General features: G+C 42.0%; 1 protein-coding gene across 2 annotated transcripts; it reads right to left on the bottom strand.

The window, feature by feature from the left end:
* Nucleotides 1-27,632: 27,632 nt before the first annotated feature.
* On the bottom strand, nucleotides 27,633-61,477 carry LG01H19orf44 (linkage group 01 C19orf44 homolog). Of its 2 annotated transcripts, none has more exons than XM_073592708.1 (10): nucleotides 61,317-61,477; nucleotides 58,508-58,622; nucleotides 57,539-57,843; nucleotides 57,137-57,425; nucleotides 52,311-52,662; nucleotides 51,436-51,506; nucleotides 48,816-49,320; nucleotides 41,631-41,720; nucleotides 38,857-39,023; nucleotides 27,633-28,231 (listed from the first exon to the last, which is right to left on the bottom strand). In XM_073592708.1, coding segments are annotated over exons 1-10 (2,001 nt in total). In that variant the 5' UTR covers nucleotides 61,319-61,477; the 3' UTR covers nucleotides 27,633-28,126. The 2 variants fall into 2 exon arrangements, with proteins under 2 accessions (XP_073448809.1, XP_073448814.1); XM_073592713.1 differs by having other exon boundaries at nucleotides 61,357-61,463.
* Between the last annotated feature and the right edge of the window lie 10,612 nt (nucleotides 61,478-72,089).

Below are 72,089 nucleotides of genomic sequence, written 5' to 3'. Positions count from 1 at the left end.
CCCGACAGTAGCAGTGCAACAACTGTTTTTAGTTATTGCCTTAAACCAATGTGATTTTGTCTGTATCCAAGACAAACACCCTTTCAGGAAATAATATTTTTCTTCTGTTAATAATTGAACATGTTAGTTGAGTTTCTAATCCCCATGGATTCAACTTTCATAGGAACAGTAAGGCAGACGTATTGCTTTATACAGAAATGTGAGCCAGCCAAGGGTTATTTGTGCCCCATTCTTCCTGGTTACCCACATATATTTCCATTACAGAAAGGGCCTTAACCACTCCCTTGCAGGGCACTTTCACCCCCTTCCTGCCTAGGCCATTTTTCAGCTGTTGCACTTTGAATGACAATTGAGTGGTCATGCAAAACTGTACCCAAATGACATTTTTTTTTTTTTTTTTTTTTTTTTTTTTTTTTTAGACAGACAGCTTTCTTGTGGTTGTTTTTAATAACCACTGTTTTTTTATTTCTTGATAAATGAAAAAAGGCCGTAAATTTTGGGGAAAAAAAGATGTTTTTCTTAGTTTCTGTTATGGAATTTTGTAAATAAGTAATTTTTCTCCTTCACTGATGAGGAGACACTGATGAGGTAGCGCTGACAGGCACTGTTGGGGCTGCACTGATAATCAGGAAAATCAGTGTAGATGTCCTCTTTGTGGATTGCCGCTTACCGGCTCTCCTTTTCTCACACGCTGAGGATCCCTCCTGGAAATACAGTCAGGTCCATAAATATTGGGACATCGACACAATTCTAATCTTTTTGGCTCTATACACCACCACAATGGATTTGAAATGAAACGAACAAGATGTGTTTTAACTGCAGACTTTCAGCTTTAATGTGAGGGTATTTACATCCAAATCAGGTGAACGGTGTAGGAATTACACCAGTTTGTATATGTGCCTCCCACTTTTTAAGGGACCAAAAGTAATGGGACAATTGGCTGCTCAGCTGTTCCATGACCAGGTGTGTGTTATTCCCTCATTATCCCATTTACTAGGAGCAAAATAAAGGTCTAGAGTTAATTTCAAGTGTGCTATTTGCATTTGGAGTCTGTTGCTGTCAACTCTCAATATGAGATCCAAAGAGCTGTCACTATCAGTGAAGCAAGCCATCATTAGGATGAAAAAACAAAACAAACCCATCAGAGAGATAGCAAAAACATTAGGTGTGGCCAAATCAACTGTTTGGAACATCCTAAAAAGATGCACCGGTGAGCTCAGCAACACCAAAAGACCCGGAAGACCACAGTAAAACAACTGTGGCGGATGACCGAAGAATTCTTTCCCTGGTGAAGAAAACACCCTTCACAACAGTTGGCTAGATCAAGAACACTCTCCAGGAGGTAGGTGTATGTGTGTCAAAGTCAACAATCAAGAGAAGACTTCACCAGAGTGAATACAGAGGGTTCACCACAAGATGTAAACCATTGGTGAGCCTCAAAAACAGGAAGGCCAGATTAGAGTTTGCCAAACATCTAAAAAAGCCTTCACAGTTCTGGAACAACATCCTATGGACAGATGAGACCAAGATCAACTTGTACCAGAGTGATGGGAAGAGAAGAGTATGGATAAGGAAAGGAACTGCTCATGATCCAAAGCATACCACCTCATCAGTGAAGCATGGTGGTGGTAGTGTCATGGCGTGGGCATGTATGGCTGCCAATGGAACTGGTTTTCTTTTATTTATTGATGATGCGATTGCTGACAAAAGCAGCAAGTTGAATTCTGAAGTGTTTCGGACAATATTATCTGCTCATATTCAGCAAAATGCTTCAGAACTCATTGGATGGCACTTCACAGTGCAGATGGGCAATGACCTGAAGCATACTGAGCAACCAAAGAGTTTTTTAAGGGAAAGAAGTGGAATGTTATGCAATGGCCAAGCCAATCACCTGACCTGAATCCGATTGAGCGTGCATTTCACTTGCTGAAGACAAAACTGAAGGGAAAATGCCCCAAGAACAAGCAGGAACTGAAGACAGTTGCAGTAGAGGCCTGGCAGAACATCACCAGGGATGAAACCCAGCGTCTGGTGATGTCTATGCGTTCCAGACTTCAGGCTGTAATTGACTGCAACCAAGTATTAAAAAGTAAAAGTTTGACGGATGATTGTTAATCTGTCCCATTACTTTTGGTCCCTTAAAAAGTGGGCGTCACATATACAAACTGTTGTAATTCCTACACCGTTCACCTGATTTGGATGTAAATACCCTCAAATTAAAGCTGAAAGTCTGCAGTTAAAGCACATCTTGTTTGTTTCATTTCAAATCCATTGTGGTGGTGTATAGAGCCAAAAAGATTAGAATTGTGTCGATGTCCCAATATTTATGGACCTGGCTGTATGCGACCGCGCTGTAGCCATCATATGGCTATAGCGTAGTCGGGAAGAGGTTACAGGAAACCAGTCAGGAGAGGAAGGTATAGGCTGCCATTGCAGTTCTGAAGATACTAGTTGCTTGGCTAATCCTCTATTTTCAGTATTTTCTGAGTCACTGGGGTTCATTTACCAAGGACAATTAGGCCATTGAATGGAAATCCTCAGAGCTTCAATTCAATCACTAAGTTCTGGAGAAAATTCCTATGCCAAGTACAACTTCCCTTGCAAAGTCAACAGCATATTTACCATTAGTAGATTATCCCCTTTGAGCCAGAAAGATCAGGAATTCAGATCAAGAGCTTCACTTTTTGCATGGCTGCTCTGTGTCAGTGATTCATAAATCTTTAAATACAGGGGACCAGCATCATACTCGGGGAACTGTCATTAAAAAAAAAAAAAAAAAAAAGGAAGCAAGCAATGACAGCTTGTACTTTCAGAATGACTCAGCAGGCAGAGAAGAGCATCACCAAGCCTCAGGATTTACCACGTAGGATAATTATTTCTATTTAGTTTCCCTGTTCTGTCCACCTCTGGACATTTGTGGCTAAATTCAACAACATACCTCTTTCCCCATTGGAAGAATCTAGAGGCTCTTTGTAGTTCAAGAAACAACCACCTCTCTCCTTCCTTTTGTTCATTGGTCTGTACAGTGGAAAAGTAGTTGTAGATTAAAAATAGATGGCAGCTGCCTCTATTAGTACAACCGGTGATAATTTTTTGTATCATACAAGAGATGGAAACTGTACAAAAGGGCCTCATTATTCAGACATGCCTATAACAGCATGATCCTCTAAAAATGGCTAGTCTACTTATTTTTTTTCTAGGACAGGTTTTCTCTGACCAGTCTGCATTTAGAACATTAGCCCAACTAATAATAAAATTGTTAAAAAAAATCGAATTTAGTTGGGGAACCTGATTTTGTATGGGCTCCAAAAACAGGATAAGTTCGCCTTTTAAAAATAAATTTTCATCTTTTTGCAGGTAAAAAAAAATGTGCATTTATTATTTTATCGTACAGCCAGACAGATACACGCTGACAGGGAGAGACAATGAACTACCAGAGTGCTTAACAGCTGCAAAGGGTGACGATACTTGTAGTTTCCCATTCACAGAATTCTGTGATTGAATGACGTGGCCAGGTTGGGGAGCCCCTCATGGACGCATTTAAAAAAAAGCGTGACAGCAAGTGGGGGGGAGAAGATCCCCCTGCTTGGTGTTATTAGAGGCAGAGGAGCGGGTGGTGGCTGCAGGAGGAGCATGTTACATGTTCCACTCTAAAAACATAAAGGAGGTGGAAATGTGGGGGCAGTTGCTGAGACTGGCCAATGCACATAAACACCCAGAAGGATTAAATGGACTTTCTCAGTACTGATACAATGCCAAGATTGATCTGATAAAATATTAATTTTTATTCTATAACAAAATACAGAAAGTGTTTTAAAATAGATATATGACAAAATATACACCACCCATAACTAACTGACAACAGGTTCCCCCGTAAAGTTTCTGTTAGGGTGGGGTATAGAAAATTCCTCAAAAATTCCTCTACCGGTTTTGTGGTATAAACCACTTCTTCAGGAGGATAGGAGGTCTAAAAGAGAACAATGCATTAAAAAAAAGAGGAAACATATATTATTGAAGGTAATAAGATCCAAGGTGAAGGAACCAAAGTGGTGTCCATGTGTGTAAGGGAAGGACAGGAGAGGGAAAATGGGAGAAGGGGGGGGGGAAGGGGAGGAGAAGGTAGAGGGGAAGGGGAAGAGAGAAAAAGAGAGAAGGGGAAGAGATGGAAAAGAAATTGGGAAAGGGGGACAGAGCAAGAAGAAAAAAAGAGAGGGGAAAAGAAAGGGAAGGAATGTGGGAAAGGAAGGAAGGAGGGAGATATAGGAGGGGGGGGGAGAGGAGGGAGGGGGGGATAGGAGGGGAAAGGGACCCATGGGAACAAGATAGAATGGAAAGAGGACAAGGGGGGGGTGACATAGGAGGGGGGGGGTGAAGGGGGAGGGAAGAAGGGAGAGAGGAAGGGAAGGGGGAGGACAGAAGTAGGAGGGGGAGAGAAGAACCAGGGAAGGTGGGGAGGAATGTGTGAAAGTAGGAGCACTGCACCACACCAAGTGCTTAATATTCAGTAAAAGGCTTACCATACTAAAGATATGCTGATAGGACAAATTGCTAGGGCTGAATTTGTTAGGGACAGAAAGGCCTTGAATCAGTAGAATACATATGCCGTTATGAGTGCCTTGCAAAATCACAAAAGCCACTGTAGTGTTGTAGACACAGATGACTGATCAGTACATGTGTCCCTTGAGGAAAGAAGTTAGTTGTAAAGAAAGACAACAAATGTGGCCCCCCTCCTATATCTCCTTCCTTCCTTCCTTTCCCACATCCCTTCCCTTTCTTTTCCCCTCTCTTTTTTTCTTCTTGCTCTGTCCCCCTTTCCCAATTTATTTTACATCCCTTCCCCTTCTCTCTTTCTCTCTTCCCCTTCCCCCTCTCCCCTCCCCCTGTCCCTCTACCTTCTCCTCACCCCCCCCTCCCTTCTCCCCGCCCCCCCCCCTTCTCCCATTTTCCCTCTTCTGTTCTTCCCTTACACACATGGACACCACTTTGGTTCCTTCACCTTGGATCTTATTATCTTCAATATTCATATACTTATGATCAATATTGATTTTGATCATTATTACCCCTACTAGAGATGGTCATCTACAATCCCCCTTGTCAGCCGTGGGGGGGAAACTTTGGGATCCTGTTGCTAGCTCTTTTTCAGTCCATCCGGGTGAGCAGACTTTTGTATGAACATGGATTGTAACATTTATTATGCCTTGCAATTATCATATACCCTGTATGCATTTTTTATGCGTGGTTTCTTCTTTTTTTAATGCATTGTTCTCTTTTAGACCTCCTATCCTCCTGAAGAAGCGGTTCATACCGCGAAACAGGTAGAGGAATTTTTGAAGAATTTTCTATACCCCACCCTAACAGAAACTTTACGGGGGAACCTGTTGTCAGTTAGTTATGTGTGGTGTATATTTTTTTTTTTTGTGTCATATATCTATTTTAAAACACTTTCTGTATTTTGTTATAGAATAAAAATTTATATTTTATCAGATCAATCTTGTCATTGTATCAGTACCGAGAAAGTCCATTTATTCCTTCTGGGTGTTTATGTGCATTGTCCAGTCTCGGCAACTGCCCCCACCTTTCCACCTCCTTTATGTTTATATGTCAAGCTGGATGATGATACTCTTATACGGTATACTACTGAATAATATGTGAGGCTATACGCAACACTTCATTAATTCCACTCTAAAACCGGGTGGAACATGTAATAAGTTCCCAAAAGTGAACTTATTCTTTAACAGGCATCTGCCAAATGTGGCCCTATATTTTATATAAATGGAAACAATTTGCTTTTTTGTAGCTTTGAATTTAAATGGCGTCTCTCCCCAAGTAGTTAATTTTAATCTGCACTTATTTCTGTACCAATCAAGAAGTGTTCTCGTGTGTATCTTCTGTTAGTGACATCCCAATAGCAATAACACAAGTTTGTAGGTAACCAGTTTACTCTATGTAGGAAATTGGCACAGACTGCAGAGAGTGTGGGTTGAATTTGTTATACACATCCATACATAGAAAAAGCAAAACATTATGCCACTCAGCCTATAAAGGTAACCATGGTGACCCAATAAGCACATCCCATAGAACACTTTTCCCATTCTTTAAAGATCACAATGTAGCTTCCACCTGGAGCACGGTTTAATATTCAACACATGGTCCTAAGATGGAACAGTCACAGACTAAGGGTCGTAGATATATATTTTCCTAGGGTGTCTAGAGGGTAACAATAGGGCGGCCTGTTCTGCATGAGCCTACACCGAAGCATATACCACAGTCCTTGTACCCAAATACCTCATGCACATGAATGTATGAGGCTAAGCATGACATAAATACGGTCATATGCAGCACTTGGACCTCCTGAGTGCAGAAATATAACTGCCCATAGACATGAATTGCTGTGCACGGGTATATGTCGGTACCCGTGTAAACCCCTATATAGCATATGAAAGGATTAACAAAAGAAGACTTTCTTTATCATACATCACGGGACACAGGCTATTATTCATTACTTACTGGGTTATATGCCATCTCTAGGTGAATGGACACTGGTAGACCAAGTCTTAGGCTGGATTCACACCTATGCAGTTTTAGTGCTTTTTGCATTTTGCAGATTTGCACTACAGTCCATTTAACATGGTTTCCTATGGAACACGTTCTGTAGTGCAAATATGCAAAATGCAAAAAGCACCAAAAATGCATAGGTGTGAATCCAGCCTTAGACAGGAAGTCTGCCCCTATATAACCCCTCCCATAAATGAAGTACTTTTTACCAGTGTCTGCAAGCCGGATGGGCACGTGTGTTGAGCTCTCTAAAGCTCCAGGTCTTGTGTCCCAAAATGATTCTTCTAATGAATCAAGGGATTGAATGATCGGATCCATTTGAAGAAAAGCTTTTATGCTTAAATAAATGGTACCCAAGCCTCGCAAAGTAGACGCAAGGATCCTGCGAGGTTTTGCCTGTAACGCAACCTTCGGGCGCTGGACCCTGCGTAGTGGAATCCTGGACACCACACAGCTAAAGCATTCCTGCAGGGTGCTGTACAGGTCCAAGGCAGTGGACCCTAAAACAAGAAAGGGTACCAAGTCCTTGAAGGTCCCCAAGTGACAGGAACCTGCCGTTATGGGTGAAGATTGGGCTCTTAGTTTCTAAGGCTGCCTGTGCCTGGACGGTTAAGTGAAACCCCCTTATTTACTTATTGTGGATTGCCACAGTAACAATTAGTCAAACTAGCTAGAGGCTGGACACCTGTGTGCTGTGACCACAGGGGAGAGTTTGAGCTAGCTGTGGGTGTTTGCAAAGAGTACCTTTTTTGTTGTTGTTTTGGCTGTTTTTTCTTATGGATGGTCTGCGCACATGTGTTCACCAAAGTGCACGAGTGTTCGCGGCTGTTTTCACCACAGGAGCCGCGCATGCACTGTAGCCTAATCTTGGCACACATCATATGCGAATACAGCCGCTCCCGTTCGCCAGGGACTGGAACACGCATGCATGGAACGTTCCAGCGCACAGCCAGCTTATTTAAGCTGAGTATGGCAGGTGTGCTTCCAGGGGACAGCAGTGGGACACAGAGCAGGCTCTGAAACAGTAATTTTCAGCAGTTCATTTCTCCTTACCCGGGTCACGTGAGTCACCAGGTGTTGGTTGGTGGGCTAAGGTTCTTAACAGGATTGTTGCATAGGGGCTTGGTGAGCCCTATTAAAGGGTCTCTCTTCTGGGGTATGTAAATACTAAACCCAATGTACTCCCTTTTTGTGGCTTGCAATGTCTTCAAAAAAGAGGAGCGGGACTAACACTACAGGGAACGGCACATCTGTGTTGTCAGTAGCTCCTGAGGAGCCTAGTCTAAACTCTAGTGTTGTATCCGCTGGAAGACCAGAGGCTTCCGGGCAATCTGAGCCACTGCACCTGTCTGGTATGATGCCTACTGTCAACACTGCGGCTTCAGCCTTTATCGCCAAAGATTGTCTGTCCTCGGCTCTAGCCGGGTTAGAGGACAGGATTGCTGGCATGATTGCCTCTGTCTCGCAGAGTGGCAAGAAGCGTGACCATTCCCCCTCCCCTGATCCTCCTAACTTGGAGCAGCAATGGGTTAATGATGGGGAAGAACTAAATGCAAATGATTTTGTGGAGTGCCTGGCAGGATGAGTCTGCTTCTGAGCAATCTGAGCCAGAAGATGTCTAGTTGGTATCAGCCTCTCAGTTGCAGAGGCTTTCGATCCAGACTCTTACCGAGATGGTTCGTTCTGCCTTAAGTTACCTCCTGCAGAAGTTTATGAGCGCTCCTGGTCCTCTTTGGGGTCCCTGAGGCCTCCTCAGGCCGCACAGGCTTTCCCCTTACACCCACTGTTGGAACTAGCGGTGTATGCCGAATGAGAACATCCTGACAGAATTTTCGTTCCTCCTAAGTGGTTTTTCTTTTTTATAACCCATTAAAAAAAAAGTTTAAGAACTGGGGCATGCCAGCCATAGATGCGGCAGTCTCTTCCTTAACCACTTCAGCCCCGGAAGAATTTACCCCCTTCCTGACCAGTGCGTTTTTTGCGATTCGGCACTGCGTCGCTTTAACTGACAATTGCGTGGTCGTGCGACATGGCACCCAAGCAAAATTGACGTCCTTTTTTTCCCACAAATAGATCTTTCTTTTGGTGGTATTTGATCACCTCTGCGTTTTTTTATTTTTTGCGCTATAAACAAAAAAATAGCGACAATTTTGAAAAAAAACGCAATTTTTAAAACTTTTTGCTATAATAAATATCCCCCAAAAAACATTTTTTTTCCCTCAGTTTAAGCTGATACGTATTCTTCTACATATTTTTGGTAAAAAAAAAACAAAAAAAACGCAATAAGCGTTTATTGATTGGTTTGCGCAAAAGTTATAGTGTTTACAAAATAGGGGATAGTTTTATTAATTTTTACTAGTAATGGCGGCGATCAGCAATTTTTATCGTGACTGCGACATTATGGCGGACACATCGGACATTTTTGACACATTTTTGGGACCATTGTCATTTATACAGCAATCAGTGCTATACAAATGTACTGATTCCTGTGTAAATGACACTGGCAGTGAAGGGGTTAACCACTAGGGGGCTAGGGAGGGGTTAAGTATGTCGTAGGGATGTGTTACTAACTGTGGGGGGGGGGCGTGGCATCTCCCCGTTCGTCTTCTCCGTGAGGCGATCGCGGGTATCCCCACGGCGATCGAGTATGCGGAACCCGCGAACCGACTCACTGGGCTCCCGGCGGCGCGCACGCAATGGCACGACAGCAAATCCAAAGGGACGTACAGGTACGCCCATTTGCCCAGCCGTGCCATTCTGCCGACGTACATCGACGTGAGCCGGTCGGGAACCGGTTAAACAAGAACCTAACTTGTCTGGTGGACCCTGTTGACAAAAAAACTGGAGTCACTATTAAAGGCTTCCTTTTCCTTTGGCCAGTTCAGACAGCTGTCGCAGCAATTGGAGTCTGCCAGTCCTTAAAGGATCAGGTCAGACGGCCTGATAGGCCTAACCAAGAGGAGGATCCTGCTGAAAGCAGAGCAGATATACCTCGTGTTTTGCTGTAGATGCCTTAAAGGATCTGATACAGCAAGTCTCTCATATGGCTCTCCTGTCTGTACACATGCGCAGACTTCTATGGCTTAAGAACTGGTCAGCCAATCTTCTTTGTAATAAGTTATTGCAGGGTTCCCTTTCCATGGGGAACGTTTGGTAATGACTTGGACAAATATATCCCAAAAATTTCCGAGGGAAGAGCTCTCTACTTCCTGTGAAGACGAGAAACAGGCTTCCCTTGTTTAAAACCTCAGGATCCGATTCCTCAGGTGTCTCAGCACCAAGGCATTTCCGCCGCCAACAAGGAGCTAGAGCCAGGGGCAAGCCGAAGGGCCAGAAGAAACCCTAGGTCCAAAGCTCTTCTAAACCTGGCACCAAGCCCTCCTTTTGAGGGGACGCCCCCACCCTATCAGGTGGGGGGGGGGGGGAAGACTGCTGCACTTTGCAGACATTTGGAGAACAGTGGTTCAGGACGACTGGGTCACCTCAACAGTATCCCACGGATACAAGCTGGAATTACCGGGGGGTGGGGAGGGGTTCCCCCTCAGAGGTTTTTAAGTTCCAGCATCCCCTCGGATCCTCCAAAAAGAAACTTATTGTTTCGGGCACTTGATCATTTAGTGCATCAGGAAGTGATTATATAGGTTCCTGTATCCGAAAGGGGCACAGGGCTTTATTCAAACCTGTTAACGGTTCAAAAACCAAACGGGGACACAAGGCCCATTTTGGATCTAAGAACCAGCATCTATTAATCCAGTCCTTTCGGATGGAGTCAGTCCGCTCGGTAGTAGCCTCGCTCCAGATGGGAGACGTCTTAGCCTCATATCAAGGACATGTATTTACACGTACCTATCTTTAATCTCATTAGAGGTTCCTGCGATTCGCAGTAGAGGAACGTCATTTCCAATTTGTGGCCCTTCCCTTCGGGTTTGCAACAGCACCCCTTACTGGGTCTTTTAAGGGCCCAGGGAATCTTGGTGCTCGGATACCTGGACGACCTCCTGCTCAGAGATCACTCACTACAGGCCCTAGAACAGAGCATAGCCTGCACAGTGCAGTATTTAGAAAGCCTGGGTCTTAAATGCCAAAAAGTCAACCTTGAGACCAGCTCAGTCTGAAGTATTTAGGTCTGAGCCTAGATACGGTTCAGGCAAGGGTATTTTTGCCACCCGTAAGGATCTGTGCCCTGAAGGATCAGGTGCGTCAGATAAGGGGCACCAGGCAACCCTCCATTCGGCTCTGTATGAGTCTTTTGGGAAGGACAGTGTTCTCCTTCCAGGTAGTTCCCTACACCCAGTTCCATTCCAGGTATATTACAACAAGACATCTTGCCGGCTTGGAACAGGAGAGGGCAAGCCCTGGATTACCCCATGTCCTTATCTCCTTGGGCGTGCTGGTGGTTGCAGGATCAGAACCTGCGAAGGGGAAGATCCTTCCTTCCGGTGTCTTGGAGAGTACTGGCCACAGACGCCAGGCTCTCGGGTTGGGGAGCGACCCTAGAGGGGCTTACAGCTCTGGGGAGGTGGTCAAGAGCAGAGTCTGCCCATCAACATCCTGAGTTGCGGGCAGTATGTCTGGCCCTACGGTTCTGGACAGTGGAGCTTAAAGACTGCCCTATCAGGGTTCAGTCCGACAATGCCACTGCAGTGACCTTTATAAACCACCACAGCGGTACCAGGAGTCGTTCAGCTCAGCAAGAGGTGAACCACATACTAGCCTGGGCAGAGGGTGCGGGTTCTATTGGCGGTCCATATCCCGGGGATAGAGAACTGGAAGGCAGTTTATCTCAGCCACCACCAGATCTGCCCGGGGGAATGGTCCCTATGCCCAAGGGTGTTCCAGGAAATTTGCCAGTGTTGGGGATGGCCAGATGTCGATCTATTGGCATCCAGGTTCAACAACAAGCTACATTAGTTTGTGTCCCGAACAAGGGATCCCCTGGCAATCAGAGCAGATGCTCTGGTAGTTCCATGGAGCCAGTATTCCCTGGTTTATGCTTTCCTCCAATCCCTCTCCTTCCACATTTGTTGCACAGGATGCAGAGAGAGGGGGTTCCAGTCATTCTGGTGGCACCAGCCTGGCCCAGAAGGCCCTGGTTCCGGGAGATTGTGAGATTGGCAATAGACGGGCCATGGACGTTTCCGCACCACCCCCATCTACTGTCTCAAGGTCCTATATTCCACCCCAATTTACAGTCTCTAAATTTGACGGCATGGCTATTGAAGCCAGAGTGTTGAAGGACCATTGCATCTCTGGACCAGTGGTGTCTACCCTAGTGAATGCTTGAAAAACTGTCACTAGGAAAATCTATTGCTTGGTGTGAAGCCAGAAAATGGCATCCTCACAAATACATTATTGGGAGACTTCTCTCTCTTTTACAGTCGGCTGTGGAAATCAGATTGGCTTTCAGTACAATCAGAGGTCAGATTTTGGCCCTGTCATTATTCTTCCAAAGGCCTTTAGCCTCCCATTCACTTGTCCGAATTATTATGCAGGGGGGAACTCGTTTGCTTCCCCCCATTAGATCACTTATGTGTCCTTGGGACTTAAATTTGGTGCTGACTGTGTTACAGAAACCATTATTTGAGCCTATCAAGGAAATACCATTAGTCTTGCTGTCACGCAAGCTAGCCTTCCTGATGGACATCACCTTGGCTAGAAGGGTGTCGGAATTGGCAGCCCTTTCATGTAGGGAACCATACCTAATTCTTCACCATGACAAGGTGGTGTTGCGTCCTTTTCCATCCTTCTTGCCAAAGGTGGTGTCGGCCTTTCATTTAAATCAGGACATTGTTTTGCTGCCTTTTTTCTCTTAGCCTCGTTCAACAGAAGAGAGATGACTGCATTCCTTGGACAATAAGACGAAAATAGACACTGGACAGCCGCACTGGTAAATTTGCCTCGTTTATTCAGAAAATTCACATCAAGATCAAAATAACAGCAGACAGGAGAAGAGCTGACGTTTCGCACTAACGTTAGTGCTTACTCATAGCTGACAAAACTGATTCTTGGTGTTCAAAAGCATGCGACTCAGTGATTAAGGGACGATTCAAGATCTTAATGAACATAGGTGTGAAAAAGATCCATGATTGGTCATCATGGACAACACCTTTTGGTAAACACAGACTGAGTGATTTCACAAGATCAATTGTGATTGAAATAGTAATGGAAATGGATATGTGGGTAATGCCGATGAACGGAAAAAGGTATAAAAACATACAAACCCATATATGGTGAAAAAATGTGTGTGTATATATTTAAATAGAATGAAACGTAACAATAAATGTGGTGTATGTGAAAAAATGCATGGACATGCGTTGAGGGAAAAAAACGAAAATATAAAAATAAATGCGTAAATCCACTAATATGTAAATTAATGGTATGTGCAAATGTAGCAATCGCTGATCATACATAAGAGGTAAAGAAGTAAATTAACAATGTATCTATCCATATACATAAAAAGTAAACCCTGTATCAACACAATTAGCACTAAGTGTCATCATGCGATCATAGGTTATACAGACATATTGATAAATCAAACAACTTAGAATATTGCACTTTGAAATTGTATACACATATTTCTAGATAAAAAACATATGTATAAATATTAGATGGACACCTCAGAACCCGGAAGATGATGTGGAGACAGGAGGCCCCTTTACACAGATCCTCGCTTTTATGTATAAGCGGTATAGTTGTTCGTCAATGCAAACAAGAAACTGTCACTAAAAAAGGGTTAGGGAGGATGAAAAAAAAGTAAATGTCTAAAAACCGGGAGAGAAAAAGGGGGGGGGGGTGTACAAATAATATGTTAAAATCAATATAGAATATGACTATAAGACATATATATCCAGATACAAAACTGACAGCAGAATTCTCAATTCTAAAATAATAATTTCTCTCATGTACATGTAAGTGCTTGAATTGGAGGCACCTTTGTCCTTTGAGAATGAATATATATCTCAAAATTCTGTATAATATGTGTCCATATGTCAGCCATAAAATAATGGCTAATGTAAAACCAAAGGAAAGAAGGACAGGTATACTGTTATGGTAATGGTGGACAAGTACAAACTACAGTTAATATGTATTTATGTGTGTTCAATGGTTTTCAGATTAAAGACACTTCTATCTCTCAAGAAGGGATATGTATATTAGGGATGTATATGTATACATGTCCCTTGGCCAAACGATAACTCGTAGCGGACGGGAGGATAAAGGGAAAGGATAAAAAACACCATGATGGTAGCAGTGAACGAAGTAATAGACCTCGCAATGGACTGCCCCATACCAAGGCGTTACATCACCATGCACACACATGTATCGGCCGATGGTGATTCAAAGCTGAGACCCATCCTATGCATATACCATAATCCTATTGAATAGGCATGGTCAGTCCCACAATAGATCGCAAGGACACATAGTGTACTGACACTAGATCCACATCGGCCGATAGAAATCTGAAGTTGAAACTGATTCTATGTGATGTAACAGTCCTAATGGATCAAGCAGAGATTCCAGTCAAAGGAAGGGGTTTAAATATAAATGCTACACCTAAGAGCAGGAACAAGCCAGGAAATAAGGGATCCAAACCAGGTCAGAAAGCGACGGTATTAGTAACCCAAGAAATATATAGATCTTTACAAACCGATCTAGTATAGATCGGGCTATATGAGTCAAATGAAGATGGTTAATCAATAATGAGGACATAGATAAGAACAATTAAAACAATCTGGTAGGGTAAGACAATATTGTATATACACATGTATAGGAAAAACCAAACCCTGCACACGATGCATGTGCAGCACAAGTATGCTGTAAAAGTCAGATCAATCATAATAGTGGGAAATATCCCACTCAAAGTTGAGCCCATGCGGGATTCTGGTATGGAGGGAAAAGATCCAGAATACTTCACGTTTGCAAAGCATCCTGAATCTATCACCTCCTCTTTTAGGTGTGACAATTTTTTCAATACCCTGTATAGAGAGACTGGAAGTGTCCTTAAAATGGATCAAATTCCAATGTTTGGCAACATTGGTAGGTCTGTTTTTTTCTACATCAAACAAATGATCATATAGCCGATCCTTTAATCGGTGTGTGGTGCGACCTACATATTGGATCTGACATACGTCACATGTAATCAAGTAAATTAAGAATCGGGTATTACAATTAATGAACGACGATATGTCAAAACTTTTGCCATTGGTGCAAGATCGTACTTGTTTGCCTTTCTTAATATGGTGACAATAATTGCACCCCCTAATGCCGCACTTAAAGTTCCCCTTAAAATATAGCCAATATGCCCCTGGCTGTGTGCCTAAAAAGAGGCTAGGAGAAAGGGAGCTGCCTAAAGTAGGTGCTCGTCGAGATACTGACCTGATACCCCCAGAAAGGATTTCATGGTAGACCGGATCATTGCATAAAATAGGGAGGTATTTGGTCACTGTATTCCTAATTTTGGTGATTTCTAGACTATAAGGTGTGGAGAAAGTGGGAACATTTTGTAAAGACAGCGAATTTTTGTTCTTACCAAATTTCTTGTTTTTATGTTTGTTTCTATTGTCTCCAAGTAAGGTGTCTCTAGGAATTGCGTTAGCTCTTAAAAAAGCTCTATTGATTGTCTTATCTGAATATCCCCTGTCTCTAAATCTCTGACCCATGTTGATAGCCTCTTTTGTAAAAATATCAGGTGTGCTGCACAGGCGCTTTAATCTGAGAAACTGCCCACAGGGCACACCACGAATGGTGTGTCTCGGATGGGCTGAGTCAGCCCTCAGGAGAGCATTACCTGCTATGGATTTTCAAAACAAATTGGTAATGATTTTGTCATTGAAGCCTGTTAATCTAATCTGACGTCTAAAAATTCTATGATGTCTGACTGTATAACTCCAGTGAACTTTAAATGCAACTCGTCATTTAAGTACAAAAGCCAATGGTCCAGGTCGGCATTCCTATCTGAGGTAATAAATAACAAGTCATCTATATAGCGACAGAAAAACGCAGTATCTAGACGGCGGGGGCTATCGTGTCCGAAGATGCGGGTCCTTTCCCACCAACCCATGTATAGGTTGGCTAATGAGGGCGAAAACTTGGCCCCCATGGAGGCACCACATCTTTGGAGATAATAGCCCTCGTCAAACATAAAATAATTGTGAGTCAAAAGATATTAAATGTAAAATAAACTCTTGAAGAACAAGTGAAAATTTACCAGATTGTTTTAAAATTCCTTGGACGTTGTCCAAGCAGTCAGTTTGTCTAGATCTGCGGAGATCCGAGAATCAGACCCCTTTTTTGTTTTACCGGAAGGACCCAAGAAGGGGCAGGCAGCTTTCAAAGCTTCCACTGCCAATTGGCAATTCAGGCCTATGGTCTGAAATGTAAGGCTCCTCCCTTCAGGGTGAGCACTCATTCTACCAGGAGTGTAGGAACCTCCTGGGCTTTTTGCCATCAGGTATCTGTGGCTCAGATTTGTAAGGCTGCTACCTGGTCTTCAGTGTATACGTTCACAAGATTTTTTATCAGGTAAATGTTAGAGCAGCCAAAGATTCGGTGTGCGTAGTGTACTACAGGCTGCTGTTTAAAGTCTAATGGCTATTTTTGTTTGGAAGGGTGTCTCCCTCCCCTCCCCTCAAGGCTATTGCTCTGGGACGTCCCAGTAAGTAATGAATAATAGCCTAACTCTGTGTCCTGTGATGTATGATAAAGAAAAGGATTTTAAAAGTATTAGAGCTGCACAATTAATCGTTAAAAAAAATCATGATCTCGATTCAACCCCCCTGATGATCTCTATTGCAGTTAGACAATTCTTTCATATAAGTGGAGAGGCTGTTCTGCTCACTTAGCTGTCAAAAGAAAACATCTGGGCAGTCTGCCAAGTTTTTAACATGAAACATTGTAACCAACTCTTCCTTCTTAGATCAAAGGGATAAACTTATGTGAAAAAAAAATCCAGGCAGTCTGCCAAGTTTTTCACAACTTGTAAATGCAGGAAGTTTAACCACTTAAAGTCTAAATCTTTTTCTGACACTTGTTTCTGAAGTTAAAATCAATATTTTTTGCTAGAAAATTACTTGGAACCCCCAAACATTATATATGTTTTATCAGAGACCCTAGTGAATAAAATGTCAATTGCTGCAATATTTTAAGTCACACTGTATTTGCCCAGCGGTCTTTCAAACACAATTTTTTTGGGAAAAAATACACTTTAATGAATTAAAAAAAAAAAACGAAACAGTAAAGTTAGCCCAATTTTTTTGTTTTAATGTGAAAGATGATGTTATGCCGCGAGAATTGTGATCTATCTTCTAAGCAAACCAATCACGATTCTCATTTTAGCCAGAATCATGCAGCTCTAGTAAGTATGACAAAAAAATATATCTATAGGCTATACATGGGTTTATGCGAGTACCACCATATACCTGCATACATCCGCTCACAGCTATTCATGTCTGTGGGTGGCTATATCCAGCACCTGGGCTTCTCAGGCTTATGCCATATTTATATTGTACATGGCCCCATACACTGATGTGCAAGGGACCAAACAGTGCAATGGTTCATAATGTATGAGCAGTAAAACACACAAGAGGTCAGCAGTAATGACATTAACCAACAAAGTGCCCCAGGGGAGTGTTGCTTACTGTCTAGTGTGTGATCCATAGAGGTGGGCCATTCTTTATTTCTCTGCTGTCTCCTGACAACTCTCTCTGCTTGCTGCGGGTTCCCGATGATCACCTCCAGCATCCCACACTGTCCACAAAATTTTCTGCTCGTTGGTGAAGAGGAGCCAAAGTCTGGCTTACAATGCACTGTTGCTGTGTCCTGTCAGCGGTGGGAATACACAGCAGAATGCCCCAGCTATGCGACTCCAGCACCTTTAGAGCAGGACTAAACCCACTTGGTCTTACTGTTGCCCAAAACAGTTACATTTAAGGAATATAAAAGCTGTCATATTTACCTGTTGCTCTCAGCCAAACTGTCAAAACGCTGGTGCCATAACTGACTCCAACAGAGTCCAAGATACAAGCTTGCTTGACTGTACAGAATAGGAAGGCCTAAAGCGAATGCCAGCCAGGATACAGTGTGTGTGTGTGTGTGTGTGTGTGTGTGGGGGGGGGGGGGGGGGGGGGGGTGGACCCCTATATCCACCCCCTTTCTTCGCCCCCCAAACAAACTTAAAAAAACAAACTGCTGGTAAATGGGAGTTGTATGCAGGTATGTGGGGGTACTCGCATAAACCCATGTATAGTCTATAGATATATTCTCTGAATGCAAAAAGTCTGCTTTTGTTAATCCTTTCATATGCTATATACGAATTTACACAGGTACTGACATATACCCTTGCGCAGCCATTCATATCTATGGGCAGGTATACTTCTGCACTCAGGAGGTCCAAGTGCTGCATATGAATATTATATATATATATATTTTTTTTTTTTTATTTATTTATGTGACAGGAACCTTGTGGAAGAAGACACCTTGCCCACGTCCCTAGAAGACTACACAATGGGAAATTTCCTCTAGTGGGACTTTATAAGGCAAGAGTCTTCAAACAATAATATATCAAAAAAAGTATATAAATTTTATTATCAAAAGTTAAAACATGACAAAGATAAAAAGGTGGATGCCAGCAAATTCAGATGGTGGTAAAAAAAGGAGTATACATATCTGTTTACAATTATGCAATTAACCCCACACAGACTGTTTCAGCAAGGGGATGAAACAGAGGCCTGACCCGTTTCAAGGTTATAAATGTTGGAACCTCTTCCATGAGCCAAAACTTGTCACCGAGAAATGCGCAAATCCACAGCCCAGGACAGAACACAAAGGGCATCCCTTTGTGTTCTGTCCTGGGCCGTGGATTTGCGCATTTCTCTGTGACAAGCATTGGCTCATGGATCTGATCCCTGCCGGCAAACCATTCATTCCCATTTTTTCTTGAAGTTGGATGCTACCTGATGTTGGCTTAGGAGTAACACGGTCAGAACATTTCTTAACGCATTAATTAAATTTTGATTTCTATGTTATACGAATGTATTAGAATATTATATTATGTCTGGTTCGTACGGTGTTGCTTATTCTGTTTTTCTTTGCAAAATGTTTCTAGATAATTATATACCTCACCATCAGCCCCTGAAGAAGAGGTTCCAACATTTATAACCTTGAAACGCAGCAGGCCTCTGTTTCAGCCCCTTGCTGAAACAGTCTGTGTGGGGTTGATTGCATTATTGTAAACAGATATTTATGTATACTCCTTTTTTTTACCACCATCCACCTCTTTTATCTTTGTCATGTTTTAACTTTTGATAATAAAATTATATACTTTTTTTGATATATTATTGTTTGAAGACTCTTGCCTTATAATGTCCCACTAGAGGAAATTTCCCTTCTTGGTTATGATTAAAGCGATCGCTAACCCAAAAAAACCCCAAATCCTGTTCCTTTAAAGTATGTTATACAGCACAGTGCTTGTGCTGTGTCATTTGGCACCCTGTAACACCTGGCTGGTTATACCCTCCCCTCTGCAGACTGACCACGATAATCGTGGCTGCTGAGCCCTGACATCGTGGTCTGTTTTTCTGTGTCTCCTCTGTCCTCCTCTTGGCTCCCGCATTGATAATCAATGTGGAGAAATCTCTAGCTCGGCATCTAATGATCATATTATACACACGTTTAGGGATTACTGTGCTATTGATGAATTAGAGGACCTGTCCTGGGAGTGTAATGCTAATTCAGATGTTTACGTATGTTCGACCAAATCCATTCAGTTTAAAACCAGATCAGAATTCTACCCTGTCAGCACTCGCTGTCCTGAATTAGATACATTTAAAAAAACTTGTTGAAAGGGATCTAACTTCACTGGCTAATAAACAATTACCATTAGTAACCAGACTTCTCAGTTATCTCAGAGACACTAACCATCTCCTGCACAGCGCAGATGACATCCATTTGGATGAGTGGTCCCTGTTGATAACCAGCGATGTAGAAAGTCTCTAATCTTCAATACCACACAAGCTAGCTATTGATGCAGTTTCTTTTTATTTAGAACATTATACCAGCTTTGCAGTAAAGGTTTGTCTGTATATTTTGGATGTCCTAGACCTAGAGTATGTGCTAACGCATCATTTTATTGACTTTAAGGGGGGGGGGGGGGGGGGCGTTTAGACAACACATTCAAATCTTTTATTGTTATATAGGCAACTTGCTATTTGTCACAAACAAAAGTGTGGCATGTGCAATATATAGGATGCACAACTAGGCGTTTAAGAGATTGATTCTATAAACACATACATACAGTCAGGTCCATAAATATTGTTGTAATTCCTACACCGTTCACCTGATTTGGATGTAAATACCCTCAAATTAAAGCTGAAAGTCTGCAGTTAAAGCACATCTTGTTCATTTCATTTCAAATTGTGTCAATGTCCCAATATTTATGGACCTGACTGTAGCATTAAGAAAAATAAGTCCACTAATGTTGCATGCCACACTTACGGACGATATCCTACTTTTCCTTACAGACCCGATCACCACTATCCCTAACCTCCTTAAAGATTTCTCACTTTTCAAGATATTATCCAACCTCCAAATCATTTTCGCAAAATCAAAAGCTTTGAACATTACCCTGCCTGCAACACTCGTCTCACAATGCAAAGATAATTTCCCCTTCAGCTCGTGAAATCGTGAAATCACTTATCTTGGCACCAAAATCCCCCACTAAGTTACTTGATCTCTACGCACAAAATTTTCTACCCGTTCTTTAGACCATCCAGGGAGACCTCATGGTTTGGCAAAACAGCCATACTGAAAATGAATGTCCTACCTAGACTCCTCTACCTCTTCCAGGCCATCCCCATTAAAAACTTCCCCCTTCTTTCTTCACATCATATAAACAAATGTGCAGGAACTTCATTTGGGGTTCCAAAACCCCCAGATTAAGCTGTAATAGACTAGTACTCCCCAAACTGCTCGGGCACTTGGCCTCCCCGATATCCAACAGTCCCACTGGGCATGTCACCTAACTAGGATTGTCGATTGGCATGTACATAAAACTAATAAAGACTGGATCAAACTTGAACGCTGCCAGCCTGTGCTTGCCAGTCCACTGGAGGAGCACCACTCCTCCTACGGTAGCAGAATGGCTTAGACGGGTCGATAGAAGAAGGGCAGAAATGGAAAAACTCATACATCAAGTGAAAGACAACCCAACAAAATACAGTGACACATGGGCATGCTGGCTATACTTTAGGGATTCTACAGCGGCTACCAGGTCGACAAATAGGCCCACATTCACCCTCATAAAAAAAAGAGCATCTCTAGACCCCGTAAAACATCAAAATCCCCACCATCCCCTCTCTCCCCCCACCCAACTGACCCACATAACACTACAATACGCCTCAAATACCCTTATCAGACCCCTGGAATACATTCCTGCCAATTTGCCCAGGTAGGTGTGTACTCCTGAAAGGTCACTGGAGATCCAAATCCTCCTACTCCTGGAAAACTACTTTACAAGGGCTCACTCATACACCATATTATACCGAACCTGTCTGGACCACATATATAATCACCGATGGCCTCCACCCACTCACAGTTTAATCCCTTTTGGGGTGAATGGGTTTAAAGGTGGCCTATGTCGGTATATACCAAACTACCATCTGGATCCCAGCCCATGCACCCACCCCAAAGCCCCACCATAGAGACACATCGAAACCTCAAGCTTCTGCACACGATAATCAAACTACACCCACATAAGCTTAGATATATCTGGACACATCGATATAGAGTCTAACTTCTAAGTCAAGACATCGTCCAAAACACAAATATCACTGCTACGTTTTTGGCTACTCAATGTATTTCTTGAACCTTTGTCATACCAAATGCTCATTGTATTCTCTGTTTGTGACTTTTTGTAAACCGGAAAAAAAAAAATTTTTTTACAAATGAATGGAGCGCTGTTCCTTCCCTACAAGTACACCTCCATTCTCCAGGTATTCGATCCACGCTTGGGATTTTTTCCAAACGTGTGTCAGGTTGATTTGTCTTCAAAAAGCTCTCTTATAAACTAGTTTTCTGTTCCCCCTTCCCCCTTTGCCCACCTGTTCCCCTCAATGGTCAACTCTGTCATGATAGCCCATACAAGGAACGATCTTTATGATGCTTAAATATATATGTTTATTTTTATCTTTTTTTGTTTTTTTTTATCAATTAGTGGCCATGGATTTTAAACTAATTTGGAGTACTCGCCCCCTATTTGCCAGTGTTTTTGGTCTCTTGGTTTTTATTTCCTTTTTGGTAGCGATTATTTATATACACTTACTATCATTATTGGAATTTAATTACTACCATCTTCATTCTGACTTTTACTTTGACCTATTTTATTTATTTTCAGTTCTATAGTCTAGTGGGTATATGTATGGATAGCTAATATACACGTAGTCATCATTGACAGTGTAGCAGGTTATATTCTGTTCAATTTTAATACACTGTATGTGTTACACCCATTATTATATAAATGTGTCTTGATTTGTGGTTTTTCTATGATTTCTCTTTAATATCGCATATATATTGATTAATGATTTTTAACTCATTATGCCCTTATGTTCAACCAGGGATAGTCAGACACCTAATTTGTTGCAGGTGCATTTCTGTTGGGTCTGCACTTAAATAGCTGGGTCTCAGACATCTCCTTGGTTATAATTAAGCAGGAAATGTCCCTGTGAAACACGTCAACATTTGTTCCTGATTTGTTTGTCTGGCACGTGACAGGATTTTATCAGCTTCAGCTCTGTAGTGGTGTGCTGCTGATTTTTCCCTTTTAAGCTTGTATTCTGTGCTCAACTATTTTCACAAAGAAGCCTCCACCTTTCTTTACAGTCAGACTTGAACTTAAGATATTCTCAATAGAGAAAATATAATAATTTCTATAAGCCTTTGGGGTCACCTGAGCTTTAGAAGCCTACATTATGGTTTCCACCTGTATCAGACAGATTTCATACCTTTTAGGGTCAACAAACACAATGCCATCTCTCTGAAGTCCACCATCAGAATGCCTATATGGCAAGAGGTCTTCCTCCACCAAAGCATGTCTCTACCCAATGCATTTTGCGGTTCAACCTCCAAGGCAAAATTTGTCTGAATGTTTTATTAAAAAAGCCCAGTGTAAACATTTTGGAGTTAATCCAGTCTTGCTTACAAATAGTTAGCTTTAGCCAAATGTGATCTGACATGTGCTTGTATAAATACATTTCTACAATTTCTTCTCTCTCTCTAATTAATCTTACTTATGTGTTACAACAAAAAAAATAAAGTGGGAATTTTCAAATTACTGTAATTTTCATTTACTTCACCATTCTTGCAATTTATGTCTATGTCCTATGGGTTAAAATGGCAACATTTAAAGTGTATGTCAATGCAAAAAGAAAAAAAAAAAGAAAAGAAAAAAAAAAACAAAACATCTCTTTAATGCATCCACATTTCCTTGTGTTTTATCCCTTTACAGCATCTGCAAGTTCAGAAAAATCCCTATTGATCTGCCAGAAATGCACACCCTTCCTGAAGCCTGTTGTGGGCTAAAAGCACACATTATTTTCTCAACTGCGTGGTGTCAGCCAAACTCTGTTTTCTTTTGCTGAACTACCTAGAGTAATACTAAAGAGAACTGTTAAGTGTCATAATTCATCCAAATATATCATGCCACTGTATTTTTTTTCTTTAAATACTTCAAGTACCTTATTCCTGCAGCACTGTTGTGTGGTGACAAGATCTTTCCCTGTTCTTTGGCATCTGCAGAGAAAAATCTCTGTGAGGGGCTTCTATTACTCTGCTAAAGTATGCTCTCTACAGTGTGTCTGTGTATGGGCATCCCTGATTGGTGCTGTGCCAGTCACACGACTAACAAAAAACAGTTTCAGAACAGCTCCCAATAAATCCTTTATTAAACATCAAATGTGTATTTTTTGTGCATTAATATGGTGTAGGCGGAAACGAAGATGATTGACAATAGTTTTCACTTTGTTGAGATGGCATCTGTCTCCCAGGCGTTCTTTTTGTAACTTTGCAGGTTTTACTAACAACATTTAGAATAAAACGAAGCGTTTTGTGAGTTCCTTAGTGAATGTAATCAATCAGCATACTATATCCCTCCCTTATAGTCTTTAGCAATAGTAGGACATAGAAGGGAGAGGAGTGTCATCTACCACTATGTATAAGCCCACATATGTGACTGTATAGCAGAAGTCTCTAAACTTTCTAAACAAAAGAGCCAGTGTACTGTCCTCCAGACATTAGAGGGGTTGGACTGTGGTCAGTTGGAGTAGAAAATGCCCCAGCGTCAATGGGAGTAAACTATGTCTCAGGCTTGTTAGTGAGAGTAAAAAAATAACACACCACCTGTGGTCAGTAGGAGGAAAAAAATGCCCCATCGTTGGGGTCAAATGGGCCACAGTTTGGAGACCACTGCTCTATAGTCCTGTAGGCTGTTCAGATAAGAAAAAAGAGCAAATTAGGAGCTTAGACGGTAACTGAAATTAAGCATGCTCTGTAGAGGACACCATTAGGTCTACACCAGTGTTTTTCAACTCCAGTCCCCAAGGCGCCCCAACAGGTCATGTTTTTAGGATTTTCCTCAGATGAAACGGCTGTGGTAATTACCAAGGCTGTGAAACTGATCAAATCACCTGTGCAAAATGAATGGTAAGCCTGAAAACATGACCTGTTGGGGCACCTTAAGGGCTGGAGTTGAGACGTTGGGGAGTTCAAGGTGGCAGAGGAGTATGGATTTCAACTAAGAGCAGCCAGCAGCCCAAGGGGCATTTAACATTGAATTTAAGCATTGTTCCTTGTGATGATTTTTTTTTTTTTTTTTTAATGTTTAACTAGAAACTTAGACTAATAAATAAGGTCTGTCAGTGTTTGCCTGGTGTTAACCACTTGCCAACCAGCGCACGCCGATATACGTCCTAACTTTGAGGAAGGATATCGTTGTTATAGCAGCAGCTAGCTGCCATAACCCGGTATCCATATCTTTGGCGGGCGGTCGGCTACAAAATAAAAAGTGGTCTCTGCGGCGAATTCGCCGCAAGATCACTTTTATCAGCGGTGGGAGAGGGGCCTCCCGCCATGCTCTGGTGCCCTTCGCTGCTTACTGGAGTTGTCGGCAGAGGCGATGCGGTCCTTTCACTGGCTGGCATGGAGACAAGTGAGGGTACGATGGCCCCCACCCATCTCCATGACACTGCAGGGCGGAAGCGATGTCAAAATGTCACTTCCGCCCATAGCTCTTAAAAGGGACATTTTTTAAAATCATTTTTTTTAAATGACAAAAGTTTTTTTTTTTTTTTTGCATTTTAGTGTAAATATGAGATTTGAGGTCTTTTTGACCCCAGATCTCATATTTAAGAGGTCCTGTCATGCTTTTTTTTCTATTACAAGGGATGCTTACATTCCTTGTAATAGGAATAAAAGTGACATTTTTTTTTTTTAAACAGTGTAAAAATAAAAAAGGTAAAATAAATAAGAAAAAAAAAACATTTTTTTGAACACGCCTTGTCCCAACGGGCTCGCGTGCAGAAGCGAACGCATACACGAGTAGCGCCCGCATATGAAAACGGTGTTCAAACCACACACGCGAGGTATCGCCGTGATCGGTAGAGCGAGAGCAATAATTTTAGCCCTAGACCTCCTCTGTAACTCAAAATATGCAACTTGTAGAATTTTTTTTAAACGTCACCTATGGAGTTTTTTAAGGGTAAAAGTTTGTCGCCATTCCATGAGCGGGCGCAATTTTGAAGTGTGACATGTTGGGTATCAATTTACTCAGCGTAACATTATCTTTCACAATATAAAAAAAAAATTGAGCTAACTTTACTGCTGTCCTAATTTTTAATTCAAAAAAGTATATTTTTCCACAAAAAGCGCGCTTGTAAGACCGCTGCACAAATACGGTGCGACAGAAAGTATTGCAACAACCGCCATTTTATTCTCTAGGGTGTTAGAAAAAAAAAAAAATGTATAATGTTTAGGGGGTTCTAAGTAATTTTCTAGCAAAAAAAAAAAAAACAACTGTTTTTAACTTGTAAACAACAAATTTCAGGAAGAGGCTTGGTCCTTAAGTGGTTAAAGTCCGATTAGTTGGCTAAAGTCAGGGGTAGGCAACCTCAGCCCTCCAGCCGTTTTGAAGCTACAAGTCCCATGAGACATTTCAAGACCCCGACAATGACAAGCATGGCAGGATTTGTAGTTTCACCACAGTTGGGGGGCAAAGGTTGCCTACCCCTGATCAAAGTACACATATACTGTACAGAAGTTGCTGTTTGTGCAGGGGACTGGTTGAAGCACTGGAGTGAGGAAGAAGGTATTTTTCCTTATTCCTCTACCCGAAGACATAATGAGCAGTTCCTCCATGGATTTTTTTTTTTTTTCCAATATATATACCTTGGAGATGGGTTTTATAAGGCAATCTTTTACAAGGAAAGCAAATAGTCTTTGAAGAAGCTACTTTTCATCACTCTGACTACCATGCAAGATACTGGCTCTGCTTCACTGCTCCGACTTTTATGCAACCAGGGGGTCAGTGGTCACCATCATGGGAGGAAGGAAACTGCTTCTTACTAATCTACAGGAGTTCTCTTTAAATCTTTGAGACAAAACAAGAAAATCAGGAACTTCATATGTACAGTCTGGAGGAAAGAAGGGAAAGTGGAGACATGACTGAAACCTTTCAATACATCAAGGGAGTAAATAAGGTTCAGAAGGGCAGTTTGCCTTCAAGCTAGCAGGAGGAAAGTTCAAAATTAATCTTTAAAGGCATCATTTTACCAAAAGGGTAGTTGATGCTTGGAACAGACTTGCAGCAGAGGTAGGACAAGCAAAGATTTATACTCCAGGCAAAATACAATAAAAAAAAAAAAAGTTAACAACAAAAACACACACACGCACACTCAATGGACCACTTGGTCTTTTTTCTGCTGTCACTCGTCTATGTTTCTAAATGAGAATGAAACCAGAAAGTGATCATAATATAACTGAAGAAGTTTTAAAAATGAATCATTCAATTATATTAAACCATCAAGGAGGATTACTAAACGGTTATGGACAAAAACTATAATTTTCAGGAAGCTTACGCATTAGGTCCTTTCCAAACATGTTATACTTACCTGCCCTGTTGCAGTGGATTTGCACAAAGTAGCCCGGATCCTCCTCTTCTCAGGTCCCTCTTGGGCTCTTCTGGCTCCTTCCTCCTGGCGAGTGCCCCCACAGCAAGCGCTTGTTATTAAGGGGACCCGAGCTGAGTCACAGCTCCCTGTGTCCATTCAGATACTGAGCCCCACCCCTTCTCTCTCCTGATTTGGCTCTTGCTGCTGTCAGTCAGCCATGGCACCGCTGCTGTGTCTCAGCCAATGAGGAGAGTCCTGGATGACCGAGGCACTCATGGACATCGCCAGAGAGATGGGGCTCAGGTAAGTATTAAGGGGGCTGCTGCATACAGAAGGTTTGTTTTTCTTAATGCATAGGATGCATTAAAGTGGTTAAGCCACTGTGTGATCTTTATACCATCCCCATTGTTAGATAACAACCTGTGCTTTAAATTAAAAAAAAAAAAAAAAAAAATGAAAAAGAAGCCGATTTCACATCACCTTCCGGCTCTCTCCTTCTCCCCGTCTGACAGCTCCAGTGGGCGGGGCCGAGAACTCCTGCAGACGTCAGCCGAAGAGGAGAGAGTCGGGTGGCGCTGTGAAATCAAGTAGAAATTGGATTTTTTTTTAAATTATATATTTATATTACAGGCACTAGGACACATGTTGTTATCTAACAATGATGATGGTATAAAGATCAGATGGTTTTCGAGCGGGGGGGGGGGGGGGGGGGGGCCAGACAGACAGAGAGAGGAGAGCTGAAGATAGCAGCGGATGACGGAGGCACGTAAATGGACCACGGTGTCAGGGCTCAGCAGCCATGATCAGTTTACAGGGGGGGAGGGCATAGCCAGGCAGGATCAGCCAGGTATTTCAGGTATTACAGGGGGCCAATTGACACAGCACAAGCACTGTGCTGCATAACATGCTTTAAGGGAACAGAATCCATTTTCTTTTTTTTTTTTTTTTAGGGTAACAAACACTAGGATAAAAAACCTTCTGACTTTACAAACACTTTAAATGTATTTGCCTTTGGTGTCTGTCTGTCTGCATACATATTTTTTCAGTGTGTAATCACAGAGTACATGACATCTTAGATATAAATCTTGGGTGAGTGACCATCAATAAGGACAATTAAAAATGCAAGCAAATACATTACTTAATAATGCTCATTGCTGTAACATGTTTCATGTATTTAAAAAAACAAACAAATTTGTAGCATTATTTATAATTGAATTCACAGTTGTTCACAGGTTTTTTTTTGCATATTATGGGTAGACAAACTTTTTTTTTTTTGCCCACAAATATGGGTATTCAATCATATACCAAAAGATTTCAAAATAGCAGTTGCTTTACACAGTAAAACAACTTTCACGTACACAGTTCATTCATATACTTGCATATTTGAATTAGCAGGGCTTGTCTGATAATTGTAGGTAAGCTTAATTGCTGCCACATTCTCCAGATTGCTTGTGGTCTCTGGTTCTATTCATTTCTTCTCTCTGTTCATCTCTCCATTTATGAGATTTATTGTGCGGTTTTATGTACTGTGGACAAGCAGAAATATTTACAAATAATCACATATTTAACCTTGCCCTTCCATGTTTTGTCATTCATTAAATTAATAATAGATTAGCCACTACAGCCAGTTTGAAATCGCTATGAATCTGTTAGATAAAATTCTGGAACTGCACTGATGAATAGTTTTACAAGTTGCATGCTTAGGGGATGTCACCCTCATCTCAATCACTTGACAAGTCATTGTTGTAACTCAAAACGTGTCTTGACACTAGCAATGCACATATTTTCTCTGGTTGGCGATTCAGAAGAAGTGAAGGATGGACAAATCTGGCAACCTCTGGGCATGCACCTTCCCTTCAGAAATAAGGTAAAGTTGATCCGGAGGGGGAGGAGGGGGGGGGGGGGATCAAGAATTGTATCCCCTGTAGGAGCAGATCGGTTCATGCTTTGCTGATATTATGCCTTCCTGTGGATCAACTGTGGGTATAGGATTGTATTTTTATTTTTTCCCCTTCTATTGGTTGAACTGGATGGACTTGTGTGTCTTTTTTTTTTTTTTTTTCTTCTTCAACAAAGTGCTTCAATCAACAAAGCTGCTGCTATTAGTGGTCTCCAGGGGGAAAAAAAAAAAAAAAAAAAAAAAAAACCATTACTGGACGTGCAGATTCTTCTGCAGAGAAGTCGTCTTCCTTAAATTATTACTTTTGTAGTCAGCCTGAGCATGAGTCTTACTCATAATCACAATCCTATGTATTGCTACAAGTGACAGAAGATGCCTTAAAGTGGAATGAGTGTCACATATGCCTTTCCAAAGTTAAGCCAAATTCAAATTCAGCTAGTCATATGCAAAAAAAAATAAATAAATAAAAAATAAAAATAATATTATATAAAATTGACTTGCCTGTAAATTCCTCATCTTGGAGAACAGTAAAAGGAAAGGGTTTTGTATTCACAGACTATGGGTTACATGTAGGCTACCTTCAGGTGATTGGACACTGACAAACAAAAAAAAAAAAAAACAACTTGCTAGGGCTGCTCCTAGAGCGCACCATATAACCTTTACCCACTTCGTAAAACTCTATTTTTTTTTAGTAAGCAATAAGGAGTGATCAAACACAGAGGCTCGGGGCCTGTGTCCTGTACTCCAAGATATTGAATTTACAGGTGAAGCAAAATTCCTGTTATGTTAATCATACAGTACAGAACATGTATTCGTAGACCATGGGACATACCCAAGCAATAAACTGAGGGGTGGGAAACACTATAGCAAACAGAACCATCTACAGGCCCACAAAATAAAACAAAGGATAGGAAACCCAAACAAAAACACCCAGATGACAGCATGAAGCACCTTGAGGCTGAAGCTTGCATCAGCTGAGGCCTGAACATCCACATGGTAAAATGTGGAGAAACCAATGGTGCTGGTGAATGGGCTCTGATAGGGAACTATGTCCATAAGGATGTAGGGGCCTAGAGATAATTTGCCTGATCCACCTGGCATTGGTAGAGCAGGAAGCAGTATGCCAAAAACAAAGAGGAACTCGGTCTTGCGAAAAGAGGCTGTAGACCCGGACAGCTGACCACATCCAGGCAATGTTGGGGAAATTTGCTTGTCATGTTTTGGGGCAGGACAAAGGGAAGGAAAAACAATGCTCTTATTAAGATGTAAAGAGGAGACCACTCTACGTAGAAAAAGTATGGCCTCAAAACTACTTTGTTCTTGCGCAAAACAAGAAAGGGCTCTTTACAGGAATGTAATGGCTACCTGGAAGGCAAGTGAAGTCTTCAACAGAATATTTCAAATTAGTTCAAAAGGGTCTCCAAAGTACACATGACATGGGTTAAGATCTCAAGGTGACACAAAAAAAGGTCAAATTGGGGGGATATGTATATATGCAAAAATCCCTGAAGAAACGTCTTGATAAGAGGTTGCAAGGCAAGAGAATCTGGAATATAATGGATAAAAAAGAAACATCGCTCCTAAATTAGAGTATTCCCGGGGATTCAACTTCCTTTCCTTGCACCAGGCAAAGTAAGCAGTACCCAGGGGAAAGATGTCAAATTGTGCCCCCCTCTTCAGGTGGAGTAGTGGGCAGGGCTAACAGTGCGTGCAGTGCAGAGCTCAAAACATACACTTCCAGCTGTACGGGGGAAATATTCAGAGATTCCCCACCAACAAGGAGTGCAGGTAGGTAATCAGAGGGGACCCCTCCCTCCTGTTCAAAAATACTGCCTCTCCTACGATTGTGTCCACTCACTCCATTCACCTTCTCCAGTGGAGAAAAGGGAGCAGCTGCCTGCCTGCACGCACGCCTCCTGGCTGGCAGTCTGTTACTGCAGGGGGGTGGTCACAGGGAACCGGAATACAGACCCTCCGATTCACCCCCTTCCAGTAACAGACCGCCAGCCAGGAGACGTGCGTGCAGGCAGCCACCCTCTTTCCTCCACTGGAGAAAGTGAATGTAGTCAGCGGACACATCTGGAGCCATATACATGTAAGAGTCCCCGGTCCCAGTGCAGAGGAGGAGGATGCAGGGGTGTTTTTTAAATGCAGTGGGCCTGTGTGCAAGAACATAAGTTGGGCCCCAGTGTGGACCTACAATTTGGGGGGGGGCATGCCACACTGCACATGGACATCATTTAACACCTCCCCATACCAACAAACAACCTTCAGTAATAAAGCTAAGCACATGCTTAGTATAATCTGGCCACACGTGGCGTTCTGTTAACAGTGGGAGGGTCTTAAAGGGACATAGCAAGAAATCAAAAGTAATAATGCGCCCACCAAAACAAAGAATAAAGAAAGCAGCCAACACAACAATCAGACAAATTGCAAAATACTATAGTGTGGACAAGTGTGGCGCTAAACTAACAATAATCTACATGTACGTCATTGGGCAAAACCAAACAGAATATCAATCTGAAAGGCAATATGCACAATGAAACAAATTAATGAAACACAAAAATGTTAGTGTAAGGACTGTTAGCTGACCCTAACAGAAATAATTAAAAAACATTAAAGAATTGTGTCATACAATGAGTGACTGGAAACAAAAGGTGGGGAGAGGTTACATGTATGAAAACTCTCATGAACTAGTACTCATATCAAAGTAATAACCCACTGTTAGAAGTGTGAAGCAAAAAGTGCAGGATAATAACAGAATGGGTAAGTGAATACAATAATAATGACAATGATGTGGATACAAGTGACTGGAATGTGAAAAATGTCAACACTCAAGCTCTTAATAGAACAATACATCTGACATGAATTGTGTACTGCTGATAGAGCCACAAGTCCAACATGAATGTAAGACCACAGATGGGTCTATAGCTGGAACACTCGGCAACGACCAGGATAAATGGTGTGGGGTCCTTGAACCCAGGGATGGCATCAACACGGTATGGGATCCAACAGATGTAAAAATGGGATAGGCAAATGTACCCTTACCGACAGTGGTGGACTCACCAGCCAGCGGCTTGGGAGTCAAACAAGCTTGCGATAAGGCTGAGGAGATGACCCGCTATCACCGGCAACAAAAGATGGAGGAGAGCTGCGGCACTCACCAAACGAACCTCTCTGGTCTCACCAGTAACCGATGTCCATGGTATGGAAGAGGAACTACTCGCAGGGGTCCGGCTTCATATGTTGGAGATAGATCCTCAAATGTGATAGGGATCAAGAAGAGAAAAACTCCCCATAGTGTGAATCAGCTAAGTAAGAGCTTTTATTAAAAAACAGGACAGTAAAAACAAACTCTGATTCCAGGAAAGGGAGCCAGGTATAAAAAGCGCTTAGATCGATAGTGGCAAGACAGGCAAAACAACCCGACGTGTTTCGTCCGATAGGACTTCAACTGGGGTTTTTTAATTATTTCTGTTAGGTTCAGCTAACAGTCATTACACCAACATATTTGTGTTTCATTAACTTGTTTCATTGCGCATATTGCCTTTCAGATTGATATTCTGTTTGGTTTTGCCCAATGACGTACATGTAGATTATTGTTTAGCGCCACACTTGTCCACTATAGTATTTTGCAATTTGTCTTAAAGGGACATGGTTACATAAAAACTGAGCCTAACAACATTTACAACACTCAGCATAATCATTTAAAAGAAATTACACTTTTCCATCTAATAAGCTTTTCAGACTGCAAGCCAGTGATAACTTTCACACCCTTCATGCACATCAGGAGTCCCCCTTATATCACAGTTTCCTTTTACATCAGAGTCCCCACTAATAGAGTAATTTCTTACATCAGAATCTCCCAATAGAGGGGTCTCCCACTTAGATCAGAGACCCTTCTTACATTAGTCCCCCCATGCATCAGAATCCCTACTTAGATTAGAGCATCCATATAGATCAAAATCCCCCTTAAATTAAAGTGTCCGTATTAATCAGAAGCCCTCTTAGACTGGAGTGTCCATATAAAATTAGAGTCCCCTTACTTTACAGGTGCCAGGAGCCATGAAACAGGAGCAGGAGTAAGGGGGTGCAGCTGGAAGGTGGAGCAGCACTGAAGAGAGAAAGATTTATCCTGCTGTGTAACCTTGGAAATTGGCTCATCACTTACTAGGACGTTGGCGGTCCTAGCAGCTAATGATAGCAAAGACAGTGGCAATGTAAGGGGTTGGACGTCAGATGGTTAGGGCTACGTTGTCCACAAAGCAGAAGGTAATCTAGATATCCCACAATGGGAATGCCCTGAAAGTACAGTAAGGCTAATTCTAGGGCCATCACCTTACTGGACACCCGATCTGCAGAAGACAGGCAGAATAGCAGGGCTACAAAAAAAAAGTGGAAAGAATCCACAGCAAAGTGTAAAAATGAATGGGGAAGGCTATAACAGATCTGGTAGATTTCATGTTAAATTTCCAGGCTGAAATGAGGACATCTAGGGCCTCGAGATCCAAGATGAAGAAGTGGATGACCCTTTTTGGTCTGGAAACTGAACCAACCTGAAAACTATACTTTCACGGAATTGGGATAATGACACCCTGTCCGAGAAGACCCACTGAGGCTGTATGAAAATCTGCTAATTTGTAAAGGTGAAGGTTAGAAGTGATGAACCGTGGAGGGGGGCTGAGAGTGCAATTCTAGCTTGCAGCCCCTGGAAATCCCCTGCAGCACCGAAGCATGCGAGATGCAGGCTGTCCAGGTGTCAGCAAAGACTAACAGATACCTCCCACTGTGGAAATGGAGTTTAACCTCATGGGAAGGAGAATTTAGGACTGAGTTCCAAGGTTTGCGGGCAAGCTGTGAGCCAGACTTGGGTCTGGGCTTGGAATTTGAGTCTTCACAGTAATGACGGATTAGCCTTCCCAGATTTAACCTGGAGCTTCTTTTTTGGTTGAGGAAGAGCAGTACTCTTGGCCCCTGTGGCATCCTGAATGACTGCATCCAGGGCAGTTCTAAAGAGGACCTGCCCCTTGAGTCCTGCAAGTAGCAGGACTTCTTAAAAAAAAAAAAAAAAAGGAAGGAAGATTTCACATTCCAACACTTTAACCAACGTGTTCTTCCCATGTGTAAGGAGACCCGAGTGAGAAATGAGAGCAAAAACCTGCAACAATCTGTTCTTATAGAGCCACGAGCATTTCTTCTAAATGTTCTATGTTCAAGGGATCAACTGCTACAGTAATCAAGCTCTGTCCGATAGCCTTAGACCAGTCCAGTAAGTCAGGGCTTGACAGATTACAATCATGACTAAAACAGGTTGAAAAACAGGACAGTCAAAGAAAACAGGGCTGGTCATTAGGGTACCTAAAAAAAAGGTGCATCCTCTACTGGAATGGTGGATGCTTTGTTAAAGACAGAACACTGCCAGATGCAGAAAGGGGGCAGAACATGGTTTTAATAAGAGCTTCTTTAAAAACATACAAGGCTGATAAGCACTTGGGGAGGTACAAACATCTTGTAAGGAGGTTTCCAGACTCCATGGAGAAAAACTGAGCAAGCAGGTGCACCAGGAAGGTCTTGATGGTCTAAAAGAGCTCTAAAGCAGGGGTCTCAAACTGGGGGCCCTCCAGCTGTTACGAAACTACAAGTCTCATAATGCCTCTGCCTGTGGGAGTGAAGCTTGTAACTGTCAGCCTTGCAATGCCTCATGGGACTTGTAGTTTAGTAACAGCTGGAGGGCCACCAGTTTGAGACCCCTGCTCTAAAGGATCCTAGACTGGGTATAGTGCTGGCAGAAGTGACACACTGATCTTCTAGCTTGAAGCTGGGAGCCATGGCAAAATACTGCAACTCCTTAAAGGCAGGTTCATCAGGAAAGGACTGTAGAGATTCAGCATACTCAGAGGCCATTAAAGTTGTGGGCAGATTAGATATGGAATCTTCAGAAGTGCACTAAAGGTCTCTGTGTTTGAGTCAGAAAACATCTGATCTTTAGCCCATAAAGTCATACATTACTGCAGTAAAAACTTCAGTGGACGGAGCAGAGAAGTCAACCATGCCGAATAAAGCTAGGGAAAACCCAGAAATATGCACAAACTCCAGGAGCAGAGGGAACAAAGACTCCCATCTGCAGTAGGCTGCATCAGTAGGCATGCTGCAAGCCTGGAGTATGAGCTGGGGGCACCCAGTACAGTGGAACTATGCCCCCTGCTACTAACATCAGACTTGCTGCTTGTGGAAATGCAAGATATCAGAGGGTACGAGGCAAGGCTTTGGGTACTCACAAATCCAACCTCTGGCAACAGATGAAGGGTCAGTCAATCAGAGATGACTAAATCACTGTAGGCGAGCAGCAACGGACTGTAGATCACAGTTCTTTGTGGCTCTTGCAAGCAAGAGCAGCAGCTGGGAGATGCCTTCTCGACACTTGCAGGAAAGAGACCATGCAGCAACACACTCCACCCAGCAGTTGATATGAGAACTCAATCCCTCAGCATTACCCCCTTCTGCAGTAAAAAACAAACAGAGAGTGAGTAAATTGAAACATGGAACATGGCCAGTGCAACAAGTAGCAAGGTAACTCCTGGTGCTCAGTCTAAACAGCCTGCTCATAAAGAGAGACAGGGCAATGATTGAGGCATTTCCAAATCTAGACCTGGAAAGAGCTCTACGTTTTACCAGAACTGGGTCTGCAAAGTGTCTTAAGCAAGACCCAGTGCTCAAAAGCATCCAGAGCAGCAGGGTCTAGGTGCAGCTTTCCAAAGTTCTGCTGAGGAAACACAAAAATAGGCAGCTGTCATGTAGGGACCAGCTTAAACAACAAAGTAGTAAGGAAATTTGAATGAAGAAAAATCAAAGGAAAAAAGCAAACAAAAAATGGATGGACTTCTCAGCAAAGCTGAAGCTGGTCTACAGTTTTTGTATTTGCCAGTGTCCAATCTGCCTGTAGACAGCAGTATAACCCAACAGTTAACGACCTCCTGTGTCCCAAAATGGACAAGGACAGAAATCTTGTTTCTCCCCATATACTGAGAGTTCCATACTCGTTTAATACATAGGTATATTGGAGTGGAATAATTCCCATATTAATCATTCCCCCAACAGCATTAGGATTTTTATTTAGAGAGTTCAACTTTAAGTGCGTTCATGATAATTATTGTGCATGTTAACATATGCATGCATTTATAATATCTCACATAAGTCACAGAACTTCCCCTGCCAATCTTCTTTTTAAAGGCTGCTGTCATTTTGCTATGACATCAGCAACTATTTCCCAGACTGAAAAGCTGGCTCAGAGATGCCAATCTTGTAAATCCTAGTGGCTGTACTCACATATGTCGGAGCCTGCTGCAGTCTCTCTCCTTGTGGTTTGCCGGAGAATTAAATGCAGTTGAAACAATTGGGCAGAGTAGGCGATGGAAACACTTCCTTGCCTGTAGCGGACTTACATACTGTAATTTCAACAGAGGCAAAGTAATTTGTCTGGAGCTAAAAGGACTGCTTTTCAATAAGAAAAGTGGAGCTTTTTAAAATATACCACTGGTGTATGATGTGACAGGAGAATACGCACTGCTAACAAGTCTACAGAAAATGTGGAAATATTTGGATCGTTAATTTGTGGACAGATTTCTGTGTCATGGTTATGCAGTAATGTGTGTCTGTCAGCTCACCCATCCTTATGTGTTCACCTTTAGATGCCAGCCACCCTCACCTGACTGTTTAAATAATCTTCCCTCAGCATAGCTCCACCCCAGTCTCTAATTAGGAACACTATATTAACCTGGGCATTGCAAGCCAACCTTGCTGATCAACCATTGTGTATCCATTGTGTGTTTGGCTTCCTGTTTCCTGCTTGCCGTGTGCTCTTCGTTTGTCTCTGTTACCGACCTTGGCGTGTTCTCGACTATTCCTGTCTGCTCGTGACCCTGACCTTTTGGCGTGTCCCCGACTATCCCTGCTTGCCTGTGACCCTCAACCTTTGGCGTGTACTCTGTTGTTCCTGTCTGCTACTCGCTCTGAGCTCTGCCTTATCGCTTTACTATTCTTGTTGTTCTAGCCTGCTGCTTTCTTCTCCTGTAGTCTACCGTGAGCGTGAGCTGTGAGACCCTAGGGGCCGCGACCTGGAGCCAGACTGCAGCGCAGTCCATCCTCACCACTAGAGGCTCTGGTGAACACCTGCTGGCTCCGCGCCCTGGGGAATCTATGCTCTAGCTCCCACTGGGATCTGTGTTAGTGACCCAGCAGACCTGCTTCCTGAACCTCCCTGAGTACTATCCACTGCAGTCAGTCCTAGGGTCCACTATCTTAGCGGTGCACTTCCGACTCCTACGGAGTGCATCTGTCACCTGGTCTCAGATGACCTGACATTCTGTTAGACAGCAGACTCAGATTTTTGAAGACTAAAATAAAATTATTATAGGAAGGGATTCAAAATCAGTTTGCCTTAATTGTGTATAAGACATCAAAAGGATAAAATCTGACTGCAAGTAGGGTCTCAATCTTAAAAGTGATACTAAAAGTTTTTTTTTTTTTTTTTTTTTTTAATTAATAAACATGTCATACTTACCTGCTCTGTGCTGTGATTTGGCACACAGCAGCTCTATCCTCCCCTTCTCAGGTCCCTCGTCGGAGCTCCTGGCCCCTCCCTCCTGCCGGGTGCCCCAACAGTAAGCAGCTTGCTATGGGGGCACCCGAGCTGCTGCTCTGTGTGTCCATTCAGACACGGAGCAGTGGTTCAGCCCTGTCCCCCCTCCTCATTGGCTCATTGACTTTGACTGACAGTAGCAGGAGCCAATGGTGTCCTGCTGCTGTCTCAGCCAATGAGGCTCAGGTAAGTATTAGGGGGGCTGCTGCACACAGAAGGTTTGCTATCTTAATGCATAGAATGCATTAAGATAAAAAAAAAAATTCTGAATTTACAACCACTTTAAGTTTACAAAACATACAAGCGATATTACGAAGAAGAAACTATGGAATATTCCTACTTGCCCAAGGGGCTACTGGCAAAAGTTGCCTCTAAACATAATTCTGTCTAAGAAAAGAAAACACTTCCCTCAGAGCTGCTCAGACTTCTGGAACTGTGTCACAGCTAGTAGACAGTCTTCCAAATTGTTCTATTCAAATACACTGGGATGGATTAGAACCCGTTTCTTATTGCCATCTGTCTCCTCTGCAGAGATTTGCTTTTACCTTCTGTCACCAAGCCAGAAACAGAGGACAAATGTAAAAAATTTACAGTTGTCACCAAAACAAGGAGTAGAAGAGAAATCATCTAAATGAAATACAAGTTCTAGCGTCAACTGCAAAGGCAGGATTATTTTGGGAAACGTAATTCTTGCTGCGCTTTGTGTCTCTAGAAAGCAAGTAATGGCAAATCTCATTGGGGACAAATGCAGCAATGAAAACACAACAGCAGTTCTAAGCCTTTCCCACTTTATCTAAAACAAGGCTGGAGATAAACTTTAAAATGATTGTAAATGATCACCTTGTAAAACAACCCATTTAGCTTAAAAAAATAAATGAAAGGCAAAACATTTGTGTATTGATAAAACGCGCACACACAAAAAATACATCTCCTTTTTTTTTTTTTTTTTTTTAAGAAGTGATCACATACACTCTGTTCTAAGCTACACAAGAGCTGGAGCAGAAAAAGAAGCAGCACACTGATCATCCCAGTAAATGGATGTGCAGGGAGGTGAGTGTGTCAGGACAAGTCTCATCATTGGAGGAGAGCAGGCCGGGTTCCCAGCATAGCTAAAGAACTGACCATGACATGTTCTCCTGCTTAGTGTGGTCAGTTTTTAATAGGAAAGGGACTGGCAGGAACACCAGGAATATCACACAAAGGAAGAAATACAAAGAGAACAGGATACTTTTTCATACAAGTACATGGTACAGCAAGTACAGATCAGGAATATGAAATGTTGGGGTAACAAACGCTTTAAGATGGCCAGGAAAAAGCTTCAAGGTTGGAAGGGAGACAAGTTTTGGGACCGGAGGTTTTTATTTCAGGTTCATTAGAATAGCAGGTTCTGGTTTTTCTAGAATGCTTACCAAATGTTGTTCTGTTGTGGGCCCTGCGTGGCCAACACAATGGCGATTAATCGCCACTTTGTTAAGCCAAAAAAGTGAAAAAAAAAAAAATCAAATGAAAGAAGAAGCAAGGTAAAGAGAAGTAAATGCGGGCCCATCTGATAAGTAGCCCAGAATGTCTGAAACCAGCAAGCAATTAAACCTCCTGCTTGATCTTGTTTTTACCTTCTTTGTGTCCTCCAGTGTGGTATATTGATAAGACTCACTCTCCAGAGATTTCACAGTGGAGAGGTATAGCTGTCGAGCCATGTCCACAAACGTCCGAGTAAGAAGCAGCTGCTGTTTCAACATGTCATTCAGTGCTAGAGCCATTGGACTGTATGTGGTCAGAGCTGGTAGATAACAAAATTAGTAAAACATTAGGTTTTCAGAAACTACAGGTCATATTGAGCATGAAGACAGATATGTGATAAAAACTGTGTACAAGCAAATATGGTTTAAAACAGAACCGATCAGGAATAGGCATTTGAAAAAATTTAATTCTCCATTCTTAGAGCCAAACATTGAGAGGAATTTGTTTTCGTCAGAACTGCTTCTCTCCCCATACAGGACTATGGGAACGCAAAAGTAGTAGAAGCAGGTCAATTAATTCTGAACGATTTCAAAACTTATGTGAAAAGCTCTCTGCATTTGTCCATTAAAGCCCATCAACACCGATAATACACATTTATAATAGTATAAATTTGGTTTCTCCTTTTATTTACTTGTATGCTTTCTCTCTCAGAAGATGTGTGTAGTACCTGGAACTAGAGGTCGACCGATATGGGTTTTTCTCTGGCCGATGCCGATATTTAGAAATCTCGGTGGCCGATGGCCGATATGTGATGCTGATTTTTTTTGGGCCGATATATTAGGCCGATTTTTTTTTTTTCTTTTTTTTTTTTTTTCCTTCATCTCATAAAATTTAACAGTTAGACACCTTTCACACTGGGGTGTCTTTCAGGCGCTTTTGGGCTATAAATAGCGCCTGTAAAGTGCCTGTAAAACGGCTCCCCTGCAGTCTCAGTGTGAAAGCCCGAGTGCTTTCACACTGAGGAGATGTGCTGGCAGGATGTTAAAAAAAAGTCCTGCAAGCAGCATCTTTGGAGCGGTGTATACCGCTGCTCCACCACTCCTGCCCATTGAAATGAATGCGCAACGCTGCCAAAGCGCCTGCAAAGCGTTTCGGCAGCGGCGCTTCAGGGGCGCATTTAACCCCTTCCTCGGCTGCTAGCTGGGTTATAAGCTCCCCGCTAGCAGCCGAATAGCGCCGCTAAAATGACGGTAAAGCGCCACTAAAACTAGCAGCGTTTTACCGTCAACGCATGCCCGCTGCAGTGTGAAAGCAACCTAAAGTGATACAGAAAATTTTTTACATTTAAACATTTATTAAACAAAACAAACCTCCAATCAGTTCACTTGTATGTATAATTTAGATAAAAAAAAAAAAAAAAAATAATATATAAAAAAAAAAAACACACTATCTTAAAAATAAATACACAAAAACAGGTAATCAAAACTTTTGGACGAAAAAAAAAATGGGCTAACTTTACTGCTTAGTTTTTTTTTAAATTTATTAGTGTATTTTTTTTTTTTTTTAAATTGCGTTTGAAAGACCGCTGCGCAAATACCGTGTGACATAAAATATTGCAACAACCACTATTTTATTCCCTAGGGTCTCTGCTAAAAAAAAAAATATATAATGTTTGGGGGTTCTAAGTGATTTTCTAGCAGAAAATACAGGATTTTTACTTGTAAGCAACAAATGTCAGAAAAGATTTAGTCTTTAAATGGTTAAACTGAGAGCTTCTACACACAGAGTTCAGCTCATTCAGAAGTGTAAACATTGTATCAATTCAGGTTCTTTTTATCAGATTTGGCAGGCTGCCCAGAGAGGGAGAGAAGTCCCTTCACAGAAGAATACAGGCAACTTGTATTGACTTCAGAAGTCATTTGCAAGTCAGGCTGAGTTATATCAGCATTTTTTATCAGCACAATCAGCCGATGCCGATTAAGAAAAAAACGTCAAATATCGGCCGATATATCGGTCGACCTCTACCTGGAACACTACGTAGGGTGCTCAGGAAGAATTAATCCTCAAATTAAAGCATTCTTTACATTTTTTTTTTCAGGTAATCAGGAATATGCCCGATTACCTGATAATGATCCTGACAATGAACTGACAAATAAAGCCTTTGCGCAGTCAATCATATTCCATTCACAAAAGGTGTGGTACAGCCTATTAATTTGTTCTATTCATTCTTCACTTCTATTAATTTAAATCACATTAAAAATAAATGTGTTTAGAGTGATCACATGTTTCTTAAAAACGAAAAAATGGTCTGCATATTACAAATTCTGCTAGGAGATTGTAAACCTCTGAGCACAACTGTACACATATCCATATACCAGTTTTAGAATATATTTAAAGTTAAAAGGCATATTCTACCTTTTACAAAAACAAAAAACACAAAGCCACACCGATAAAAGAAAACAAAAACAAAAAAAAATTGCAACCGCGATCAGTGGATTGCGGGTTGCAGACTCTATTCCTCCAGGCACAGGTCCATACGGAGGTAAGGACCTTTGGTTATAGGGCTGGAGATAGCTTCAATGGACTACAAGTGCAGGGACATCACCACAGCAACACAATTGTATACAATGAATGACATGAAAGAAAGCCATTCATTGCTTACAACGGCCATGCGATTTGCTGTGATTGGTCACAGCAATCACATGGTACTGGCAGCAAGCCAGTACAATGATCAGTTATCCGCTGTGTGCACTGACAGATCATGCCACAGCTCACAGCCACACGAGGTGCGTTCTTGGAAAGACATCATATGATGTTCTCCCAGAACAATGGGGTTCCCGTCTGACCATCATTTTACAATCGTGCGGACGCGAAGCAGTTTAGTTGCTATACTAAAGTTCGTTTGTGAACAAGTAAAATAAATTACCTTCTATTAACTCAGGGCTCACCACATGGCTCACAATTGAAGCTGGCTCCACAGCAATGGAGGGAGCAAGAGGTCCAAAGCCAATGGTTGCTATGCGAGACAGAAAAAAAAAAAAACAGAACAAAAAACAAACAATAAGAAGAAGAAGAAGAAGAAGAAGAATAAAACTTTAAAATAAAAAAAATAAAATAAATAAAATATGTACTAAAGTATATACATACATCTTGTTATGTACATACATATTTACTTGGGTCGACTGCCCAGCTCTGTGCTTATTGTCAAAAGTTTTCCTGTCTCCTTACTATTTGTAAAGAGCCTGTTTGCAGAGCTCAGTATTTAAAAAGGCATAGTTCATCTTTACCAAATAAAGACTGCCTATGCAGATAAGGGAAGTCTAGAGAAAAACAAACTGTGCAACTTTAACTAATGGTAAATAATGACCTTTCTATAGGTGTAGGCACAACTCATGAAACCAGACCAAAAAACTTCTAAAACGTTGCCAAGAAAATCCCAGCTCTTACTGTTCATATGCACCATCACAGGAGCTCTGTCTCCGATTTAAATCCCCTCATGTGCGCTCTCACCCCCCTGATGCAGTAGCTCTGAGCTCAGCATTTTTGAGCTTGCTTCTTTGAAGGTAGGGGTGAACAGAACCAGTTAGGAGTCTCAAGATCCTAGGAGTTTTCCAGTCAGGCTTCATGAGGTATACGAATAGCCTACACATATAGCAAGAACATTATTCAACTTTGGTCAAAGCTAAAGTTTGTTGATGCTCCTTATCTGCAAGTTTTTTTTTTTTTTTGGTGAACCAACCCTTTAAGGCTGCAATCTACACAAAGTGAATGAGCCAGAGCAGCGACTCACTTTATTAGAGAGCTCAGTTTGAGGTTTTGGAAAGAAGCAAGCTTCTAGAAATGCAGCTACTGTGCTATTTCAAGGCAATGCTGCTCTGAAAAATCCTTGTGTTAAACATTTATTTGTAAAACAAAGATTTAATCCATATAGGCTCCTTTTACATTAGCATGTCTCCAAAGTTGCACAATTTTCAGTGCGACTGATGTGACTTTTGGGGCGACTTTGATCTGACTTTACATTCTCATACATTGAATTTCATATGTCCTGTGACTTTGGGTCTTACTAGTCGGATCCCAAGTCGCACAAGTGTGAAAAGGAGCCATAGTAAAAAAAATAGAAAACATTCATTAAGTATTTACAAATATATAAAAAAAAAAATATATATATATATTAAAAACAAGAGAGAGCGCACGCCAGCCCTTGTGTGTTATCGTTTAATAGATGAAGATAAGTGTATAAAAAAAAAAAAAAAAAAAAAAAAAAAAAAAAAAAAAAATGAGGGTTGCACTCGCAAACATCCAGCGTTAAATGGCATAAACAGCTCCATAATAGCCTCCTCTCCTGGTCTGTAGGGATCAGTTAGCTCACAGCAACTAGCAGCGTGGTAAAGTATTCCAGTAAGCACAGACCACCTGCTTGCTTGTAAAACACACCGCCCAAAGCACTCGCACGGACCAGCCAGCGCTGCCTGACGTCACTCGTGGCCAGGGAGGGGATGCACAGTGATGCAGCTGACTCCTCTCGTAAGCTTCATGCAATTGCTAGGACAACATGTTTCGGAGGCATGGCCTCCTTCTTCACCTGGTTTATGCGAGTGCTTTAGGCGGTGTGTTTTACAAGCAAGCAAGCGGTCTGTGCTTACTGGAATACTTTACCACGCTGCTAGTTGCTGTGAGCTACCTGATGGCGCTGTGAGTGGCTGCTTCTCAGAGAGCTCCGCAATTCCGCAATCTCTATCCGGATCCATCGGCACCAAATCCCCTGAAAATACAGCCCTGCTGACCGAGGGGGGGGGGGGGGGGGGGGGGTGCAAGGACCTCCCGACCGCTGAAGGGAGAAGAGGATTTTCGTTCCTGGGCCGTGATCGGCGTCCCGATCTCGTGTGACTAGGCCGCAGCCTTTCCTGGCGGGCCACGCCGCGAGACAGAGGATCCCTGGCAGGCCACGCCGCAAGACAGAGGATCCCTGGCGGGATTGGCTCTACAGACGAGTCTCACCGGCCATCACGGACCTCGGGTGGAGGCAGGAAAACCAGCCCTAGTTTGGACACAGGCCGAATTCCGGCTCCATTCTCTCCCCCCCACGAACAACTAGGCCGCAGCCTTTCCTGAGGGCCCAGAGCCTCCGGACCGGCTCGGCTTGTAGAGTACCCGACACCTTTGGCCTGGAAGAAGGGGCCCTGAGACGGCTGGAGGTCGCTACCTGGGAAGTGGAACAAGCCCTGGAGCATCCCCACCCCTGACATCCCGGGTGAGACAGGCTGTGGCTGGGTTGAATACCCCTGTAGGCCTGTGGACGCCTGAAGAGGACAGCTCCTGCACTCCACAAACCGCAGGTGAGGGGGAAGACTGTCTGGGGGACACATGCTGCACTGCACCTAGTACCTGAATACCCCTGAGCCCACAGACAGGCTCCCACAGCTAGTTATTGAATATTGCCCAGATCAGGGCCCCAGACATCTGAATGAGGCGCAGGAACTCCAGCGCAAAATACAGTAAAAGGGGGCAAAAGATTGACCTTTCCGCCACAGTCAGATTCCCCTCAGACGTCCACCTGCCCCTCTCCGGAGGCTCACACCACACGCAGTGCCCATAGAGCCTCGCAGACGAACCTCATGGAGTCGGATGACTCTCTACCCCCCTGGCTGGCGGACATCATGGCGGCCATCGCCACTTGCCAATCCACGCTAACAACAAAAATTGAAGCTGTTCAGCTGGATATGGGTCTAATCTGCCAAGATATAGACAAACTCAGGTCGCGAGTCACTGAGATGGAGCAAAGACTGAGTACCACTGAAGACACCACGGCGGAACATGGAGCAACACTCCGCATACTTCAAACCAAAGTAAAGACCCTAGAATACAGAGCCTAAGACACAGAGAACAGAAATCGGCGCAATAACCTTCGCATTATCGGCTTACCAGAGGGGGCGGAGGGGAACAATCCTACCTCCTTCATAGAGGGTATGTTGCGTGACCTTCTACCCGAGGCCCGTTGGTCACCCCACTACACGGTCGAGAGGGCACACCGCATCCCGCCTAAGCCGGGGCCTCCTGGATCCACTCCCCGCACCTTCATTCTCCATCTCCTCAACTTCAGAGACAGAGACGAAGTCCTCCGCACCTCTAGAAATGTTGGGGACCTCAGATTGCAGAATACTAAGTTGATGATTTTCTCCGATTACTCGGTGGAGACCCAGAAACTCAGGAAATCTTTCGACCAAGTCAAAGCGGCATTGAGATCACGCAGCATTCGCTACAGTGTACTCTTCCCTGCTCGCCTGAGAGTCCAGGGCGGCAAGACAACTCGATTCTTTAGCACACCTAGAGAGGCCTCTGCCTGGCTGGACTCGCTACCACAGATCTGCTGATCGACTAACCGGTATGTGCCGTATGACCCCTTTCATTGTTTACTCACAATAACCTGGACCCAGGTCTGAGGTACCACACGAACTACCCCATGGATGACTTAGTTTCGTTGCACCAGTTATGCCCAGTTCAAACCCATGGTGTGTGCGGACTTGGAGGGGGGTAGCTAACTATCCCTATCAGGAAAATCTAAGTTAATGCCCCTGCCAAAGGATATGGTCAGGAGACTGTTGAGATATGAAGTTCCTTTACACTTGCTTGCTCCCTTGAGGAGCGCTGGAGTTCTTGTTCTATGTATCCTCCTATTGCTTGATCTGCTGCTTACCCCCCCGCGGGAAGTCTCAGGGGGTTAGGCTCGCCTCTTCCACGCCTCTAGCCCCTAACGGGGTTAGCTTAATTTACTTTAGATATCGGGCTCCTATATCTGTTTTTAGTTTGGTTTTGTTTTATAATTGCACTAAAATAATTGACTTATCAGCATTGCATTGTTTCCAGATGTGTCCGTTTTGGGTCCAGGGGTCCAATTCAGGAGCCGTGACCTACATTTATCCTAACATTCTTATCATCCTTAGTAACCATGTCCTCCCTTAATATCTCCTGGAACACGAGAGTATTGAACTCCCCGATCAAGCGTTCCCTGGTGTTCCAATTCATTAAAGATTATAACCCACATATGTGTGCTCCAAGAAACGCACCCAATAGGAAGTAGGGTTCTGGCCCTGAAAAAACCATGGGTGGGCTACCACTCCACACACTCCAGTTTCTCCAGGGGTGTTACTATCCTGATACTGAAATCTCTCCCTTTCCGGCTCTTGGATTTGGCCATCGATCCTGATGGTCGTTATGTTATCATTCATGCTAAAATATACTCTCTAACGTGGACCATTGTGGGCTTATATTTGCCCCCGCCGGCTTCTTTGCTGGTGCTCAATCAGATCACCAGCAAAATAGCCGACTTTGCATCTGACAATAATATCATACTGGGTGACTTTAATTTGGTCCCTGACCCGGATCTGGACAGACTGACATCTGCGGGACATCATTGTCCTGGGTTGGCTGAATGGGCGGATACCTATGGCCTGACTGATGTTTGGAGGTGGAGACACCCCCAGACCAGGGCGTACACATGCCACTCGGCCTCTCACAGAACATTTTCCCGAATAGACTTAGTCTTCGCAGGGAGCCCGGTCCTCCCACGAGTCACAGACATACAAATACTGCCTAGGGGAATCTCCGATCACGCACCCTTGCTGTTGTCATTGGACCTTTCCCTGGGCTCAGTAGACAAGATATGGAGGCTCTCTAGATTTTGGATTTCAGAGACTGCTGTGGACTCCCAATTCAGAACGGAGTTGCTTGACTTCTAGGCGGTAAATGTGGGCTCTGCCGACCCCACAGTTGTGTGGGATGCCTTTAAGGCCATGACGAGGGGACATTAAGCGACCATCATTGCCAGAGTTTACAGGGAGCATAAGGCAGACTTGATAAAGGCTGAGAGGGAGGCGAGTAGTGCAGAGGTTCTTTTTGTTCGTACCCGAGACCCTATACACTATTCACAATTACAACTTATGACGAAGGAGGTTATTCGTCTGCGTACCTCTCTTACCCAGAAGAAAATGTTGGCTCAATCCCAACGGATCTTTGAGCAGGGGGAGAGGTCAGGCCGTCTGTTGGCCTGGCTCTCCAGGGAGCAGGCAGGAGGGATGAGCATCTCACATATCCTCTTTACAGACTGCACTGGGTCTAATTAACCGATTCGGCGGGTACTCGGGGATTCGCATTAATTGGGACAAGTCTGTTCTTTTCCCGCTCCATCCCTCGACCCCTAGGGTGCCACACCCACAGCTCAAATGGGTAGATGACTTCAAATACCTGGGGATTAAAATTAGTGGTAAAGTCCAGGACTATCTGGACAACAATCTGCGACCACTCATGACACATCTAACGGCTAGGTGTGCTACATGGTGTTCCCTTCCATTGACCCCTGTCGGCAGAGTCAATCTGCTAAAAATGATTTATCTTCCCAAATATCTATATTTCTTCTGCACCACCCCCATACACATCCCTAGCACTTTTTTCCGAAGGTTGGAGAGTCTGTTGATACACTTTGTCTGGGCGGCCACCCAGGGTAGCCAAACAGATCTTATATCTCCCACTTTCGGGGGTGGGGGAACTGTCACTACCGAATTTTCAAATTTATTATTGGGCAGCCGTTCTGGTCACGATTCGGTGGTGGTTCTCCCAGCCCACACAGAATACAGCGGTCACTCTGGAAGCAGCCATTCTGCGTTCCTTTGATGCCCTGAGCAATCTCCCTATTCATGGACTTAGGGCCAGTTCGTTCATGACAACTCCGATGCGAACCACCGTGAGGGTCTGGCAGGAGGCTAGGAAGATATACGGGAAACCTAATCACATTTCACCACACATGCCCCTATGGGGTAACCCTAAGCTTCCTCACTTTTACAGTATACCGGACCCCTCTCTATGGGCAAAAAAAAGAATGCTTACCTTAAAACATATAGTTCAGGACGGTAGGCTTATGACTTTTCATACCCTGAGGCAATCATTTGCTATCCCGTCCTCCTTCCAATTCAGGTACTGGCAGCTGAAGCACGCCTTTGAAGCCCAGTTCCCTGCCCCCCTCACTTTGGAACCAGACTCCATTGAACGGGTCTTGATTTCCAGTGTGATGGGGAAGCCTCTCTCAACACTATATCTATACCTTACAGTAGAGTATGATACCAAATTAACTAAAACCTGGGAAAAGTGGAGGGTGGATATTCCTTCTTTGGACGAAGAGGAATGGAAGGAGTGTGGCTAATTTCCTACATTCCTTCCATGATCGCTGCAAAAGATAGGTTCCTACAATTTAAGTTTCTACACAGAGCGTACTTCACCCCACAGAAACAGGTGCGCATTTACCATCAAAGAGATCCCAACTGCCAGAGATGCAGGCAGGAGGTGGGTACCTTCTGGCACATGGTCTGGTCCTGTCCCAAACTCCGACCCTTTTGGTCAGCAGTGGCCTCCAAACTGACCAATGTCACAGGTTTAAATTTACCGGTTGATCCTCAAATACTATTACTCAGCTATTTGGAGGATGTTGAGGGAGACAGGTATAGTAAATTGTGTCTTACCTTCGCATTATATTATGCTAGACGTGAAATTTTACTGAGATGGAAACTAGTGGAGCCTCCTACTCTGGCCTCGTGGAGAAGGTCGGTCAACTTGGTACTTCCCCTGTATAGAATGACATATGAAAGTAGGCAATGCCCAGGGAAGTTTGATAAAATCTGGTCCTCTTGGGTGGACGCCTCCGGGGACCCTGAACCCCCTACCCCCTAACCATGACGTAAAACACATTGGAGGACATCCTATATCCCATGCCTATTCTCCTTGTGCCCATTCCCCCTCATCCCCTTCCCTCCCCTCCCCCTCCCTTCCTCTCCCGCCCCCACCCCGCCCAGGCTTGATCGAATACTGGTTACTTACATAATGTTATCTAAGATTTTAACACTATAATGCACTAAGGTGTACTGTTAAGTGATACTTCTGACATCTGCACAGCTGGAATATCTGATAAATAGTGGCTACCGGATGAAGGTAGATCTTACTGTCATTATTCTCTTTGCACTGAATATACTAACTTATCTTCTATTGTAATGCTGATTTGTTTAATAAAAATTTTCTGAAAAAAAAAAAAAAAAAATATTGTAAATGGTTATCAAAATTGAATTACCTTGTGGCCAGCTGTAGCCAAATTCAGCATCATTTGTCTGCACAGAAGTTTCTCGTAAAACAACTCTTTGTGTTATATGGGACTGTTTTTTCTGTCTTGTTTGGCTAGACTGAGGATAAGAATGGCTAGAGGAGAGGCTGGAATCATCAAAGGATATGGATTTAGGGAGGGAATATGAGTAATTGCTTGAACCGAGTTCATTGTCAGAGAGCACAGAATCTTCAAAATCCTCAGAATAGGCAGAATGGATAGTAGTTTCATCAGGTCGCTCTTGACTGTAATGCTCAGAACTAGAGCGATCTTTGTGACGATGCTTTGACACATCTGACTTATTTGTCTCTGTATGCACTTCAAGAGCAGATTCATCATCAGAGCTGGACTTCTGTCTCATGAATGTCTTTGCATCTTTATGATGTGAGGGCTCTCTATGGTCGGTAATGAGTTCTTGCTTGCGCTCCTTAGTTTTTTCATTTGCTGACTTCATAGGTAACGGGCTAATGTGCATCTAAAAGACAAGAATAAAAAAAAAATATATTATAATTTTTTTTTTTTTCAAACTCTTTCCTCACCTAAGTTGGTGATCCTACTAGGAACACATAAAATTTATAAACAGCTAGCTGCTAGCCCAATAACGTATATAACAAAAAGCGAGATACTCCCAATGGCTTATGCGCAGCTTACAAGTAATGAAAAATACTTGTTTTGTATAAAAATATTGTTTTATTTTGAATGGGTAAAACTGCATCAATAAAAGCAGCAATAACAAAAAAGGGAAAAGGCATGGGAAGGGGAACATGTGGAAAAGGAGGACCAAGAGTTCTGGTGTACACAAAAAATAAACATATTAGATGTCTATATGACATTTAACAAAAAGAAATCCACAAATGGTATATCTGTGGATATTACTGTTTAGAGTAACCCCAACGTGTTTCAATCATAATTTTGTTTACGATCTTCTTCAGGGAGATACAGACACTATAAAACATATCAATACGGAATATTAGCAATATTGACATCAATAACATCATCATCATTGGGAATAAAGCAGGCAGGAATTCAAAAATAACAAAGGGTCCCTACCTTTGATATAAGAAATATTTAAGTAGCCAGAGCAAAAAGACAAAACATCATATCACATCAGGATATGCGCACGGTGGTCCACCATCCAGAAAATGGACAGGGAGTCCAATTCTCTCTACAAGAGGTCATACTTAGACGTCCAAGGGTGGGAGGAGACACAAATGCGCCTATGATATATATAATATCTAGAGAATTACCTTCAAAAAAAGTTTTTATTTTTGTAAGGGTATCCTATGCAATGATGCAAATCCTGTTCTTTGTGCTGAAGGAATGCATTTCCTTGCTTAAGTGCATCACCTGGGGGATGTAAATTTCCAAACAGGTGTATACATCTGTTTAAAAGTTTAGAACATATGTCTATATAGGTAAAGCTGCATTCAATGGATATAATTACCTTGTTTAACTATCAATCCAGTGTGTAAAATGTTGATTTATCCAGTAGATCAGAGCAGGCGGCTAGTTATACATTCATCACAAGATTAGTGGTATTAGTTCCTCACCATTGAAGCACCCACATGCTGCATTGAAAGAAACACACACACACACACACACACACACACACACACACACAAAAAATTTCTTTCAATGCAGCATGTGGGTGCTTCAATGGTGAGGAACTGATGAATGATACCACTAATCTTGTGATGAATGTATAGCTAGCCGCCTGCTCTGACGTACTGGATAAATCAACATATTACACACTGGAGCGATAGATAGTTAAACAAGGTAATTATACCCACTGAATGCAGCTTTACAAATATATACACATATGTTATAAACTTTTATATATATGTATACATCTGTTGGAAATTTACATCCCCCAGGTGATGCACTTAAACAGGGAAATACATTTCTTCAGCACAAAGCACAGGATTTGCATCAGTGCATAGATACCCTTAAAACCCTTATATATTATATATAAAATCATACGCGCATTTGTGTCTCCTCCCACCCTTGCACAACTAATGAAGTATGACTTATTGTAGACAGAATTGGGCTCCCTGCCCATTTTCTGGATGGTGGACCACCATAAGCATATCCTGATGTGATGTGACGTTTTGTCTTTTTGCTCTGGCTACTTAAATATTTCTTGTACCAAAGGTAGGGACCCTTTGTTATTTTTGAATTCCTGCATACACAGGCTCTTTATTCCCAATGACGATTATGTTATTGATGTCAATATTGCTAATATTCTGTATTGGTATGTTTATAGATGTCAGGGCACACCAGTATTTTCTGTAGTCCTAACTCTAAATTTTGAGAGCCCCCACAATGGAAGCAAATACTGGTGTGCCTTGACGGGGCTCAGTAGCATACGCATGTATTTTCAAATGTGTGCAAAACTAAACCCCTGTTTTTGAAGCATACTCCTAGATTGGATAATTCATTAGGTTGCAGGCTGATGGGCAAGTTGATCTAGGAATTTCTTTGGTTTTGTTTTGCAATAAAGGACATTAACAACAGCAATTCTACCAGGCTAAAGAAAAAAAATCTGTTACAATAAATAAAAAAAATAAATAAATAAATAAAAAAACTGTACCTTTTCTTCAAGTTCTTCGGTTCCTGCAGCAGGTGCCAGTTCATCCAAGCTCATTATATTCAGTTTGAAATCTAAAAAGAGAACCTGTGGATCAATTGATAATCCAAATAATTGCACAATTAACAGTGAAAATACCACCCTCCGATGTCAAAAGAGAAATGTATTTCTTGTACCGCTGTACCAATATATGCATACATGCTTGGTGGTGACCAATTTATTGATTTATGATCCAAATGATTGCATATTTAACCACAAAAATACCATCCTCTGATGTTAGTTAGAATATGTATTCCTATATATCAGACAACATTCAGTTTATGAGTCTCACTGACCCATATCAATTCTACCTCAGCAAAAATTTGTGCCACTTTACTTCTATTCACTGGAAAAACGTATATGTATTCATGTAAACCTGTCAAGACAGAAAAACAGGCTGGCATCCTTCTAAAAATACTAGTCATCTGGCTATCATGTTGAATTCCTGGCCTGTACTGTATATTTTGAGCCACTAGAACAAGTATGTACAAGTGAGTATCTGAAAATTCAAAGAAAAGTCAGAAGTTCTTATCTTAAAAACGCATAGTTTACTTTTTAACAAAAACTGCATATACATATAAGGGGCATCTGTGGATAAAAATAAACTTTGCAGCTTTGACCAAAGTTGAACAATGCCCTTGCTATAGACGTAGGCCATTCACATACCTCAAAGCACAACTGAAAAACTTCCGGAGATTGCATTTCCTCATCCTGCCTTGTTGCTAGGACGTTGCTAAGACATGTCCAGCTGTTACTTTTCACCTCCACCATTACAGGAGTGGTATAATACAAATTAGCACCTCATATGATATACAATGACTAAAACTGTGTCATATTACCATTGGAACTTGAACTACTGGGATCATCTGCTCTCGAAAATAGCTCATCGAGGGATTTAAAGTCGCTTCTCTGGGAGAGAGGAGTTCTACTACGTCTCCCCAGTCTTGGCCTTGGAGAGTTGCTGGTCAAGGAACTTCTCACAGATGGTGAAGGAGACCGTGATCCAAATCGAATTAAAGAGTGTGTTCTTCTTGGGTATCTTGGAGTTCCATGACTAGGCGGAGAAGGAGTTCTGGAAGAAAAACGAGAAGGAGGACGGCGTGGAGAGAAGAAGCCAAGAGCTGAAGGACTCCGATGCAGGTTTCTGCGTGGTGTTAATCTGCTGGGTGGCGAGGGAGTTCTAGGTGGTTTCTAATTAAGAGAAAACAACAATTCTTACATATTGCTTAAAAGGCATATTCCACTTTAAAAAAATAAAAATAAAATAATAATATATGCACCTACAATGCAAAATAAATAAATAAAATAAAATAAAATTGGAGCCTGGAAAGCACTGCAGCTGCATTCAGTGCATTGCGGGTGCAAAGCCCACGCTCTACTGGACTCTTCCTCTAGCCTGATGTCTATATAGGAGGTTACGGGGCTGGAGGAAGTATTCAAGGGTGACATCACCACAATGTTTAATTGAGAACCGCAAGTCCTTCTGCTGCAATAGCAGATGAAACGTGTCTTTTTTTTTTTTTTTTTTATTCACAGATCCAGTAAATAGATCTGTGAATTGATTATGTGGCTGTACGCTGCATCAAATTCAAAGATATATAAATTGATGCGGGGAGAAGAATCCAGAGATTCGGGTAAGTGGAAGGTGGGGAACTGTAGAATGGCACTAGGTTTAATGTTAAACGGTAAACGTGAGTAACATGAAACATGGTGTAAAAAGGCAGAATTACAATAATCATTCAAAAGGCACACCAAAAAAGTAGTAGATGTAAAAGTATTTTTTTTAACCACTGCAAAACAGGGCACCTACTTATACACCTTCCTGCCCAGACCAATTTTCAGCTTTCAGTGCTGTCGCACTTTGAATGACAATTGCGCGGTCATGCTACACTGTACCCAAATTAAATTTTTATCATCTGTGGTTTTTATTTTCTGCTAAACAAATAAAAAAAAAAAAAAAAAAAAAAGGGACGGAAAATTTTGAAAAAAAAAATAAAAATTTTTTTTGTTTCTGTTACAAAACTTTGGAAATAAGTAAGTTTTCTCCTTCACTGATGGGGCTGCACTGACGGGCACTGATAAGGCGGCACTGATGGGCACCAATGAGATGGCACTGATATGCAGCACTGATGGGTACACATAGGCGGCACGGATGGGCACTAATGGATGGTACTGATGGATGCCAATCAGTGCCAAACAATAATGCCTGCCAATCAGTGATGCCCATTGTGGGCACTGACTGGCATCCTTTGTGGTCTAGGTTGGCATGCCTGGTGGCATCCCCGGTGGTCCAGTGTGGGCATCCTCAGGGGGCTGTCTACTCGTGTCTGACAGATGCGAGTGAGGAAAAGCCGTTCAACAGCTCTGCCTGTTTACATCGTGATCAGCCGTGATTGGACACAGCTGATCACGTAATAAAGTCTCTATTACCTAGATCGGAGTTGCGGTGTGTCAGACTGACACATCGCAACAATGATCGACGCGATGGGCGCCCCCGGGGGCGCGCAGCGGCTTGATATCCTGGCGACGTCATATGACAAATTTTGGTTAGCTTGTCGTGGCCTACAGGGAATATAACTCTTCCATTTGTTCTTGTGGACCACCATGGTCTCGAATACAGGGAATACAAAATTTTAGAGCTGTCCCCAGAGCAATTAGTAAATAAAAGGCCTCCCATTCAGCCACATGTTTCTCTGACAACTCTCTAAAATGAAAATTCTGTTCACTTAAAAATACATTTCTCTCAAGAGCCTATATCTATGCTATTTATGATGTTCTGATTCAGTGTTCTCATTGATATACACTGGACTGATGCATTTGTATCAGGTCTTTATAGGATTTTACGGTCTCTCCCCTATCTGTCCTAGATACATCTGGTGACAAACACCCCTAAGGAAAAATATATATATCTACATACATCTCCTCACAGATACCTCTACGGTTGATCTGTTCTTTGAGGGTAAAGCAGAGATTTACCATACAAGCTGAATTTTTCTTATTTTGAGATGTACACACATTTTTTGAATAGTTTGATTCCCAATGATGTCCTCTTTCTGCAGTATTTTGGCTGTTAAAATCTTTTGGATGTCTCCATAGCCTCATTCCTGAGGGGACCTGTCCCGGACTACTGCACCTGTTGTTACGGTGTGTGTTTTTCAAAATATACCAGCTTAGACTGATTTAATTGTGTCTGCTTTATAACCACATACACCTAAACTTAGTTTATGACTTTTATCATTTTTTTTATCAGACTACAGGCTGTGCTCCCCCCCCCCATGTGGGGTCCCCCACATCCACCAGGGCGAATCTATCCTTTTGAACTCATCCACATGATCATGTCCTGGGTAACGTAGCATATGAGGGACACCACCACATATGTTGTATTTATCACATTTAATGACCTCAAAAGTTTATCAGTGTTATGATTAATATTTCTCTTTCCTTTTATTTGTAGTATGATAATGATCTCTGCTAGATTTTATATTATGTAAAAGCTCCTGAAGAAGCGGTGACTATTTCCATGAAACACGTTGAGCATGCAATGCACAGATGGTATATGGTGAATTGGTATTGTCAGTTTCTCTGGTGTCACCGCATCTGTGAGCTTATAGAGTTACATACCTCCGTCCTCATTTTTAAGATATGTATGTTTTAATATGTTGTTGTAATACGATAAAAATTCAACTTTTATACCCATTTTGTTTATCCCGAGCATTTGTATGGTACCATAAAAGTCCATTATAGCCTCAACTCAATTTTCTCCACATATCTGTTATACAAAAGGGGGTACCTACGTCCCATTTATAATTTTTGTGTTGGCACTTTTTCCAGCTCTCAGAAGCTTGGCTGCAGAGGAAGCCATTGGCTTCTGCTGCTGTCAGTCAAATCATATCATAAGAGGGAGCAGGCAGTGAGGCCAAGCTACAATGTGTGAGTCAATAAAATACAAACAGCCCAGCTCAGGATCAAGCACGCAGGTTTGCCACTATAGGAAACAGCTTACTATGGTAGCACACTAAGAGGGGGAGCCAAGAACGCTGCCATGGGACTCCAGAAGAGGATGTTTGGGGCCTTTCTGTGCAAAACCATTACACAGAGCAGGCATGTATGAACTGGTTATCAAAGTGGTAGTAAACTGAAGTTAAAAAAAAAAAATAAAAAAAAGTTCCCCTGCAAGGTAATCCATACTAGACCCGAAGTATGGCTGGCAATCTTTATTTTTTTATTTTTATTTTTTTAACATTACATTTTTTCACATTTTTCCATTCATCGGTTGTTAAGCGACGCGGCGGCCGGCTTCCTGGCCCCCTCCTTAGCAACAGATTATATACACAGTGAATAAAAAACAAAAAAAAAACCCCGCAAAGTCGCGCTAAAAACGTGTGTCCAAAAACGTTTGGGAAGGTCGGATTTGGCTTACAAAAGTTGTGTACACACTATCAGAAATTCGCACATTTTCGCTTGAGGAACGATTGTACGAGAGAGATCGAGATCACAACTGAATACTTTAACTTTTTAAAGCAATTAGCAAGAGTGCGTATTTTAGTAAAGATAGCACACGGTGTTCAGGCTGTGCTGGTTGCTCAGTCCCCCTCCCCTCCCCTGGCACATCTCTAGATGTCCAGTTTACTCAATATGCTATAAAAGAAGAAGATTGCACTGAGTGACACAGATGTGCCAAAAATTCTCAGCAATTGTGAATTCAAATGGAAAAAAACAAATATTTACATAAACTTGTGAGATCTGCCATTGGGATTTATTTACTAAAGCTGGCAAGTGCAAAACAGACTCACTTCTGAATAGAAACCAATCACATTCCAGGTTTTATTGCCAAAGCTTAATTGAACAAGCTGAGGTTAGAAGCGGACTGATTTCTATGCAGAAGCGAGCCTGATTTTGCTTTAGTAAATCTACCCCCATTCTCATTTGTTTTTAAAAGGTGCTGGTTGCGAGTCCATTTTCCACATCCTTTTTTCACTATGCAAGTGACTTACTGACCTATCAGAAAGACGCATATTAGATTGGAGTCAGTGATTTAATAAGTAGCAAATCAAAGATCAGGATGACAGCCCCATCATAACTTGCAGGTTTAAAAATGTTGACAGTGATGGCGGCTATATCTCTATCTTAATATTTTTGCTTTTATCTTAGGACACATTAGACTGGGAAATGTAATAAGCATGGATTGTTCAGCATGCCTTGTTCCTGACACAAGACATGCCATAATCCACCACACAGATACAATTCTAAAACGTTGTCCCTGTATTTTAGGAGACTTGTGTTCTAGTAGCACTAAAAAAAATAGAAATGCAACAAACCATTAAACAAAGGGGTTGATTTACTAAAGGCAAGTGGACTGCACTCTGCAAGTGCAATTGCACCCATTTTCCCCAGAGCTTAGTAATCATGAGCAAGAAAAAATGCCTTTTTTAAAATTTTTCTTGCACCCGATTGGGTAGTCTGGACAAAGTGAAGCTTTCCTACACTTAAAAAAAGTGCAACTGCACTTACAAAGTGCATAGTATTTTTCTGTAGTAAATCAATCCCACAGTGAGTAATACAGATAGGCATTTCCTTTTTTTTTTTTTTTAAAACTCAAGAAATCTGCTGATGAATCATTCCAAACGTTCTCCCATTGTGCAAAGACTCCACAGGTTAAGCTCACCGGCATTTTCAACCACTTCTCATCAGCTTCTGAAAACTCCACCGAACTTCCAACCAGCTGAAGCATTTCTTCCTCCTCACTCTCTGCAACTCGCCTCTTATCTGCTGAACTACCCCTGACAGAAGGTGTCCTGGTCTGTTCCACAGGTTCTGGTTCCTTTATATTGACCTTTTTCTTCAAAAACCTGTTCCCGCGGAAGCTTAGTTCACTACTTGACCTGTTGGAGAATGGTCTTTCCTCCGAAGTCCTCAGGTCAGAGTCATTCTCAGAGATGTCCAGTTCTATTTTTCTGTAAAAAAAAAAAAAAAAAAAAAAAAAAAAAAAAAAGTTAAAATATGGAAGGAGGTTACCATGTCAAATACTAAAAGCAGCAGAGTGTGTCGATTTTTCCCCCAGGTATACCTCAATCGATGTCGGTTCTCAAATTCTGCTAGTCTCTTCAGTGCTGCACTGGTTGGCATCTTTGACTGCACAGGTTGTGGCTTTGCCACCACACTTGCTGGTTTGACAATGCTCTGAGCATCTTTACTGGCTGGGTTTTTTTTCTTTAAAAAACGGCTTTGGGTTCCCGTTGACTGTTGAGGGCTAACAGTACCTTTATACTTTTCACTTTCTTGTTCTGAAGCTGACAAATCGCTTAGGTTACCAATTGATGGTTGTGATAGTTTTAACACGCTTGTTTTGTTGCTAAGTGCACGCATGTATTCCTAAAAGACAAAGTAGTTTTTATGTTAAATGAATTAAGGGTGGATCAATAGCAGCATATATATATATATATATATATTTGTTTAAGTTCAGATAAATCACCAATAAAGCCACCAAAATCTCAAACTCCAGAGCCAGAGTAGATTATCCAGTCAATAGGTCAGTGATACCCAAATGAAAAGAAATGAAGCAGCAATAGTGAAGCCCGTCAAGTATAAAAAAGCTAATTTACTGTAGTTCACTTATAGTTACAGGATACAGTCATCATGATGTGTAAAAACCGCAGCTCTCAGCGTGCTTGCATCTGCCCGCTTGACATGTTTCATCCAACTGGATTTCATCAGAGGCATTGGATGAAACATGTCAGGCGTGCTGTCAATGGCCGGGCAATCTTCTGGGACCTGTGACGTGTCCCAGAAGACTGCAGGGAGGGAGGGAGGCGGAGAGGTGAACTTCCTTCCTGCGCCACGGAGCCAGAGGAGGAAGTGGGAACTGGGTGCACTTAAAAACTGGGTACCCACTCCCCCCCCCCCCAAGAAAATGTCAGGGGGTCACCATCACTTAAAGCGGAAGTTTCCATTTTCGCTTTAATGCACAGAATGCATTAAGAAAAAACCTTCTGCCTTTAGAACCACTTTAATAGGTATGTCCATGGTGAACACCAACCTGCAGTTCATCTTTAGAATCCTTAGATTTCATAGGGACCCTCTGACCAGAAAGCTGGGCTTCTGCCCTGGCCAGAGCTGAACTTCTTAGCCCACTTCTAGCCATCGTGTTTCTCCTGTTGAAAAAAAAAAAAAAAAAAAAAAAAAAAAAAAAAAAGGGAATGAATGATTTGAATGATTACCTATACAAATTAAAAGGGAAAACAGACTTTTCATAGAGAGAAATATTTTAGGCCTACTGAATACCTGGAGTTGTGGGAATGAGAGCTGCTGTTATGACAGTGAAGCGATTCTGTGAATGGACAACAAGAGAGGAGGGGAGAGTAAACATCAGGCTCTCCTCTCTGTTCATTCAAAAAACGCCCTGTATTCTGTGAATTGACAGAGGGAGAGGAAAGGAAGGGTAAACTGGATTACTTCACTATCGTAGCTCTCATACCCTCAGCACCAATAGTTTGCCACTGCCAGCAGTATTCAAACTAATGAAAATATTATAGTGTAAACAGAGACAATGTAAATATTTCATGCATCATTACAAGAGGCAACTTTTTTGCCTTAAAAATGTATATAAATCTCTGAGGCTGGTGTTCAGCTTTAAAGCCCACTTTTTTGGTAGTATAGCCCCTTTATATATTCACAAAAGCACTGGGAAAGATCTTGGACACAAATGAAAGAATCATTATTCGCATCACTTTTACAATGTGGCACAATTACTGCGATAAATTAAAAAAAAAAAAAAAAAAAGAGTTACCTACAGTTTGAAGCTAGTAAAACTGTAGAAGGTTAAAGCGGGGTTCCACTCAAATTTTTAACTTTAATCTTACCCCCTTCAATTAATTGCATAGATGTTCAAATGCAGCCCGAAATGTTTATCGCTGTAATTACCTTTATATTGTACTTTATTGTAGCACTTCCTGTCTCTCCTCCCATGGGAGTAGGCGTGTTTATTGCCTTTCCCCGGCGCCACACTGTCTCCTGGGAGCTTAGTGTCAGGCTTCCCAAGATTCAGTGCGGAAACAATGATCATGCGTGTGAACAAGCTGTGAATGAACAGCATTCACCGCATCCAGGAAATCAATGCTTTTGGGCTTCACATGACCACAAGCAAGATGGAAACAGCCAGCATCACATTTTTTAAGTTATTCTTCAGTATGAAAAACAGACAGAGGCAGAAATATTACACCCAAACTGTGAGTATTATTTTGGGGTTAGCAGATTGTCTCAATGACAAAAAAAAAAAAAAAAAAAAAAAAAAAAAAAAAAGGGGGGGGAGAAGGATTGGTCGCCGGACTCCCGCTTTAAGACCAAGTCTAAACTGGCATATAGGCACCCAGCTACTTCACTGGTTGCTGGGAAGTAGTCCAACAGCGTTCTAGCAACCAATGACAAAGGCCAAACACCAACAGTGGGTGGAGCCTGATAGGGAGGTTGAGAGACCTGCAAGCAGCGTCTTTGGGGCGGTGCGGGAGCGGTGTATGTATACACCGCCCCTAAACCGCCATTTAAATCAATGAGCAGCGCCTGCAAAGCGCTTCGGCAGTGGTGCTTTGTGGGTGGTTTTTATCCTCAGCCGCTAGCGGAGTTAAAATCCTGGCAATTAGTGCGCCAAGAGGGAGGTGCAGCGTCAAAGTCTATGGCAAGGTGAAATAGGCTGCATCTGGATGGGGCTAAATGCTGTTATGGGACATGTGTGTTCAAGTATTTATGTCAAGAATGCAGGTATTCTGCATTTTAGGCATACGTCTTTGAATACACAGGGCCTCCTGGATGCACATGGGCTAAACTCCTAGTGTATTCTTGTCATTTGGTATTATGTACTGATCTTTTGTGGTATACAGCAAAACTATGATTTTCTGAAGTGTGAATCGAGCCAATCATATGAAGCAAAGCGAAAACAAATAATATATATATACACACACACACACACACACACACACATACACACCCAAAACAAAAAACAAAGCTTCCCTTTATCACAAGTGGGGTGGTAATACAAATCTAAACAATTCATTTGATGTGTACCCAATCAGGCAGGCCCTTACGTTAAACAGTTGTCAGTAAATCTAATGGTGGCCATACAAACTGTGATTTTGTTGTTTGCCTGTTTGACACAGACCTGTCATCCTCCTGCTCAGTGGGGATCAGCGGAGAGATCCCCCGCTGAGCAGGCGGATCCACTTGATGGAGTCCAAACCACCTGAAAGAGACCTTAGACTCCATTTCAAGCCAGATTTGATCAAAATGAGTCGATCAGCCAGGGTGGAATATAATTGATTGTTCTGCATCAATCATATGCTTTCTTCACAAGCACAACTATCTCCTTTGATCAGATTATTAGATCACATGGGAAAAACAGAGATGTGACTTATACAATCTTAAGTTATGATCAGATCTTAAATGATTAATAGAAATTCACTTCCACCTGGGTGTGGCATATCAATCAAATGGGTTGTCAGAGCTGGATCGGAAATAAATTGATCATTTATGGACGTGTGTTTGCCACCATAACAGGAGGAGATTGTATAGTGTATGGTCACCTTTACAAGAACACAGAACCACTCCCTTAGTAAATCAGAACCAAAAAATACACAGCTCCTCCATTTTTAGTGTGTGCCCTTCCTGTGATTTGTCTGGTGGTGATGATTACTTCTATAAAAGCCATGCTTCTTATAGAACTGACACCAATGTCATCAGTACGAACATTTCACCTATACAGAGAGGTCTGGAGATGCTCTAGATACAAGATATGAGCGGTGCAAGCTTCACTGCCTCCACAAAGCCTGCATACTACTAAGACATGACCAACTCACATATCACATCCCACGGCACGACTCCATCTTCAATAACTACCATAGTAACACATATCAGGACGCCTCACAGCTCAGGGAACACAGCTTGCACTCCAAGCCTCGTTTCTAGGACTATATCCGATTGCCCGAGATCCTGTGCGCATTACACTGCGCATGCTCCTCCATCTACAGGCTGCTTGTGCTGTCTTCTAGTCCGCAGGCTACTCCGCGCATGCTCAGTCTTCTGAAGCTTGCGAAGTGACTGGTGAATTTGTTCCTATTGAGCTTGATTGCTGCAGGATTTTGTTAATTGATATCATTTTTTCAATGGGCTACCACTATTAGCTGTTTTATGAGGTGGCAATACTTTTCATGCTTTCAGTGTTGCTCTCTTTTCAGTTCTATTCTAATACTGATCTTGGGGCAGTGTATTGGAATGCCTGGTTAACCATTTGAGCTCTGGAAGGGTTTACCCCCTTCCTGACAGGAAATTTTTTGCGATATGGCACTGCGTTACTTTAACTGACTATTGCGCAGTCATGCGACACTGTACCCAAATAAAATTGTCCTTTTTCCCCCCACAAATAGAGCTCTCTTTTGGTGGTATTTCATTACCTCTGCGGTTTTTATTTTTTGCACTATAAGGCTGGGTTCACACCACTGTGATGACAGACATCACGTATGATTCGCATCGCATTGCTGTACACATCACATGCGATGTCTGCGATGCAAATTCAGCCATGCAGACTGTATAACTGAAATCGCATCACATTCGCACCAAAATGGTGCAGGACCCTTTTATTTATTTTTTTTCACACCCATGCGATCCGATTCCTGTCTGATTTCACAGTTCGATGTGCGATCTGCGAACTGATTTTTGGGTGTCCTTAACTTTACATTGACACCCGAAGCGGTTTGCAGATGTGTGAACTGCCTGCGATTCAGGTGCGATGCGGGAACCCACACAGGAATTGCAGGGTTTCCTGCATCGCACCAGCGTGAACCGAGCCTAAGCCTAGGTTCACATTGTAGCGATTTGGCGTGCGATTTGAAATGTCAAAACGCATGTTAAATCGTTGGCAATGGCACCGTCCGAATCGGTACGAGGCTGACTTTGCGGCGCCGCACCGATCCCCAAAAGTAGTTTCTGTACTACTTTTGGTGACTTCGGGGTGCGATTTGTATAGACATCTGTGCAGCAACCCACACAGATGTCTCTGAAATTGCCCCCGAAGTCAGAATGACATGCGGTATGAAATCGTGCGAGTTTAGCTTAATTTGCTCGATTTTAATCCCGCTATCAGCGTGGACCTGGGCTCAACGAAAAAAAAAAAGACAATTTTGAAAAGAAAACAATGTCTTTTACTTTCTGCTATAAGACATACTCAAAAAAAAAAAAATAATAATCACATTTCTTTATCAATGTAGGCCAATATATATTCTACATATTTTTGGTAAAAAAATTCCAATAAGCATATATTGATTGGTTTGCGCAAAAGTTATAGCGTCTACAAACTATGGGATGTTTTTATTTTTATTTTTTTTACTGATAATGGCAACGATCAGCGACTTACAGCGGGACTGCGATATTGCGGTGAACAAATCGGACACCTAACTGATACTTTTTTGGGGACCAGTGACACTAATACAGTGATCAGTGCTAAAAAAATTTGCACTGTCACTGTACTAATGACAGTGGCAGGGAAGGGGTTAACCTCAGGGGCGATCAAAGGGTAACTGTGTGCCTAGGTTGTGCTTACTCACTATAGGGGAGGTGCTTTGACTAGGGGAAGGCAAAGATCTGTGTTCCTGCTTAGCAAAAACACAGGATCAATACCTTCCCTTCTGACAGAATGACAATCTGCCTTGTTTACAAAAGGCAAATTGTTGTTCTGCATTTGCCCTGTGTAATCGGCGGGTGCCGGCGGACATCGAGTCCACGGTACCTGCTGCTGGGCTCCCGCTGTGTAGAATAACAGTGGAAGCGAGTCGCTGGCTCAGACCTGGAAGTGTCAGATCACGTACTAGGTATGTGATCTGGTGCAGAGAGGCCGCCCTGCAGCAGTAAATGTACAGTGGGTGGTTTGTAATGTATGGTGGGAGGAGCAAGTGGCCCCTCGAGCAGTGCCCCCAGAGAAAGCAGAAAGGTTGTTCCCCAGCCGATGCTCTATGCGTCCATAAGACACAAAGAGCCACGTCTCGCCCCCCCCTCCTCAGTGGCTCACTTGATGTGATTGACTGCAATGGGAGCCAATGGGCACTGTCTCAACCAATGAGGAGAGGGAGTCCCGGGACAGCCGAGTCTCTCATGCACATTGCTGGATCGAGAGGGCGCTCAGGTGAGAATCGGGGGCTGTGCGGGGAGCAACACACAGAAAGTTTTTTACCTTCATACACGGAATGCATGAAGGTATAAAACCTTCAGCCTTTACAACCACTTTAAATTCATTTTTGGAGCTAAGTTTTCTTTTGTCTGGAGTATCTGGAGGAATTACTCTACCTCAGACAAACTCAAACAGAGACTCTTGGCAAAGAGTCACTTAGGAGCTAAAAATTTCCCATTCACCGGACCATAGACTTAAGCTATGGCCGCGTCTATAGACTGAGGCTCGCTGTCTCCCCCACCCCCCCCATTCTCTATCCTACACTTACTCCTCCTTCTTCTACTCTGTTTTTCTTATCTTCCCCTTTTATGTCTCCTGTATTCTTCTTTAGATGCAACACAACTCATAAGATTCTCTTATTTAAATAGAGATCGGGAATCTTGTCACTAAAATTACTTCTGACAATCTATGTTTTAATTGTTTTTTCCAGACTCCCTGAGTCTCGGGGTGCAGCAGGCTCCCAAAGGGGCACCCCAGACCGGGGTAATTAATGTTTACATGTCAATAGACACACGTTTACGGGTTTAACGTAAAGCTTTATTTATAGTGACCTTTGCACTTGTACACGATTGCACTATTTCAGCATTTGTAAGAAATATTTATATACCAGGAGGCCTGTTGTCAGGCAACTGGTACTGTTTATACTCTTTCCTTCTGTTTCCTTTTTTTTTTATATGTTTACATATTTGTTGGAAAAAAAAATCAATAAAAACTTATTGAACCATAAATTTGTTTTTGGAATTAATTTAATTTAATTTAATTTACTTGTTTTCAAATTCGATTCAAATTCTCCAAATTCAGTTGAATTGAATTAAATTTGTCCAAATTCAAAAAATTCAAATTGGATTCAAATTTATTCTGTTCGAATTCTATCGAACGGATATATTCTTTCTATTTTTTTCTATTCTATTTGTTTTTTTCTATTCTATTCTTTTCTAATCTAATCTATTCTATTCAAATTTATTCTATTTTAAATTTGAATTTCAGATGACGGTTATGTTCTATTTCATTCTATTCTATTGTTTTTACTATTCTGTTATTTTCTTTTCTATTCTTTTCTGTTCTATTCTTTTCTATTCTAATCTATTCTATTCAAATGTATTCCATTCGAATTTCAGAAGACAGTTATATTCTTTCTATGTTATTCTATTTTATTGCTTTTTCTATTCTCTTCTGTTCTTTTCTATTCAAATTTATTCTATTCAAATTTATTCTATTTGAAATTTGAATTTTCAAAGATAGTTATATGCTTTCTATTTTATTTTATTCTATTCTATTGTTTTTTTTTTTCCTATTCTATTTTATTATTTTATATTCTATTCTAATTTATTTTATTTGAAATTCAAATTTCGGAAGACGGTCATATTCTATTCTAATCTAGTCTATTCAAATTCAAATTTATTCTATTCGAATTTCGGAAGACAGTTAGATTTTTTCTATTCTTTTATATTCTATTATTTTATTTTCTATTCTTTTATATTCTAATCTATTCTATTCAAAATTTGAATTTCGAAAGATGGTTATATTCTATTCTATTGTTTTTTCTATTCTATTCTTTTCTAGTCTATTTTTTTTATTTTCAATTATTTTCTATTCTATTCTTTTCTATTCATATTAATTCTATTCAAATTTTGGAAGACGGTTTCCATTCTTTCTATTCTGTTCTATTGTTTTTTTTTCTATTCTATTTTTTTATTTTGTATTCTTTTCTTTTCCATTCTATTCTTTTCCATTCTAATGTATTCTATTCTTTTATTTTATATGCTATTTTATTCTATTCTTTTATTTTATATTCTACTCTGGTCTGTTTTACTCTACTCTATTCTATTCTATTTTATTCTGTTTTATTCACTTCTATTCTTTTCAAAATTCTAGTTTTGGAAGGCGGCTATATTCTATTTTATTCTAAAAAAATATATATTCTATTCTTTTTTATTCTATTCTATTATTTTCTATTCTATTCTTCTGTTGTGTTTTACTCTATTTTTTTATATTCTATTCTATTATTTTATTTTCTATTCTATTCTTTTCTATTCCTTTATTTTCTATTTTATTTGAACCTATTATTTTCTATTCTATTCTATTTTACTCTATTTTTTATATTTTATTATTTTATTTTCTATTCTATTCTTTTTTATTTGATTCTATTATTTTATTTTCTATCCCGTTCTGTTTTATGCTAATCTTTTCTATTCCATTCTTTTTTTTAATTCGATTAAAATTAAATTCCAATTTCTAATGACGTTTTGTTATTTTGGATTCGTTTAAATTCGTTACTATTCGATACATCTGAACCTCAGAATAATGAGAAAAATGTCTGAATTTCGATTCTGAACTAAATGAACTGCACATGTCTACAATAACTACTGTTTAAATATATTTAGGGATGAAAGAAACCCAGACTTAGATATGCCATTCTCACCAGGAAAAAGGAACAAGGGGCTTCAGCTTACCTGATATAGAATTGTATTAAAAAGTGACATCATATGCATATCTTGGATTGGTTTGAAGCATGTGACTGTAAGCGAGAAAAAAGTATTTCACCCAATCCCTTAACCTCCTTCCGTGGCTACAACCAACATTGCTCCCTGAGCATTCAACTTTAGAGCTTTTATTTTAACCAGTACTTTAACCACTTTAGGACTAGACTGTTTTTAGTTTTTAGTTTTCATCACTCTCACATTTTAAATGACAATACAACACTGTTCCCAAATTAATTTTTTATAATTATTTTGAGACAGATAGAGTTTTCTTTTGGTGATATTTAATCCCCACTGGGTTTTTTATTTTTTGCTAAACAAAATAATTTGTCTTACTTTCTGTTATAAACTTTACAAAAATTTTGCAAAAAAATAATCTTTCTTCATAAATTTGGGGCAAAATTTATTCTGATACATTTCTGTGGGGCAAACAAAATGTGTATATAATTATTTATTTATTTATTAATATTATTATTTATTATTTATGTATTATTTTTTGTAAATTATGTATTTATTTATTATTATTTATTTATTATTATTATTTCTTGTTATAGAAACTTCAAACTATGGTATACATATTTAAAAATTGATCAGTCCAGATGTACTGAACGCCTGCAGTATTTCATTTTAAGGCCATGGAAAAGTGCCCGGAACCTACAAATACCCACCAAATTAACCCTTTTTTTGGAAAGTAGGCATTCCATGGTATTTAGTAAGAGGCGCGGTGAATTTTTTAAGTTGTAATAATTTGTCACAATTTTTTTTTTAAACAAAGAAATTAAATAAAATGTGTTTTTTTTCACAAAGATGTAATTTGAACAAATTATTTCTCATACACAGCACAGGCATACTTGCAATTGCACCCCAAAACACATTCTGCTACGCTTTCTGAGTATGGGGATACCACACGTGTGAGACTTTTTCACAGTCTAGATGCATAGAGGGATCCAAAATACAAGGAGCACCTTCGGGCTTTCAAAGAGCATATATTAAATTAATAATTATCTTACTTCCTATAATTATTCCCTGAATGAGTCCCTGAAATGCCAGGACAGGAGAAACACCCACAAAATGACTGCATTTTGGAAAGCAAACACCCCAAGGTATTTTCTGAATGGCATAGTAATTGCCACCAGTTTTTGAAAAATGCAGGAAAGAAAATTAAAATGTATTTTTTTACACAAAATTGACATTTATTAAGATGTTTCTAATACACAGCATAGGCATACTTAGAATTACACCCCAAAACACATTCTGCTACGCCTCCTGAGTATAGTGATATCATGTGTGACACCTTTTCACAGCCTAGCCACATAGAATAGACCAAAATCAATGAGCACCTTCGGCATTACAAGGGCACAATTTCCTTACTGCCTATCACATTTTTGGAGGCCCTGGAGTACCTGAACAGTGGAAAACCCCACAAAATAACTACTTTGGTTTACTTTGGAAAGTAAACACCCCAAGGTATTTTCTAAGAGGCATGGTGAGCAGGGGCGTAACTACCACCATAGCGACCCATGCGGGCGCTATGAGGCCCGCAGCCGAGTGGGGCCCAGTGAGGATGAGAGCACCGCCGACACAGTCTCCCAGCCAGGGGAAGAGAGAGGAGAGAAAGAGGCGAGCTGTCCATATCAGCAGAGAGCTGAATTGCCCGATGCAATAGCTTTTATTAGAACTTCCAGTGTTCCCGGGGCTCACGTCACATAGCTTCACCTCTTGGCCCGGCGCCTTTGATAGACAGAACGCCGATCCAATGCGGGACATGTGACGTCATCAAAGGCGTTGGGTCAAGAGGTGGGGCTATGTGACGATGAGCCCCGGGAAGACGGGAAATTCAAATGAAAGCTATTACAGCGGGAAATCCCACTCTCTGCTGATCCGGGTGGCTTGTCTCTTCCTCTGCATAGGTGAGGCTGTATGGGGCACAGGTCACGCTGTATGGGGCACAGGTCACGCTGTATGGGGCACAGGTCATGCTGTATGGGGCACAGGCAGACCAGGCTGTATGGGGCACAGGTCACGCTGTATGGGGCACAGGTCACGATGTATGGGGCACAGGTCACGCTGCATTGGGCACAGGTCACGTTGCATGGGGCACAGGTCAGTGCTGCATGGGGCACAGGTCATGCTGCATTGGGCACAGGTCACGTTGTATGGGGCACAGGTCACGCTGTATGGGGCACAGGTCACGCTGTATTGGGCACAGGTCACGCTGTATGGGGCACAGGTCACGCTGCATGGGGCACAGGTCACGCTGCATGGGGCACAGGTCACGCTGCATGGGGCATAGGTCACGCTGCATGGGGCACAGGCCACGCTGCATGGGGCACAGGTCACGCTGTATGGGGCACAGGTCACGCTGTATGGGGCACAGGCCACGCTGCATGGGGCACAGGTCACGCTGTATGGGGCACAGGTCATGCTGTATGTGGCACAGCTCAGGCTGCATTGACACTAGGGCAGCTGTGGGGGGGGGGCTGTTTGCAGGGGGGCCCCATACAACATTTTGCCATGGGGCCCTGCTATTTCTAGTTACGCCCCTGATGGTGAGTCTTTTGAATGCTTTGTTCTTCGCCACAATTATTTGGAAAATGGGGAATGAAAATGTTGACACAAAGTTGTCAATAAGATATTTCTAACACACAGCATAGGCATACTTAGAATTACACCCCAAAACACATTTTGCTACTCCTTCCAAATATGGAGATTTTAAATGTGTGAGACTTTTTCAATGTTTGGACTGATAATGTACCAGACATTGGGGGAGATTTACTACAACTGGTGCACACAGAGTCTAGTGCAGCTGTGCATAGTAACCAATCAGCTTCTAACTTCAGCTTGTACAATTAAGCTTTGACAATAAAACCTGGAAGCTAATTGGTTATTATGCACAGCGGCATCAGATTCTGTGTGCATCAGTTTTAGTAAATTGCATCTTGTAGATCAGACAAATTAACCTATTGTATCAAAACCAAAGTATTGTAATGGTCACTTTTGTACAAGTTGGAAATATAGCTTAGTGTAGTATCTCCTATAGCAGTCCCCTTTCTATTAAGCCAAACAAATGTGGCTACCCCTAGGAATTCCATGTTCACTGGCAAGGATGTACGGGAGGCAGAAGAAAGGAAGAACAAAAGAGTTCCTGTGATTCCAGTAGTGCAGTTGGCTGGAATGGGCAGGAGATGCCTGGGATTGGTGTCTCGCAGGAATGTAATCAATCACATGTGCAGAAAGGTAAATTCAGACAGAGATATGGTCAGCAAACAGGCAAAGGCAGCATGCAGAATGGAGTCAGTATTTACCAGGGTCAGTGCGGGCGTCAGGCAGAGACAACACTGCACTGGTATGGCAGTGATCATGAACACTGTTGCTGGCTGTACTGGTCTGGTGACACCGGGACTTGTGTAGTGGCAATAGGGAACACTGTTGCTGGCTTACGCAAGTCTGGTGACACTGGGGACTAATGTGGAAGCAATCAGGAACACTGTTGCTGGCTTACACTGGTCTGGTGACACCAAAACTGGTGTGGCGACAATCTGGGACATTGTTGCTAGCTAACTCTGGTCTGGTGACACTGCGAATGAAAGGCGGTGCAAGGAACACTGTTGCTGGCGTACACTGCTCTGGTGACCCAAGGACTGGTGTGGCAGTGATCAAGTACACTGGGACTGGTGTGGCATAGATTAGGGACACTGTGACTGGTGTGGTGGTGATAAGGGACACTGTGACTGGTGTTGCTAAGACTGGGGACAATTACTGGCAGCATTGGTTTAGTGGCATTGTACCGCATTGGTGGTGATCAGAGAAAATGGCTGTCAGCACTTACATACAGTGATATCAAAGCAGCCAGCTATTGCACATGATCACCGCCACAGCAGTACAATGTCCCCACAGTGACACTGTACTTGCTTTGGTGACTGCTGTTGGGAAGGGGGGTGATTGCATTTTTTTTTACACTGTGATTGCTTACATAGGCATGATAAGCAATCAGCTCTAACATTGTCTGGCTGCATTCAAGCAGTATTTGTTTATTACTGTGATCATTGTGATTGGTCACACATTTCATCTCACTGACATATTCGGATGCGCTTCCTGAAGACCTCAATGATAATCTCTTGACCAACGTGTCCTATGCACAGGCCATATCCCAGGCCATTAGGGACTTTGTTTAGAATCACGCTGCAGACCAAACGCATCCCATGACTAAATGGGAAGCATTGAAATGTGTCCTTAGGGGCATTTTCATTCAACATGGGTCCAGGCTAAAATGTGTGCGCACGGCCAATATCAAGCACCTACTCACACTTATTTCAACCCTGGAAACCACACATAAATGCACTTTGGCCCCAACCACTTTAGTAGACCTCTCTAATGCATCTTCTCTCTTCTAATGAGATCTTCTCTGCCTGTTTGCCGACCGCTCTCTAATTGCGTGGGATAAGATGCTATTCCTCCAGTTTATGCAGGCTAACAAATGTGGTAGACATCTAGCACGTATTATACATCCTAGACAACACAAACAGGCTGTCCCAAATCTTCTCACATCTTCTAACACCTGAAAGTATAGGAGCTCCGACATAGTAGACATATCTCCCATCTTTCTGAGATGGGAATAAGGGACACCTATTAGCAAAAGTACGTAGGCATAGAACACACCCCCTGCCATGTCCCCCTAAAGGAGAATTGTACAAAAGAAATTGATTGTTTAAACCCATAAGTGCTTTTTTTACCGCTATTAATTCCCGTTATATTGGCTTTTGGAATTTACAAAATAGTGCATTTTGTATACAACTATATAGATCAGACCAAAATGAGGGACAAATGAGGAGCTCTGAGGGACAGAGGGACTTTGTTCCAAATCAGGGACAGTCCCTTGAAATCAGGGACACTTGGGTGCTATGTAGTAGATGAGTTTAAAGTTTAGACAGTTCTATTCCTCTTTATACAATTTACCTTCCCCATACGCTCATCAACACTGCATCCCTACTTGCCTCTTGGCTTGTGATGCCGAGAAAGCTTTTGACAGGGTCAACTGGTCATTTCTTCATCTCTCTTTACAGCAGATAAGTTTAGGCCCAAAACTCTTTTCAAAAATGATGTCTTTATGCATATATGTCTTTATATTCTTCCCCTTCTGCCAGGGTTCTGGCTAATGGGATAAAATCCAAAGCCTTTACTATAAATGGCACCAGACAGGGCTACCCCTTTTCACCCCTATTTTTATGTCTACCAAATTCAATATGTACTTTCATTGCTTTCTCATGTTTGACCACTAGATGGAGTATATGGAGTTAGTGAGATCTACCTGAACAACATGGGAGAAGTCAAAGATCACCAGGCACAGTGTCGCCTCCTCACACCTGATTTAAACCTCTAATTGCCATACTACTGTGTCACAATTGCTTGCATTGCACGGCAATCATGGGTTTAAATCAGCTAGTGAGAAGGCAACATATCGCCTCCTCACCACCTGTCAAAATCACTCAGATGGCTTTTCAGGGGAGCAGCAGTGCTTGCTGCACTTGTGAATGAGCCCTTAGTTGATTTCTGCAGCAGCACCCCCATTCACACATAAACTTGGGAGGTGGTAAAACCCTGCGGTTGAGTTGTGTTTTTTTGCTGCTGGCACCAATTTGGAGACAGCTAGTTGGGATAAGAGGTGGAGTGCAGTTGGTCTCGCTCCGCGCGGGACAGGAGCCAGCACTACGGAGGAGGCATTGGCTTCTGCGGCTCTTGCTCCCTACTACAGCTCTAACTTTACAAGTAGTCCCTCAGCATTGCACTCTGTTTGATGTTCTGGGATGGCGGGTCAGCAAGCCCAGACCGCGATCTACCAGTCACCTGTCCGAGATCTACAGGTAGATCATAATCTACTGGTTGCTGACCCCCGGTGTAGAGTAATGGGAGATTTTAGAAGCTTTATTTTG

Source organism: Aquarana catesbeiana, linkage group LG01 (genome assembly GCF_042186555.1).
Source record: "Aquarana catesbeiana isolate 2022-GZ linkage group LG01, ASM4218655v1, whole genome shotgun sequence".
Classification (NCBI taxonomy): Eukaryota; Metazoa; Chordata; class Amphibia; order Anura; family Ranidae; genus Aquarana; species Aquarana catesbeiana.
Note: the sequence above shows the minus strand (reverse complement) of the source record. Positions and strands in the feature narration are given on the sequence as shown.

Excerpts from the sequence above, each read along its gene's own strand:
- LG01H19orf44 (XM_073592708.1), bottom strand. Across the intron at positions 52,663-57,136 it reads AGAAGTGGTTGAAAATGCCG|AAACCACCTAGAACTCCCTC; the intron begins GTGAGCTTAACC and ends TCTCTTAATTAG. Across the intron at positions 49,321-51,435 it reads CCGAAGAACTTGAAGAAAAG|ATGCACATTAGCCCGTTACC; the intron begins GTACAGTTTTTT and ends CTTGTCTTTTAG.